The sequence below is a fragment of the Lissotriton helveticus genome, chromosome 7 (assembly GCF_964261635.1).
Source record: "Lissotriton helveticus chromosome 7, aLisHel1.1, whole genome shotgun sequence".
NCBI classification, from domain to species: domain Eukaryota; kingdom Metazoa; phylum Chordata; class Amphibia; order Caudata; family Salamandridae; genus Lissotriton; species Lissotriton helveticus.
Genome location: NC_136068.1, coordinates 855,061,089 through 855,133,177, shown reverse-complemented (window position 1 = coordinate 855,133,177; position 72,089 = coordinate 855,061,089).

Here is a 72,089-nt window from a genome sequence, read left to right as displayed (position 1 = left end):
CTCACTATACAGCAGACAGAGAAGGAGATACTGTTAAATGTCCTGAGATTAAAATTAGAAATAGAAGAAATAATAAAGGATGCTTTTTGATTTTAAGCATGCGAATCAGTACCAAGAAAAAAAGGCTGATATATTTGTGCTAGGAAATTACGAGGCGTGCAGCAGTTACTCATGATAAACTGAAGGAATTAGCTTAAAAATATGAAGTCGATATTTCAAAAAGTGTTACATTTCAGAAAAGGTTCAGGGTACAATTGGATGATGAGGCTATTGAGACAATGTTTTTTTTTTTAAATGCATTCGTAACTGGATTGATTTTGAGAAATTAGAAAGTAAATGGGCAAAGAAAATTAGAAGGAAAAGAATCAACCAGAGGGAGTTGAAGCAAATAATAAACTAAAACAGGTCTCCCAGATGAAGGAAAAGCTTTGGCTTACCCATTAAGGGAAATACCAGAAGGAGCATATGTTCATGTACTTTGGAGCAGAGGCGGACTGGCAGCATTTACAAATAATTTTCCAAAGCTGAAAGACAAGCCTTACAGTTGTACTCACATGTTGACAGATTTGTAAAAAGTTCAAAAGTGTTGTGGATTTTTTAATAGATTCTTTGGTATTGTAGTGCCTATGATTTATGGGCCGAGTGTAAAGTTGCTGTACAATGTCTGCATGTACAACCGAGAGAAACCCACACTAACGCACCATCTCTAGTAGCCATGTAGAAATATGAAGCAGTGATTATATTTCTGAAAGGCAAGGTTCCTTCAAAAGATATTGATTGGGTAAAGATAAAAAGAACTTCACAATAGCCTAACAAATCAGTGCATGGTTACTATTAGTGGTTGATTCAGATGTTTCAACAACACAGTGCAAGGGAATATCCTGAGATGATTGATTTGGGATTTTTTATGTCTCGGTTTGATTTTGGAATGAGACCAGAGATGACTATGTACATAGGTCAGAATGTATCCTGGTAGACAGAATCATCGGATAAGAGCCGGAATAAAAGATGAAACAGAAAAAAGCTTAAGGAGAAATTCATGTTGTCCCAGACGAGGTTTGCTCAGAAAGATTTTCAGAATCAGTCATTTGCTGGAAAAATTGTGGAATTCAAGGTGTTTTTAGGGCAGACTCAATGTAATCAAGGAAGATTTGGTGTTTTACAAGGTAGAGGTAGTGGTGTTCTGGGTAATCCGAATTCTTGTGTAGATGTTGCAGCGCTGAAGAAAATTGGGCCTTGTCACCTCTGTACAAGAATTGGGAACTGGAAAAGGGAGTGTACACTTAATCCAGATAGAATGATTGGGAATGGTCAAATGCAAGGAGGAAATCAAATTCAGAATGTACCAGTTGAACAGATACAAATGGCAAAGCAAAAACAGGTTCCAATGATGCAGGTTCCACAAGCCCAGATGGTCCCAAAGAATATGGGACACCCTGGATTTAATATGAATCAGATGCCCATAGCAAATTTGAATCCATTTTAGAATCAGAACACATTTCAACAGTTCCTAATGCTAGACAATGACAGTTTGGCTCCAACAATTCCCAATTGCGGTGCCTGAGGGGGGGGTGAGAGAGAGATTGCGTGCTTGTTGCAGTCTTGGAGGCAGACCAAAATGGGCCATTTGCAGAAGGACAAGTTAATGTCCACCAAGTGTAATTTTTGATCAACACCAGTACGACCTAATCCACTGTCAGAACAGCGGCAGTCCCAGACCTACCACTCTTGGAAAGAAAAGATCCAAGTTGTAGGAGCTTCAAATAAACACATAACAAATCCAATTTCAATAAAGGTCCCTGTAAATATTGTTTAGTTTGAGGAAAACATCAATTGGTTGTCTTTGATTCCAGACCTGTAATCCTGTTAGGGAGAGATTTATTGTGCACGTTAAATTTCACTGTTTACCGGATGGTGCTGAATTTGAAACACATGATGAGGATGTAGAATTTAAAATGGACCAACAAGAAACAGCTGCATCATTGTGTTCAGTTAGGACAGTTGAAGAATTGACTCCTGATTTGAAAGAGACAGGGAACCCAGAAGTATGGGACTTCACAGAAAAAGATATCTGACTGATTAAAGGTGTAGACCCTGTCAGAGTCACAGTGAAACTAAATGCTGTGTATCTGAGAACCCCACCATATAATTTGACTTCAGAAACAATTGTAGGAATAACGCCTGTAATTGAAGACAAGCAGAGGAAATGGATTTTAAGAAAAATTGTTGGAAGCCAATGCAACTCTCCGATAATAGGTTTACAGAAACCTAATGGTAAATATTGGATTGTGCAGGACCTTTGAAAGATTAACAGTATTGTTGTTCCATTTTGTCCTGTGGTACCCAATGCAGCCACCATACTTTTTGGGATCCTGTGCACTGCAAAGTGGTCTACCGTTGTGGACTTGTGCCAGGCATTCTTTTCTCTATATTGCATGAGGACAGAGAGTTCTTGTTCTCATTTGTGTTCCATCAGAGGGTTTGGGCATGGTGGTGAGCTCCATAAGACTTTACATAATCCATCAATATTTAACCAAATATTGAAAAATAAATATTAAATCACTGCAGATGCCTTGCAGTTCAGTTCTTGTGCAGTATATTGATAACCTACCTGTGGCATCGGATAGACGAGAAGCTTGCAGATAGGGTATGTTTTAACTTTCTAATCACCTGACTGAGAATGGACATTAAGGGGGTCATTAGGATAGCGGGCGGAAAACCACCCCGACCGCCATGGAGGGGGAAACCTACCGGCCACCTGCACTGCAGATGCACCGGCGGCCACATTAGGATCAACCGCCACTAAAGACCGACCGCAGCGGTAGCGGGCCAAGCAAAGCCATCCGACGTGGGCGGTGAGTGCCAAAAACCGACCGTGGCGGTTGGAAAAGCTGCGGAAAAGCAACAACCCGCCGCAAGGACAGCGGACACACCGCACGGGAAATTAGGATATTCCTGAGTGTGTCGCGGTCGGAACCGTTGTTACCTACCGCCGCGGACATACACAGGAGTGAATGGGAGAAATAGCGGAAGAGCTGCAGCATAGCCTAGCCACGGCAGCTGACGGGACATGAAAAACATGGCGGACGATGCCAAAACACTGCAGTGATGCCAAACATTGCACAAATAAAAGTAGCCATGCCCCCCAAATACATAACACACATACAAATAAAACAAATAAATGCAAATACAAATAAAACAGCACAGGTCAACTCCTAAAACACACCTGACACCTAAATTCCACTTGGACACACCCACACAGCTAAGTATAAAGCCACCCCATTCACTAACCACAATCCTTTGCAACACTTCAGAAGAGAAGGCCATACACCACATCTAACAGGAGAGGCAAACGAGCACAGCACACACACACATCCACCACTACCAGCACCACCACCATTACACCAGCACAAACAATCCCCCAGCACACAACACACCTCACACCTCAACACCACACCCCTGCACCCACACCCCTGCACCCACAAACACCTCAACCACCACACACCATGACTTCACAAAAAATACCCAAATTCACCGAGAGTGAGTTGACTGTCATGGTCAATGAGATTGTGAGAGTAGAGCCACAACTGTTTGGTAGCCTGGTCCAACAGACACCATTAGCCACGAGGACACAAATGTGGGAAAGGATAGTCCAAAGGGTGAATGCAGTAAGGACCACCCCAAGATCCAAGAAGGAGATCATGAAGTGGTGGCATGATCTCAAGAGGGTTGTCAAGGAGAGGAGGAGCAAGAACTGGACGCTGGCGAACGTGACTGGCAGTGGCCCTCCCATCCAACCGAAACATTCACACCGTGGGAGGAGAAGGTGCTTGCCATACTGCTTCCTGAGAGTCTCACAGGAGTAGCCGGGGGAGCGGAGGCTGGTAAGTACAAACAAATGCCAAACAACACACTGAGAAGTACTTACTAAAACACCATTACACTGTCCACCCTCACCCAACAGGTAACTAGCCATCTTGCTTAGGAGGCCTGTATGGGGGAGGTAGGCCTGTACTACCACTCCCACCATGCCCCCTGGCTCACAGCTGAGCAAGATACAGGCCTCCCCCACCGTGGGAGGAGAAGGTGCTTGCCATACTGCTTCCTGAGAGTCTCACAGGAGTAGCCGGGGGAGCGGAGGCTGGTAAGTACAAACAAATGCCAAACAACACACTGAGAAGTACTTCCTAAAACACCATTACACTGTCCACCCTCACCCAACAGGTAACTAGCCATCTTGCTTAGGAGGCCTGTATGGGGGAGGTAGGCCTGCACTACCACTACCACCATGCCCCCTGGCTCACAGCTGAGCAGGATACAGGCCCCCCCACCCAGGAGCATGTGTCAGCCATTGCAATCTTCACCCTCACCTAACAGGTAGGTAGCTATCTTGCTTGTGATGTCTGTCTGTTGGAGAGAGGCCTGCACTACCACTCCCACCATGCCCCCTGGCCCACAGCTGAGCAGGATACAGGCCTCCCCCACCCAGGAGCAAGTGTCAGCCATTGCACAGTTCAACAAACAGACTTACAGGTAGGAAGCCATCTTGTATTGGAGCACTGTTTGCGTTTGGGAGGCCTGTATCACTACTCCCAGCATGTCCCCTGGCCCACACTCCAGCAGCATGGATGCCTCCTCCACCCAGGAGCAAGTGTCAGCCATTGCACAGTTCAACAAACAGACTTACAGGTAGGTAGCCATCTTGTATTGGAGTACTGTTTGGGTTTGGGAGGCCTGTATCACTACTCCCAGCATGTCCCCTGGCCCACACTCCAGCAGCATGGAGGCCTCTCCCACCCAGGAGCAAGTGTCAGCCATTGCACAGTTCAACAAACAGGTAGGTAGCCATCTTGTATTGGAGTACTGTTTGGGTTTGGGAGGCCAATATCACTACTCCCAGCATGTCCCCTGGCCCACACTCCAGCAGCATGGAGGCCTCCCCACCCAGGAGCATGGGTCAGCCATTGCACAGTTCAACAAACAGACTTACAGGTGGGTAGCCATCTTGTATTGGAGCACTGTTTGGGGTTGGGAGGCCTGTATCACTACTCCCATCATGTCCCCTGGCCCACACTCAAGCAGCGTGGAGGCATCCCCCACCCAGGAGCATGTGTCAGCCATTGCACAGTTCAACAAACAGACTTACAGGTAGGTAGCCATCTTGTATTGGAGCACTGTTTGGGGTTGAAAGGCCTGTATCACTACTCCCAGCATGTCCCCTGGCCCACACTCCAGCAGCATGGAGGCCTCCCCCACCCAGGAGCAAGTGTCAGCCATTGCACAGTTCAACAAACAGGTAGGTAGCCATCTTGTATTGGAGTACTGTTTGGGTTTGGGAGGCCAATATCACTACTCCCAGCATGTCCCCTGGCCCACACTCCAGCAGCATGGAGGCTTTCCTTACCCAGGAGCATGTGTCAGCCATTGCACGGTTCAACAAACAGACTTACAGGTAGGTAGCCATCTTGTATTAGAGCACTGTTTGGGGTTGGGAGGCCTGTATCACTACTCCCAGCATGTCCCCTGGCCCACACTCAAGCAGCATGGAGGCATCCCCCACCCAGGAGCATGTGTCAGCCATTGCACAGTTCAACAAACAGACTTACAGGTAGGTAGCCATCTTGTATTGGAGCACTGTTTGGGGTTGAGAGGCCTGTATCACTACTCCCAGCATGTCCCCTGGCCCACACTCCAGCAGCATGGAGGCCTCCCGCACCCAGGAACATGTGTCAGCCATTGCACTCTTCACCCTCACCTAACAGGTATCTAGCTATCTTGCTTGTGATGTTGTCTGTTGGAGGGAGGCCTGCACTACCACTCCCACCATGCCCCCTGGCCCACAGCTGAGCAGGATACAGGCCACCCCCACCCAGGAAGATGTGTCAGCCATTGCACTCTTCACCCTCACCTAACAGGTAGGTAGCTATCTTAACTCTTCCTGATGTGTGTGTGTGTGTGTATGGTAGACCTGCATCCCTAAACGTAACAACAATTGCATGCAATGCATTGACATTTAACATGTATGAGTAAATGATGTTCCTCTGCACTATGATATTACACACAGTGTTGCCATGAATTGTACTACTGGTGACTTCATAATTGTGTAGTGTACAGGCAGTCGATGATACGCAGATGATACAATACTTGCATAGTGCCCAACACTGACCATTCCCCATCTACTCCACAGGTGATGAAGAACTCACTGCTGAAGCCCACCCCAACGACCAGCAGAGCCAGTCTCCACCCCCGGCACATGGACTCTCAGATGTGGACTCCCAGGACAGTTTGGACGATGAGCTCTGGGCTGGCCCATCTGGTGTGCCACAGACCCAGAGGTCCCAGGCCCCCATCCTCCCCACCACCATGTATGCTGCAACAACAGTGCAGCAGACCCCTGCTGTCACAGCCTCTGCCTCCACCGCAGCCACCACCACGGCCACCGCCACTACCACTAGTACCACCAGTACCACCTGCAGCACCCTCCCGTTCCCAGGGGATGACCAGCCCACAGAAACAACTGTGGAGGACAGGGAGAGAGTGCGTAGACCCACAGTGGCGAGGCAAGAGGTCTGTGGCAGCAGAGCAGGTGGGAGGGCCAAGGTCACCACCAGACCTCGGGAGGAGTGGATACCATCCCTGGACCACTTCACCAGAGTTGTGCAGGCATACCAAGAGGTCCAAGGACAAAGTGGCCGGTCGGATGAACTATTAAGGGAGCTCATCCTGCTGATGAGGTCCATCAAAAACCGCCTTGGACAGATGGTGGACCTCATGGGCCAGCAAGTGGTGTTGCAGAGGGACAGGCCTGTGTCCCAACCACCACCTCCGTCCCCTCCTGTTGTGCCGCAGGATGACAGTGCACCATCCTCCCCTGCGCCAACAGAGAGGGGCGAGTCCTCTGACGCCGATGGCCATTCAGCAGGCCCCCACCCCCAAAAAGATCTAGGGGGCGTCCGAAGAAGAGACTGGGAGTCTCCGTAGGCAAAGCACCTGCCACACGCCAGTCACGGAGACAGCCGTGATGACAACCCTCTACCCCACTGCATTCACTGTTTGGACTGTCTTTCCCCACATTTCCTTGGCAATGACACCTGTCTGTTGGACTGGGTCACCACATCCATGTGGTGTCTACTCTTGCATCTCATCGGACAGGACTATCAACTCACTGCTCATTTCCCACCTTCATGTAAATATTCCCGCACAATTCACATGTCCACTTTCAAAATAAAATACCTGACACACCTGATTTTGTGCATTATCATTTTTAGTGCAATATTTACAGTGTTCAAAATGTCCATGATGTGTCAAATGATGTACAGTATGTAGGGCAGTATTCTTCTGTAGCACCTAGAGAGGCACAACAGAACAACAGTCACTGGTCTCATTGTGGCATCACAGGCAGAACACTACACAAAACATACACAAGACACAACAGGCATACTAGACAATGGGCTGCAGGTGTGAACAAGTAGGGTCCAGCATACATCCCCATATGGAACGGCAATGTCACATTTACCACACATAGGTGACTGAACGTGTGCCTGTCGGTTACATCCGCGCATAGCCCTTCACAACAACAGCAACCACACAAGACAATGTACACGTTGTACCTCATCACTAACCTTCAAGTGAAGTAGCAGTCGATGAGCTGCTGGCGCAGGTCTACTCCTTCCTCCTCTCCACTGTCCTCATCACTGGACTCAGGTCCTTGAGCAGGTGGTGGCCTTGGTTCCTCACCATCGTCCAGGAGCAGGGGGACCCGCTTGTGGATGGCCAGGTTGTGCAGCATACAGCATGTCACTACGATGTTACACACCTTCCCAGGCGAGTATGCCAGTGCACCTCCGGTCCTTTCAAGGCAGCGGAATCTTGACTCCAGCAGGCCAAAAGTCTGTTCGATCACCCGTCGGGTCCTGCCATGGGCCTCATTGTAGCGGATGTCAACAGCCATGGCCTACTGGGATATGCTGAGTCACCTGTGAATGACAAACACCCATTGCAATGTTGCACAGCCAGAGTGCATCAGGTAACACACAGCACGCCGTATCAGTAGGCATACTCACCCACAATCCAAGCACGCTCGGGATGCAGATTCTCCATCATCCGTGGCACCATGTTGTACCTCATGATGTACGAATCATGCACCGAGCCAGGATACTTCACACATACATGAGACATGGTCATGTCCGCAAGGCACACCACCTGCACATTGATGGAATGATAATGTTTGCGGTTCCTATAAATGTGCTCCGTCGCCTGTGGTGCCACCAGACCTACATGGGTGCAATCGATGGCACCAACAACATGTGGGATGCGCCCAAGGGGATAGAAGTCCCTATTCACGGCAGCCAATTCTCCTACCCTAGGGAAATGGTGTAGCGATTCCGATACAGCATCATGGCTGCAAGAACATCCCTCAGCACCATGCTGAACATGGACTGCGACATCCCTCCAGGGCTAGCCACGGTCTCCTGGAAGGAACCTGTCGCAAAAAAGTGGAGTGTTGCCATCACCTTGTATGTGGGTGTGAATGCCGTTGGATAGTGACGGCGAGGTTGCAGGTGGGGCTCCAATAGATCACACAGGATCTTCAGTGTTGGTCTATCCAGGCGGAATTTCCGTATTATTGCCTCATTCTCCATGTCCTCCAGCACTGTCAGGTGACGTAGGAGATTTGGCCTCCTCCTAGTTGAGATGTAAAATTGAAAATGTCAGTGACAACCATCATGAGATGGCCACAGCACATACCATCAATGATGTCATGGAAAAATAAAGACTGCCTTAGAGATGCATGGCACACCAGGTTACATGGCTGGCCTTTTGATACACACAGAGGGCACACCTCTCCACTGACAATACACAAGTGCCACAAACACATCGGGGAATGTGAATGTGTACATACTGGAGAACACAATTCACATGTGCAGGCAAGGTGCTGCAACATCCGTCAATGTTTTGGAAATTACCATGTCTGTATCATACCCATCTGCTGTACCTGTCACACCTCAATGCATCATGTAAACTCTGCACACATCCATCAACACAATGATCACAGTATCAGGGAAACTTTCAGTTGTGTGCATGAGCTGTTGTGAATGCACCAGTCTGATACGATACAATGCAGTGACACACGCCTTGTCAAGGTCATCACTGACCCACAACAAATTGATTTGTACTACATCATTAACACCAGCTCAAGAGCATCAAGCATCATCAGCGATCAAATGCATAACTAACATGGCAGGGTCCACAAACCAAAGTGTGTCACACTGAACGTGCGTCCACCTGTGGATGACATGGAAGTATGGCATTGTGTGTACAATGATGTACCCTTGACCATGTTGCTGCTGTGTACTGATAAAGTGTTCAGGATTGACATAGCCATTAATGGTTATGAAAATAGCGGTACCTACCGCCTGTCCCCGGCGGTGTGATGCCAGCACCACCCCCTTCACAAGTGCGGTAGCCATTGGCATTTGGACATGTGTACATGGCGGTGGGCATGCTCCGCCAGTGCGGAGGCGGTCATTGCATGCATTTGAATGATGCACCATCGGGGTATCGTACCCTGGGCACCCGCGGTTTTGAAAGTTGTGGAAGGTGTGCTTCGCCACCGCGGAGGCGGTCATTGGATACTTTTGAAAGAGGCAGACCTGGACAACCAATTGTTGCTGCTTTGCAGCTTCCAAACGACCCCAGGGGGCTATAAATCTGTGGGATTGAGCCTCACATTTCCACTGCTCACAGAGCCTGCTGCGTGGGACCCTCTCCTGCTGCTGCCAGAAGTGCCTGCTGCCTGGGACCCTCTCCTGCTGCTGCCTGGGATCCTCTCCTGCTGCTGCCTGGGACCCTCTCCTGCTGCTGCCTGGGACCCCCTCCTGCTGCTGCCTGAAGAACCTGCTGCCTGGGACCCTCTCCTGCTGCTGCCTGGGACCCTCTCCTGCTGCTGCCTGAAGAGCCTGCTGCCTGGGACCCCCCACCACTCACTTTCACCACAGGTGTTACATGTCCACAGGGATGGCAAGGACAGAGAAGTTCCGTGCCAGTCCATTCACAAGTGAGGAGATGGAGGTCCTTGTGGACAAGGTGCTGGCACAGTACCCAAGGCTGTTTGGTGGTCCCAATGTAGTGGTAAGTCACCATGAAGGTAGCTGGAGGGCAGGGGGGTGTCAGACGTGTAGTTGCGCAGCTGCAGTATATGCCTGGTGGTGTGGTGTTGTGTGAAACACTGACAGACAAGCTGTCTCCAGGGCAAGGGAGTGTGTGTGTCACAATGTCACTCTTTTATATGCCTGGACTTGTATGTGTGTGTGGTGTGTTTTAAGTTGTCAGACATATAGAGCCAACGGTTGATAGCCATGTAGGTGCCAGGACAGTATTTGCAAGTGTGAATATTTCTGTGTGCACCTGTAGTCTGAGTCAGTGTGACTCAGAGAGTAGATTCAGTGCCTGCCCACCAAAACGATTATACATCACCAAACTTACATGCTCCTTGCTCCAGTTCCTTCACACTGAATAGTAGATATGCCCCATCTATGCCCTGGATTACTGCAGACCTACACACTTCTGTTGATGCATATTGTGTTGAGGCATCATGCATTTGTGGGAATATCATGGAGCATATACGCCCCAATGTGTGCATGCAATCACAAATGTCTGGGCCATGCATAGTGCCCTTGTGAGGGGTCCCCCAGTTTTGGAGGGAGTGAAGTTACAATTAGTCATGAGTCTGTGTCTTGCTACTGTTCTGATAGATGTTGGTATCTGACATTGTGTAACTGGACATTTACCCTTCTTTTCTCTCATACCTGCAGCTCAAGGTACACCAGCGTAAGGCCTTGTGGAGGGCCATTGCAGAAAAGGTGCGAGCCCTGGGGGTTTCCAACAGATGACGCACCCACAGTCACAAGAGGTGGGACGACATCCGCCGGCTGGCAAAGCAAGTGGCAGAGATGACCTTGGGGTTGCTACCACGCACAGGGCGTTTGGCACGGTACAGCATGACTCCACTGATAGGCCGCATCTCGGCAGTGACTCATCCAGACCTGGATGCACGCCTTAGGGAGCATTGGCAGCAAGGCAGGGGTGGTGAGTATCTGCGGAGGGTGACATTTTTTGGGAGTGGATGCATGTATACAGGGCCTGTGGCACCGGAGACCCATGTGATGTGCGTGCGGTGCTGTGATGTGCTGTGTAATATGAGTGGCTGCTGTGATATGCCGTTCTATCAGGCATTGGCCCACCCTGGCCTTACTGAGCTGATAATCCCTGCTGTACTTTCGCATTGCCAGATGGGTTAGGCTCCACATGGTCGTACTTCATTGGGATGGTGTGGGGAATCCATAATTGGGTGAACTGCAGTGTCGACTTTCTGAGTGTGACTTCATGTATGCCTACTTTGCATGCACCATGATCGTTGAGGCCCAGACATCAGACAACAATGTGCCCCAGGTTACCACATGGTGCTTGCTATGGCCTACTTGGCATTGTGGACTGTAATGACCTAATAGATGTGTGTGTTGTCCCCTCCTGTTCCCTGAAGGTCTGACATTGGTAATAAGTGTTGTATCCACATCATGTCCCTAGGGCAGGGAGAGTTGGGGGGGGCACTCCATCTACGGGCAGGGAGGAGTGCTGTGTTGCATCAACATGGCTAATTCATGGCATTATTTGTGCGTTACAGGCACTGTTGTGGTCTATGTAGTGTGTTGCTGCACAGTGATTGCAGGGTGTGGCAGTTACCATGTAGATTTGGGCATCTCCTATACTGCATTGCTTGTAATTCGTGTGACCAGATGATGACACTTACACAACCCTGTATCTCGCTCTCATGCAGATTCGCAAGAGACCACGGAGGAGCATGAGCCAGAAACCAGTGGTGGCGAGAGTATCACTACAGCTGCACTGGAGGCCAGTGACACAGAGCCCACCAGTGCATCTGAGGGGGACAGAAGTATGCAGGAGTAATCTGTGCCAGAGACACAGAGTACCACATCATCAGATGCCAGCGGGTATGCATCCATGTTGGCAGGCACAGGGGATGGGGAGTCTGCATCATCATCTACCACCCAGCGGCCAGTGCCCAGCCTCCCATCCACTTCCTCTGGTGCTGCCCGTATCCGTGTCACTAAGAGGGGACGAGTCACATTCACACCTGGCACCACTGCCCTGCACCTGCCCTCCCTGCTGCCCTCAGTGCAGAGTGTGTTGAGCTCCTGTGCCAGCTTTGTGTGGGCCAGACCGCCCTGCTCAATGCCTTCAGTGACCATGACAAGAAATTAGGCCAGGTGGTTGCATACATGGAAGGCATACACTCAGACGTGGGTGGGCTACACCGTACAGTCCAGGCGTTGTCATCCACAGTCACGTCAGTACTTCAACAGGCACATGCTCCCATTGCAGCTCAGGTGCCTTTGTCCACCCCCCAGTCAGTGGCCACATCAGATGACAGTGTGCACGCTTCCCCTGCATCACCGAAAAGGTACGACACCAGGAGCACACAACAGACACAACCCAAACACTCATCCCCACAGACACTATCCCCACTGAAGAGCATGGCCACCCCAGAATGCACAGACAAGAGCCAGTCAGGGAAGGGCAAGGCCAGAAGAGCAATGAGGCAGACATCAGCCTCACATGCTGCAGAGGCATCACCAGCAAAAGACTCTCCTGTCCATAGTACATCACACAAACCTACCCATGCAGTGTCTGTGCCCACTGAGGAGGTCTAGCATATCAGGGGTACACCTAGGAAGATCACAGGGACACACCCACCAAAAACATCTACCCCAATTCCACGTCCATTGATGCAGGTGGAGAAGGGCAGTGTAGCGACCACCCCTGGCAAGAAGGCAAAGGAGGGCACTGTAGAGACCACCCCTGGCAAGAAGGCGAAGGAGGGCTGGTGGGGGGTACACCTGGCAAAGAGGGGAAGGTTGTCCAGAGACGTAACCAGACCAAGCGTTCCGCGGGTTCCAGCACATCTCCAGCGGTAGTGCCAGTGTCTGCACCTGATGTGGGACAGTTGGGGTGTGTGCCTGTTGTGTCATCACCACTTCCCATCAACCCCAAGACAGGGAAGCCATTTCACATTCCCAAAAAGTGGAAGGGCACCCCGCCAACCTCACCCACCCACACTGTGTCAGAGGTCTGCATGACTCCACCTCCACGTGCCACTATGCCACCTGGTCCACACAGCCCTCCAGATTGCCAAGCCACTGTTAGCCCCACAGCACCTGGGGCTCTGTCACCACAGTCAAGTGGGCCTGCTATCCCCGACACACAGCCAGGTACAAGTCTGCATGACAGACAGGAGTGAGTTGACATCACCTTCATACACCTGTGCATCATACAGGTGTGCTAGTCCTATACATTGTTTGGAACATGGGTGTGTTGCTGGCCCTGTTGCACTGTTGTGTGGGCCTCTCACCTGCCATGGACACTAGCCCTGTTGCACTGCTGTGCTGTACTCTCACCTGGCATGGACACTGGCCCTGTTGCTCTGCTGTGCTGTACTCTCCCCTGTGCAGCCTCTCATCTACTTGCTGTCTCACCTGCCATGGACACTGGCCCTATTGCTCTGCTGTGTTGGCCTCTCCCCTACCATGGACACTGGCCCTGTTGCTCTGATGTGCTGTACTCTCCCCTGTGCAGCCTCTCGTCTACTTGCTGTCTCACCTGCCATGGACACTGGCCCTGTTGCTCTGCTGTGTTGACCTCTCCCCTGCCATGGACACTGGCCCTGTTGCTCTGCTGTGCTGTACTCTCCCCTGTGCAGCCTCTCGTCTACTTGCTGTCTCACCTGCCATGGACACTGGCCCTGTTGCACTGCTGTGTGGGCCTCTCACCTGCCATGGACACTAGCCCTGTTGCTCTGCTGTGCTGTACTCTCACCTGGCATGGACACTGGCCCTGTTGCTCTGCTGTGCTGTACTCTCCCCTGTGCAGCCTCTCATCTACTTGCTGTCTCACCTGCCATGGACACTGGCCCTATTGCTCTGCTGTGTTGGCCTCTCCCCTACCATGGACACTGGCCCTGTTGCTCTGATGTGCTGTACTCTCCCCTGTGCAGCCTCTCGTCTACTTGCTGTCTCACCTGCCATGGACACTGGCCCTGTTGCTCTGCTGTGTTGACCTCTCCCCTGCCATGGACACTGGCCCTGTTGCTCTGCTGTGCTGTGCTCTCCCCTGTGCAGCCTCTCGTCTACTTGCTGTCTCACCTGCCATGGACACTGGCCCTGTTGCTCTGCTGTGTTGGCCTCTCACCTGCCATGGACACTGGCCCTGTTGCTCTGCTGTGTTGGCCTCTCCCCTGTGCTATGGACACTGTCCTTCCTGTGCATGGTATCTAGCTTTTGTACATCCTTTTGAGCCTTGCTGTTGTCTACAATTGTTGTACCGCTACATCTGTGCAATCTGTGAATACATACAGTTACTTCTGTTGTGGTTTTGTCAGTGTCCTTGCTGGTTTAAGTTCTGTTTCTGTTCGCATTTGATTGCCTGTGCACCATGCTCCATGTATACCTTCAACACTGCAAGGCTCTTTGCAGGCATCATATTTTTGGACAGCGGTGACAGGGTCTTCAGTCCATTCTGACCCTGCAAATGTTGTCATGTGTGATGGCTATTTTACCTTGCCTCCATCTTGTTAGTGATTTGCTACTGTTGCCTACACTGTTCACATGTCTGGTTCGGGGACACTGCCAGCACAGGGTGTGATGCTGTGCAAATGTTTAGGAGCTGGCTGGGATATGTCATGAAGTATGTGTGTGGTTTCCTTTGTGTGTGCCTAGCCTTGTATGTGTATGGTCATCTTGTGTTGGCCCTTGGTCCTGGTACCTACATGAGATGCATGGTCTTGGGTGTAGCAGAGGTGTGCAGTGTGAAGGGTGTCAGTTTGTAGTGGATGTATGTGTGCCCCTGTATTGTGGGGGACACACAAGTGTCACCCAGGAGTTGTATTCCTGTTGTTTGTTTTGTCTTGACCTGTTTGGAGGATTGTATGCACTTGTGTGAACTGTTTGTAGTGTACTGTGCTGTGTGTTGGTGTATCCATGGTGTTGTGTGTGACTCCTCCTTGTTGTGTTTGTAAGTTTGAAGTATGCAAAGTGTGTGAGTTGCACACCAGTGTTGTGTTTGGTTGATCCTCAATGTGTTTTGGGTGTTTTGTGTAAACTGTGTGGCCCTGCTGCTTCACACTGGCATTGTGTTTGCCATGCATTGCAGGCCCATGGTGGTTTTTCCACTCCTGTATGGCATGGTGTGTGTGGTTTTGGACCATCTACTATGTGTGCCACTTGTGCCTGGCCATTGTGTGTGGTACACCCCTTACATGTCTGCTACTGGCATGCAGGCTGTTTCACTTTGATGTCAGCTGTCCCCTTGGTTTCCATGTGTGTGTGCCTCCACATCACTTCATTTGTGGGCTTGTGCTTTGGGTGCAGTTCTTGGGCCATGAGTGTTATTCCACTCTGGACATTGCCCCAATGGTTTATGTGTGCTGTCCTTGTGCTATTGGTCATTCTGTAGTGGTAATGTTCACTTCGGCTGTGTGTGCAGGCCAGTGCTCTGGTGGAGGTGGCTGGGCTCTTGTATCCCAGAATGGTCCATGTGTAGTTGTTGTGTTTGATGTGTGGATGTTGGCTGTGGTACTGCTTCAGTTCCTGGGTGTGCTGTTGTATTTGTGCAGTGCTGATTTGTGGTGTGTGTGATGCGGTTGTGTCAATCATGTGTGTGTGTGGCTGTTGTGCTTGTTATGCACACACTGCTTGTTGTGCATGCAGTGCTGTATGTATGTGGCCTTGGCATTGCCTGATGTGCATCCCCTGATGTCTTGTGGTGTTTGTTGATTGGGGTTTCATGTGCATCCGTGGTCGGTTTGATGAGGCAGTGTGTGTTTGTCCAGATGCACTTCTTGTGTGATTGGTGTTATGCTGTTTGTGTTTTGTTCCTGAGTGATGTTGTTGTGTACTCCTGTTGTGTCTGTGCTCCCATTGCTTTTCCCCAGTTTGGCTGACAGGGTATGTCTGCTTTTGTTGGAGTTCAGTATGTGTTCCTGTTGTGTTTGTGTGTTGCTCTTGTGCAGGCATTTGTTGAGGCATCCCTGTGTGTGTGTTGTGTTTGTGGCTACACCCAGGGTGTGTGTTTGTTTGTGGGTGTATGTGCTGGCAAGGATTGTGAGCCTTCAGTGTGTGTGGCACTGGTGTTGTGTGTTCCTTGTCGGCCACTCCTGCAGTGACTGTGTCCCTGGTTGTGTGTTGTGTGGTGCAGAGGGTGTGCATTGTGCTTGTTGTTGCAGTGGTTGTTGGTGTGCCTGGCCTGTGACTTGTTGGGGTGTGTTGATGTGTGGTTGGGGGTGGTGTGTCCCTATGGTGTTTGTGCCCTGCCCATGCCTTGGAGTGGCCCTGCCTTCTGCATAGTGCGCATGTGTTGACCGCGGCGGTGACGTGACCGGGACCGGGACGTTGCTGCTGGTTGGCGGACGATGTGTGTTCCGGATACCGAGGGGTGCCTTGTTGTCAGGTGGGTGATGTGTGGGTGCCCATGTGGATGTGTTGTGTCCCCCAGCAGGGTGTCTGTGTGGTGCTTGGGCGCTGTGTCGGCATGTGTGTTGTGTGTTGCATATGTGTAGTTGCATACCTGTGGCGTCGTCTGCGGCAGACCATCTGGTGGTAGTGTTGTAGCAGGTACATCACCGGATGCATATGGAGGGCTGGGTCCATGGCGTTCATGACCGGGTCTCGTATTTCGCGCTCCGCTGTCGACTTTCCGCCTGCTCAGGCTGGGCGGTGTCTCCGCTGCGGTGCGTCAGCTTGTTTGGGCCATCCTAATTTGTCGAGTGGGGCGGACGTCATTCGGCATGGTGGAGAGTCTCGATTGGCTCCCGCCGCCGCAGTGGCGGGCGCACTTTGATGGCAGTGCACGTTGCTCCTCGGCGGACGGGAATTGACCTATGTTTTGTTATCCCAATGTGGCAGACGTGAGTACCGCTGCTCTCGGGCTGAAAAATCTGTTTTTCCGCCCCGCCACCGCCCGACATCCTAATGGACCCCAAAGTATCCCAAGGTAAACTTCAGTATTGTGAAAAAGAAGCCCAATACTTCGGACATACCATTGAGAACAGAGCGAGAAGATTGCCCCAGTGAGAGTTGAGACTAATTGCAAATGAATACACCCAGAACACAAAGAGAAGTCAGTTTGAGAACGGTTGGCTACTGTAGACAGTGGATATCATACTTTTCCCTAGTCGCTAAGACTTTACAGAGGCTGACACACACTGATGTGTCTGATGCTTTTTCAGTGCCTAAAAATGTTTCCTAAAGCTGAGAGAAAGTCTCTGTCATGCCCCGGCACCAGGAATGCCTGCTTTCAGCAAGATGTTCACAGCTGTTTTGCAGTGAGAAAAAGGGTTGCACTCTCTCCTTGCTTACTCTGACTAATCGAGATACTCATAGAATTGTGGCTTATTTTCTGACTACCCTTGACCCTGTAGTCGCAGGACGGCCTGGCTGTCTTAAAGCCATTGCAGCAGTTGGAGTCAGTATCGAGGGATGTGAGAACATAGTGATGGGGCATTCCTTAACTGTTATGGTCCCTCACTCCATAGAGAGTTTGCTAATCAGAAAAAAACAGTACAGGACCAATAGTAGGCTCACACAGTAAGAGCAACAGATCCTTGCTAATAAGAATGTCATATTAAAATAATGTCATTTTTTAAAATCTGGCAACGTTGTTGCCTATAAATGAGGATTTCAATAGAGATGAAGTTCAGTACGATTATCTAGACGTGAGTTGTGAATGGTCTGCAGCCTTTTGTGAATTTTTTGTTGATCAAAGCATAGAGGGTGTTCCTGTTGTCCAGCTTGTTTGTGACCAGGACAAGTATGATGGCTTTCTGGATGCTAATTGGGAGCCGTTTGAAAATCTTCCTCTACAGCTTCAGGGTATGGAAGCATGAGGCCGTGCAGCACTGACTTGGGTGGTCATTTCGAGTTTGCTGTCCATGATGATCCCGAGGTTCTTGGCATGGGTGATGTAGTGGGTGTAGGTCCAAGCTCTATTGGCCAACAGGTGAAATCCTACTGTGATGTGCTGTTCCAGAAGACCAACATTTCAGTCTTGTTAGTGTTCAGCTTCAGACAGTTGGCCTCATCCAGTTAGTATATTTCTGTTATGCAGTCAGTAAACTTGATCTGGGTACTGGGCTTCTAGTTCTAGTGAGAGAAAAAGAGTTGTGTGTAGTCAGCATAAGAGAGGACGTTGGTGCCATAAGAGCAGATGATGCTGGCTGGAGGGATATAAGTATGCGTTTTGAAGAGGGTTAGACTCAGTGAGGATCCTTGTGGAACACCGCAGATGAGGTTTCAGGCGTTTGACATGCACGGTGCCAGGCTGACTTACAATGAGAATATAGTGATGGGGCATTCCTTAACTGTTATGGTCCCTCACTCCATAGAGATTTTGCTAATCAGAAAAAAAACAGTACAGGACCAATAGTAGTCTCACAAAGTAAGAGCAACAGATCCTTGCTAATGAGAATATCATATTAAAATAATGTCAATTTTGAGGATTTCAATAGAGATGAAGTTGAGTCCTTTCAATCAGGAGAGAGCAGATCCATGTGAATGTGTGTCCTTGGATTCCGATTTTGTGTAGGCATTGAATGAGGAGGGGGTGGAAGATTGTGTAAATGCTGCAGAGAGGTCCAGGAGGATGAGGGTTGCCATGTCTCCTCCATCCAGATTCATGATAATGTCATCTGTGGCAGTGACAAGGGCAGTTGCCCTGCTGTGGTGGGGTATGAAGCTAGACTGAGTGGTGTCCTAGTTGGTGGTTGTGGAGGTATTTGGTTAAGTGTCTACTGATGATTTTCTCTCAGACCTTGGTAGGTCGGTCTTTAGTTGGTGAGCCTTGAAAGGTACGTGGAGGGGTTGATCAGCAAAGGGAAGACAGTTACATGTTTCCAAGAATCTGGGAAGATTGTGGAAGGGGTGGAGGAATTCAGAATGGGTGTGAGAATGACACTGATCGATTGCAGTAATCTGAAGTAGGTGTAGTGTGATCGTTGGTCTGATGGGGCCCCTGAGTGGATGGACATGATGGTGTCACTTTTTTCTGCGTTGATGACGGGTCATGTGGTTAGCCTTTGTTCTTTGGATAAGATAGGGAGGCATTTGGTGAGGTTTTTCCGGTCTGGTTGAAGAATTAAGTTGCTGTAAATGGCGTTGATGTTGTTACTGAAGAATTGAGAAAGATTGCTGCAGAGGTTCTGTGAGGGGTGAAATCTATCTCATTGGCAAAGATGTATTTGCTTCTGTTGATGCTGGAATTGATGTGGTAAGCCAAAGCTGCATGTTTGGTTGTCCGGGTCATTAAGTGGTAGAGTTTTAGGACAAGGTTGAACATGCTCCTGTCTTTATTGTCCTGACTCATTCTCCATTTGTGCTCCAGTTGTTTGCAGTGGCGTTTCATCAGTCTGAGTTTCTTCATGAACCAGTTGGTCTAGGTTCTGGATCTTGTTGTATTGCTTTATTTGAGGGGGGCCAGGGAGCCTGCATAGGATGTGATCCAATTATTGAAAATCTTGATGGCTTTGGGGAGGCTGTTCAGGTCTGTGGATATTGAGAGCTATGTTCCATTACTTGTCAGTGCTGCTGTTCCAGTTTCAGCATGCTGGTCCGGTGGCAGTGTGTTATGGACCAGGACAGGGATGCTGAATTTGATGAGGGTCTGGTCTATCCAGGGTACTGGTGTGGGCTTTTCAACTTGGATGTTGCCAGAGGAGCTGAAAATATGGTCCAGGCGATGTAGGTAGGTCCCTTTATTTGTTGGGTGAGGCCCAGGCTTCCAAGGTTCCTCAATGAGTGATTTTGAGTTGCGGTCAGCATAGTCTTCCAGTCGGAGGTTCAGGTCTTTGAGTAGGATGTAATTGCTAGCATTTAGGATGAGTTGTGCGATGAAGCCCATGATGGTGTCGGTGAAGTAGATATGTGACCCCGGTGGTCTGTAGATGAGACTACGGCTTAGGTTGAAGTTGACTGAGACATAGAGCTTGAACGACAAGTGTTCCACGTTGGATGATGACGTATTGTGGATGTGGTGCTGCTACTGATATTCTTGTGGATGATGGCAATTCCGCCTCTGGGCTTGTGGAGTCTGTCTTGGATGGCAATATTGTAGCTAGGGGTTTTAGCTGTTGCGAGGTTGGGTGCAAATGCGGGTTTCAGCCATGTTTCTGTGAGAAAATGTAGGTCAGGTGACTAGTCGTGCAACCGGTACCAGATCTCTGTGGCATGTGCCATGAATGGGCGGGTGTGGAGGAGCATGCATGCAAGTGTGGGTGGCTGCAAGACTGTTTGAGAGAGTGGGGTGCTGGGTGCTGTTAGTGCGGGTGCAGTGACTTTTGGGTGTGGGTAAGTGCATGAAAACTTGCAGGAAGCTCATGAGAATATTACATTGGTGTTGTGTGGTGCAGCGAGACGGCTGTGTGTGGAGAGTACCCCTGTTCCAAAGTAGTCTTTGTGACAGCCTGTAAAATATGAATACTTTCAATGTAGGCCTCGTAAAGTGAAAACATTTTGTTTCTGAAGTTTCTTGGAATGTTCATATAAGAAGCAGGTTTGTGGCATTTTATTACATAGTTTACATGGCCATGTGTATATTCTTTGCTTAGGGCTTACGACTGAGTGACAAAATTACCATTTGCTTTTGTGCACTACATATATTTACATGTGCAATTTACAATATTCATAATTTCAGAGTTTATGAAAATATTTTTTAGAATGTACTAATCCCATTTTGCAGCTTGAAGCATGGATGTAGCAACCCGTACCAACTTGCTAGTAGGAGGGGGGTCTTACAGGACAACCAGTTGCTAGTGGGTTTCATTTGTGGGGGCATTTTCATCTGATTTCCCATGGTCCATCCTAATATGGCTCTGAAAAATAGGGCCAAGTGCAACTTCTTCAGCACTCGACTGTCAGAGGTAGTTATGGATAGCAGTCTCAGAGAGGTAGTGTGAGGGGTGTGCAGCCGAGTAACTCAACAGTTGCCCATCAATGCCATACCTGTTTGTCCATCCCTGTGCGTTACTTTATTAAAGAAAAGTACTTTAATGTAATCTCAAAATCCTTTAAGTCATTCTAGAAAGTTCCCCCTTTTGGGTTCAAGTTCTTATGGGCAGATATCAAGAATAAGGAGCAGATTTCGCCATTTGATTAGTTCTCATCACACAGAAATATTATGTGTCCCTGCAATATCACAGTTTTCTCCACAGCGGCATTGTTTAACTCCTTCATGGGGGGCCAGCAGGGACTTACAGCGTGGGTATCTTTCACTTCCTCTTCCAGGAGGTGATGCACTAGCTGGGGTAATACCTGCAATAACTGTCAGGAGCCGAAGCAGACAGTAGCAGAGACTGATGTCCACTGTCCTTGCATGCAGGCATGGGCTTCAGATAAGACACAGGCTGCACCAGCCAATGGCCCCCTTAGGGTCTTGGGTGAGGCACAACCATTGGTCCACAGATGTCAGCAGCATGAGGCAGCCACAAAAGTTGGCAGCTGTTCAGTCCAGCAAAAGACTTCCCTCAAGAACAGTGGGGCATATTACCAACAACTAGCAATAATTATCGCTATGTTGGCTTAGTGGCAATAATTTTATCGCTTAGGGGCCTTGCTATTATCAAGGTTTATCTCCTAAGCAATAAAAATTGGCCGAAATGCATGAATATCGCTGTAAAGTCAGCGATATTCATGCATTACCGAGCTAATGCTCTTAGCCATGTTATCCACCTTCCATTGGATAACATGGCTAAGAACTGCTCAGGGCAGGTTTTAGCTTTTGGAGATATTCGCGCTTAGCGCGAATATCTCCAAATGTTGGTAATAGGAGATAGCGATGTTAGCGACTGTTTCCAGTCGCTAACATCTTGGCACGCCCACTTTGCATGTCAATAGTGATAAATATCTCTGACATGCAAAGCGGGGTCCAAGATGGTCGCTATCTCCTACTAGCTGTCGCTAACTGGTGTTAGCGACAGCTAGGTAATAGGGAGATAATTTTATCTCCGCTTTCTTGGCTTTTAAAGCCAAAAAGCGGAGATAAATCCCTTGATAATATGCCCCAGTATCTGGTGCAGGGAGATCTGTCTTGGATACATTTTCTTCAATGCAGTGGCATATTCCGTTTCTAGCACAACTTTCTTGATACAGTGTCACAGTCCTATTTGAGCACAATTACCTCTTTGATTCCGGGGAATATCCATTTTGTGCAGAATTTCTTCAATGCAGTGGCACAGTTTGCTGTGGGCACAATTTCTCCGATGCAGTAGCACTGGTAGTCAGCGGTCTGTTACAGCGCCAAGACGCCTTCGGGCATTCGCGCGCTTTACAAATGGACAAATCAAATCAAATCAAATCACTGTCTGCTTTGGGCACAATTCATTGTCACAGTTCCATCCTGGATCCTGTAAGGAGGCTCTGCACCCACACTTCTTAGGGCCCGTAGATCAATCTCTTTAGATTTCATGTTTTAGCAGTTCCACACACCTCTGGAGTCAAGCTGCTTCTGGTTCTCTGAGGACAGTCACTCTGCCCCCCTCACTGTCCCACCTGCAAGGTTGGGAGGCTCATTCACTCTCTCAGTAAGCAGGTTGACTTCTAGACACTTCACTTCAGAGGAACAGCTTCTCCTATCCAGGCAATACTTATAGTGATACCCCCTCTCCTCTGGGAAGAAGTCTGTCAGACGCAAGCTCTGGTTGCACATCAGCCTTCTAAGTACTCTGCAGAGCACTTACAGCCAGATTCATCAAAGTAAAATCGGCTCGCGAAGGGCCAGATTCTCAGAATCTGGCCCTTTGCGAGCGCTATTTTTGCATTTGGGATTCATCATCCCAAATGCAAAAATCGCAAATCTAGAAATCGCTAAATTGCGATTAATTGCATTATAGGAATCTCAATTTGCGATTCCTTAAATGCAATTCATGAACCATTTGTAAATTGTGAATTCGCAATCTGGTGCCGCTATTTACCGTGAAGTATAACTACGTGGTAAATAGCGAAAACTTAGAAAAATGCACTTTACTGCATTTTTCTAAGTTGTATGTTACACACACACATGTCCTTTGGACATGTGTGTGCGCAACACCAGTGTACATGACCATTTCAGGGGTGCTACAGGGTGCCCTTTAGGCCCATAGGAATGAATGGGAAAGCCATTCCTTATTTGCGATTAGCAATTACCAAATCCCAAATAAGGAAGCAGTAGAAATCGCAAAAAATATTGCGATTTCTACATGCATCCCGTTTTGCCACTTGGCTGCTAAGGGGTTTTCCCCTCCCGTGCTGCAGATTTATGTTTCCCATTATACATGACGAGTTGACCTTGTCATGAGCACAGATTCAGTGTGCCTCATGACGAGTTCACCTTGTCATTAGCATGCAAGTGGTTAATAGCGATCCCTTAAAAATCGCTATAAGGACTCGCAAAACGGGACATTGATGAATCTGGGGGATAATTCCTTGGCCAAAGACAACTTGTAACTGGAAAAAACAGTGGTTTAGTGGCTCCCACTTTCATAGTGTGGAAGCAGACAGGACATGTGCACTCTCAGCATTTTCAGTACGGGTTTACTTTCCAGGCTGTTATCCAGACACAGCCTTTGTATAGAGTAATGCTCTTCACAGCATGATAGTCTTCAGTCTAGAGCACAACCAGTGCTTAATTTGAGCTGGTAGTTTCAGGTGCTTGTTACCGGCACTTAATTGTTAACAACAGCACTTATGACAGTCTGCCACATGGTGGCACTGTTTGTCTAAATTAGAGATAAAAACAACATTTGTTTATTAATTCAATATACATTAAAAATGGCTAGTTCCTAACTCATTCTTATAGCTTTGGTGGCCTGGAATAATCTGAATTGTCACACTTCTAGGGTGTGATGGTTATTAATTGTGCTTGTTCTGTCATTGGCGGTGCAGCAGGGGCCAGGGGCAATGGATGGGGCAGGCTGCAGTGGCCTCCTGACGAGGGCCCTTGCAGTTATCTATTATTTTTTACAAATTAAGCACTGCCCACAAAAAAGGTACAAAGACGTGTAAGCTTTTTTCTCCTGGCTTTCAGCAATTACACTGACCAATGATCAGGGAATAGACAAAAAACTGGCCACATCAAAAAGGATTTTTTTCACCTTGAACAACAAAAACTTCAGTCTTACCCTTCACTCCCACCATACACCAAATTTCAGTGCCACAGGAAGACTGATGAGCAGCCCTTCTCACCAAAACGCCTATTTGCATTTCCAAAGGAGTCTTGACACCTCTTTTCCTTCCCAGTTCAATGTCTAAGTCTGCCCTCTTAGCTTCAGAAATGTCAGCAGTACTGTTAGAACTGGGAGGCTGTAGTTGGCTGAGGTAGGTCCCTTAGTTCAAATAGGGACCCTTGCTTCTAGTCAGGGAAAGTAAGGACACACTCTTTGATAATCCCTGCTAACCCCTGGTAGCTTGGCACGAGCAGCCCGGCTTATCTCCAAGGCAATGTGTAAAGTATTTGCAACCACACTCCCGGTAACACAGTGAAAACACTACAAATGGATACCACACTGATATAGGAAAATAGCGGTATCTTTATCAAGAAGAAATACGATGAGACCAAGCAATAAAAATATCCAGCATATGCGTATTTGTAATATTTCACTGGTCCAGCTATTAGTGCAACAATCACTTGTAGGGCCTTGCTGTATTAATGATCTAATGCAGTCCTAATGTAATGCCATGCAGTTTGTAATGCAGTTCGTAATGTAGAAATAAAACAGTCTCTTAATGCAAGTACGAATGCGGTTCATAAACCAAGTAATAATGCAGTTCGTAGTGCAAGTACTAATGTGGATTGTAAAAGCAAGTAATAATGGAGTTCGTAATGCAAGTACTAATGCAGATCATAAACGAAAATAATAATGCAGTTCGGCACCGATTGCGGTGCTAGTGAAGATCGCTATGTCACTCTTGGCTGACTTGCGGTCATACTGTTATGAATAAACAAAGTGCAGCTCCACAATCTGACCCCGGTACTGCCACTCCTCGGCGAGTATGGGCAGCGATACTGACTTGAGCAGAAGCTCGCGCTGCAAAGATGGGAAAGGCCAAGAGCAGTCTCTCGTAACAGGCACTCTGCCCCAGGTGGCGACACATGGAAGCTCGCTGAGCATTACCTGGGGGGTGCAGTCTCTCTCTCCTCTCCTCGCGTATTGGGCGCCACACTGTGCGTCTTCGGGTTGACAGCGGCTGCTCCTCCCAGTGAGAGTCAGGCTACCAGGCGACGGCCTCACAGATGATCAGCTCCCGATGTGACTCCATTGATCTTGGGCAAAAGACCTCAGACCCACGATGGTAAAGGTTTACAGGTCTTTCCTTGGCAAAGGCAGGCTCAGGCCGGCGGCGGTGATTTCTCACGGCTCCCCCTTAGGACGACAATCTGGGCAGATGGCGATAACGATCACAGCACTTCTGGTCACGCTGTTGATCGAAGCAAAGCACAAGACTGCTCCGGGGCACACAGTCACGGGGCAATTCTTACGTAGGTCTCACACTGCAAAAAGCAAACTGACACATCATCGCTGAGACACACCTGGGAACTTTGATGTTCCTGAATTTCCACAAAAGGGAGCCAGTTCCTCTTGGGCCCTTGGAGACAAGTTACTTCAGGACACAGCACACAGCAAAGACCTTTCAGGCAGGGGGCACATCACACAGCAAAGTCCCTTGTCCTCTCCTTAGTCAAATCAGCAAACTGCAGGCCAGCCCCAGAACACACAGCAAGGGCAGTCCTTCTCTTCAGTCTCTTAAGATGTTCTTCTTTGGCAGAGGTTCCTCTTAATCACGAAGTAGATTCAATCCTTTTTCAGGCTTGAGTTCAGTCTTCAGTTCAGGGGTTTCAGCTCTCACATTTATACCCCTAAATGCCTTTAAAGTCTTTGTGTTCAGGGGGCTCTGAGCCAGTACAAACCAGATCTGGGTGTCTTTCCGGCAGTGCACACCTTCTTTCTTTGATAGTGGGCCCCAGACGCTCCGCAGTAGTTGGAGCCATTCTTTTGTGGCAGCAGCACAGCCCTCTTTGCATCAAAGGGGCTACTCCTCCTACCACACCAAATGCAAGCCAGCCTGTGCTGTCCCACCTACTCCTCCTTGGTGTCAGGACACTCCCCAGACCCTGTCACATCCAAACCCAGACAGTCAATACACAACCAGGCAGAGGCACACAGGATGGTTAGGACAAGAAACCAGCCACTTCTAAAAGCGTGTTTTCTAAACACACAATTTAAAAACCATTGTCACAAAAAGATGTGTTATTTAAATTCTGAGTTCAGGCACACTAAACTCCAGCTCTCAATCTTATGCCTATGGGAAGATATGCTGGAAACATGTGACCCAGCATTCCCCATTATGCCCTATGGGCAAGATGGTCTTGCAACAGTGAAAAACGAATTAGGCAGTATTCCACTGTCAGGACATGGTGCACACCTCAGTACATGTCCTACCTTTCACATACACTGCACCCTGCTCACGGGGGTACCTTGGATCTACTATAGGGGTGTCTGATGTGCATAAAAAGGGAAGGGTAAAGTCTGGCAAGTGAGTGCACTTGTCAGGACAACAAGTCAGTTAACAAACTGCTCGCAGGCACTGCAGTGGCAGGCCTGAGATCTCTTTTTGGGCCTACTTCTGTGGGTGGAACAATATAGTGCTGCAGGCCTCATCTTCATCTCGCACAGACAGGAACAGGCCAGGACCTTCTCAAATGGAACACACAGGCCTCAATTAGTCTGGCTCACTTATACACACAGGGCATGTATCACAAATACCACATACACAAAGAGGCAGAACATACACTTGGAAAGTTAGCGCTAGGATCTCAGTTAGCGCATAGCAGTGAACAAATAGGCCTATACACTACCTCTCTAGTGATAAAGATAAAAAGTTATGGTCACAACTAAGAATCCACAAAACTTGGTATGCTTCTATCAACGCTCTACTTGCTCAACCCATGTCAGGGTCAGTCATCCTATTTCTACAGAATATGGGCAGGCGTAGTGTGTGCCTCCAGGATCTCACCCATGTCAACGGACAGGGCTAGGCCTCTGCGCATCCACTAGATTAGGGCCAAAAATGTAAAAGCTTATTAGGCACCATGTTAAAAGGTGCGTCAGGCACAAATAATAAAAATGCACCCTTTTATGATGAACGCGCTGCCCCCGGGCAGCCACAAACATTCATATGAAAACACGGAGCGGCTGTAAGCAGCCACTCAGTGCTTTCAAATGCAGGCGGCAACCGGCTCGCACTTTTGAAGGGGATTAGAAACCCCATTGCAGGCCGGTGCAGTCAGTTACCACACCTGTCTGCAAGTGGCTGTCTGGGGGTCCATAGGACCCCCCATTCTCCCCTCCAGAGGGCTGCTCGCAGGAGGCGCACTGTGAGTGCGCCTGGTGAGAGTTCTTTGCCTTTGTGCCTTCGTCTGTAATATGGCGCGGGAATAGATGCAAAGGAATTTCCTCATGTGTATAGGGCACACCCCAATGCAAATGAGGGAATCCCCCCTGAAGGTTGCACAAGCGGTTTAAGTGCGCCAGCGCTATCGGTATTACTGAAGGGGACACACAACCTTCTGCACCCCCTTCTATAATACCAAAGTGTCCGGGGCACTTACTGTAATACGGCCCCTGGTTCTCTCAGTTGGGTACTAATGAGGAGAAATCCTTGCCCAGACATTCTTACTACATGTAAAAATGTTAAAATAATGAAGTAATACTATAAAAAAAAAATAGGCTGCTTTATACTACATTATTTACCTTTTCTTCCCACATAATTTAGTGAAACCTGCCGCTTAGTTTGGTGCTCCTATGCAGTATAATGCCAGTGGCCCTGGGTATGAGTCAATAGTTTGTAACTACATTTAGTGGTCGGAAACCATTGACTAGTTACCCAGCAACTTCGGGGGGAGCCGTGGTGTAATTACAGATAATCAAATACATTTGACCCTCAGAAGAGAAAAACCAGTACACGTGTTTATCAATAACCAACTTCCATAAAGTCATATTCTAGTCTCAGACCGCTAGATGGCAATGTATGCTTGCTTTAGAAGCGGAGGGAGCTCTCCCAATGAAGCATGTAACAGATGATGAAATGCCGCAGGAGCAGTGAGCACGAAAGAGTTTGCAGTTCAGCGGTTCAGCCGTTCTAGACTACATTGATTGAAGTCTAAACGCGAGCCCATAATGGTGTCAAATTGTGAGATATAAATATGAAGCCATTACCGTGTGCACTGTACCATATATTATTTTCACATTTGCTATCTCGATCTAGAGGGAGTATCGAATCAAGCGAAGTGCAAGGAAATGCGTAACAGGGCAGTTGACTCAGGTTAAAACTTATGATTGCTTAGCGAGTTATTCAGAGAATATATATTTTCAAAAAGTATATCATAACATGTTTACCTGAAATTGGTTTACAAATCCTTTATAACTGTGTACAAGTATTTAGTATACATTATATGCTAGTGTCGATTTACCTAAATGGTGACTTACATATTTTTGTGCTGGTTGGTGATATTTCCCCCCTATAAAAAAAAATACACGACTGACTTACCTACTCGAAAGATTGTAAATAAAATCACATATAGCTAGCTATATGCAGCCGTTTACATTACTTTACATCATCATTACATTAATTTCAATACGTCATTGAGTGTTGGAAATTCTCATTCAAGACCTTTTGCGTGTTCCCTCGTCACTACCTCGTGGAGTGTAAAAGTCCCGTTGGCGTGAACCGCACGGTTAAGGAGTCGAGCATTGTCGTGTCCATGCTGGACACAGGAATGTATATCACACACAGGACGCAGGTTAGTGTAACATTTCTTTATTCTCGCATCGCGCAGCTGCTCGTCCCCACGTCCGTCTACGTCCCTGTCCTGGTCATCCTCTGTCCCCTTCCTGTCCCGTCACCGGATCTGGTGTCCGGTGACCTGGTCACTCTGCCTGGGGACCCACAGGGTCCTACTGCCCTACTGTCAGTCACCCACACTGTCGGATCCCAACCTCTCCGTCACGACATCTCCCCCCTTGTTGCAAACAAATGTTCGTGACACATTTATCATAGTCCTCATTCACAGTTATATTGATGAAGGTGAAAGAATGAGAGAGAGAGAGAGAGAGAGAGAGAGAGAGAGAGAGAGAGAGAGAGAGAACTTGTCACTCTACATCTCTTCAATGAGTCTCTGTTATTTACTGAATGTCCTTCGTGATCTAGTGTCTCCATCGCTTCCTTGTCCTCTATCTTTCTCCTTCTATGTGGCTGCAGTTGCCGCTGCCATTTCTTCTTCATCCGCCTTTAGCTCCTTGAAACGCTATCTTTCTTCTTGTTGTTTGTTGTCAGTCGGAGACAGCCATTATCATCGATCCTTTCACTTTCGTCACCGCCAGTGAATCTTTGGAGAACCGGTTGTCTGAATATCGATATTCTTTCTTTCTGTCTCACCACCTTTGGTCCTGGCCGTGCAGTGTCTCTTGCCTTGATCGTCCTTGGTAGCGCCTGTCCGCTCTGCTCATTGTATGTCTTTGTCCTTTCTTTTTGTTGCTGTTTCTCCGGCGCCAAAGTCCTGTCACGTTGCTCCTTTTTACCCATTTTATTTCCTTTGTCTTTGTGTCTTTCCTTTTGTTTTCTTATCTTCTATGTTCTCCTTTTCTCTTTTCTGTTTTTTTGTTGGTGACCTTTGTCCCTCTTTTCTTTGTTATTTCTCTTTTCTGTCTTTTCCTCTATTTGGCCTTATCTCTGGCTTTTCCTTTATTTTTTTTTTTTTTTACTTCTTTCTTATTTGTCCTTTTGTTTCTTTTCTTTTCTTATTCAGCCTCTTCTGGGCTTTCCTAGTCTTCTTCTTCTTTATTTCCTTGTTTTCTTATATTTGCATCCTTCCTGCGACTTATTCTTTTAATGTCTTTCCTTTTGTTTTCTTTCTCTTGTTCTCTTTTCTCTGTTATCTCTATATTCCTCTTTTCTTTCTTCCTTTCTCTTTCCTCTTTTCTCTATATTTTCTTCTTATCTCTTTATCTTCTTTTCTTCTTCTTTTCTCTTTATTTTCTTCTTATCTCTTTATCTTCTTTCTTCTTTTCTTCTTCTTTTCTCTTTATTTTCTTCTTATCTCTTTATCTTTTTCCTTCTTTTCTCTATATTTTCTTCTTATCTCTTTATCTTCTTTCTTCTTTTCTTCTTCTTTTCTCTTTATTTTCTTCTTATCTCTTTATCGATTTGTCTTTTTCTTTATGTCCTTTCTCTTCCTTTCACTTATTGTTTCCCTTTTTCTTATTGCACTGTCTTCTTTCTTGCCTTTTTTGCTCTTTGTCCACTTGTGCGCCCTTTTGCTCTTTATTTATCCTTTGTTCTTCCCTCAAACTGTTATTTTCCTTTCTTTCTCCTTTCAGACCTTTCACATTCTTATTTTCTTTTTCTTTCTGTCTTTTCTTCTCTTTTCCTTTTTTTTTTTTTTTTTTTTTATTATTCTCGTTCTCCTTAATTCACCTTGTCTTATGCTATTCTTCTTATTTTCCCTTTGCCTGACTTCGAAAATGCTGCTCTTCTGTTTCCTCTTGCTTTTAATGTCCGCCGTCACAATACTTTAATGTTCTTATGTGCTCTTTGCGGCACTTTTCTTAAGTTATCCCCTTTTTGTTTGTGCTTAATGATTGTCTCTTGACTATGCTCTTATCGGCACTTTGTCATTCTCTCATTTATTATGCTCTTTGTGGCACTTTTCTTATTAAGTTATCCTCTTCTATATTTATTTATTTATTTTTTTTTTTTTTGCACTTTCCTGTGCTTATTTAATTCTCTTGTGTTCTTTTCCTTGCACTTCCCTTTGTTTATTTCACTCTCCTGTGCTCTTATCGGCACTTTGTGTTTCTTTTTTCACTTTCTATGCTGTTTCCTCGTTTTGCCTGACTTCAAAATGGCCGCCGCTGTTCAGACCGCTCCTATTGGTCCTTCATGCCTGATTCCAAAATGGCTGCCGAAATTTTGCGCGATTTCGGAGCCAATCTCGCTCTTGCCTTACTTCAAAATGGCCGCCGCGCTGTTCTCTTCTCCTATTGGCTCAATTTCCTGGCCCCAAGATGGCCGCTCTTATTCTCGCGAGAGTTCGCCCTCCTTTGAAAAAAACGAGCGCGTTTCACTGCCGATTCCTTACCGGAGCTGTTTTCTTCATCGGACGCTTGTTTTCCTCCTTGGGACAAATTTTCTTCGTTGTGGTGCCTCAAATCCTTCTTCTTGGTCGTCAATCAGGGTGGGCTCCTGGTTACGATCTCTGCGCTTACCGGGCTCAATCGGACCTTTTCTGTCAGCGATCGCGGTGTTCTCTCGCGTCGCTGCACCTCACCCCTTCAATTTCTCTGCACTTTCCGTGACGATGCAAGTCCAGGGTGGGCTCCTGGCATCTTCATTCGACCATTCCTCGGTGACTACGCGTCGATTCTTGACACCTTCGTCGCCAGTTGTCGTGTCCATGCTGGACACAGGAATGTATATCACACACAGGACGCAGGTTAGTGTAACATTTCTTTATTCTCGCATCGCGCAGCTGCTCGTCCCCACGTCCGTCTACGTCCCTGTCCTGGTCATCCTCTGTCCCCTTCCTGTCCCGTCACCGGATCTGGTGTCCGGTGACCTGGTCACTCTGCCTGGGGACCCACAGGGTCCTACTGCCCTACTGTCAGTCACCCACACTGTCGGATCCCAACCTCTCCGTCACGACAAGCATCATATGGTTCGTGGGTAGTCTTTCTTTCGTTGTTGTATTCGCCCTTCTACATATTTACTATTTTATCTGGACTGTTCAAATTGGGCAAAGAGGGAGCTGTGTTGTAACCTGACTAGCTGGATGTTTCTGAAGGCTTGGTGGATGTCACAAAGATCACATAGACAAGGGGCTACTTTCGATCGTCACAATCCTCTGGAAGATAAGAACACAAGACCCTCCGTATCTAAGGGCTTCATTTATGAGATTTGGAGTAAGGCAGCGTAGCCAAACGCGGGATCTTGTGCGCTGCCATATGCCAGTGAAGTGGTAGAAATGCACTGTATTTAAGCAATACTGGAGTATATTTACAATATTTACAAGCCCCTTGCGCTGCCGGTGAGTCGCTTTTTGTGTTTCGGCAGCCTCGAGCCAACACAGGCACCCTTGCACCATGGTGCACATGTGCCTCTGTTTCATGCAGGATTATATTTGTGCAAGAAAGGGCACCTCCTTCATGCACAAAAACAATCCATTGAGGCTTTTGACTCTTTCTATGTGTGATGCAGAATGCAGCTCATTCTGCAGCACTCACATAAAGAGGAAAAAATGAGGAGAAACAAAATATTTCTCCTCTTTACGCTTCACTTCTGGAGATTTGTCACTTCCCCAGGTTTACAAGATTTAGTAAATTTGGGGGCGCATCAAATTCCAAGGGTGTTGCATGGGAAAACCCACCTCAATGCCCATGGAACAGCACTGGGCGCAGAGTAAGTCGACACAGTGATTTGCACTGCATAGCCTTGCTCATGATTTATGAGGCCATTCAAAGCCATGTAGTGTGGCTTTGCATGACTTCATAAATCGAATTGAGAGTCCTGCATCACACATGTATCACTTTAAGTGGTGCAAAAGTGATACAGGGCTGCCATAAATAAACCCATAAGTACATTTCAGGTTTTCCAGTTCGGGAGGCGTCACACAGGAAAATCATTTCAATAACCCTTTGGGTGCATCGGAGGGCCCCCGGCCGTCCGACGTCATGGTGTGCGTGTGCGGAGGATGGCCGGGGGCCGTCCTGACCACGCCCAGTCATAAATAATCCGCACCGCGGTAGAATGCGCACCGCTTTCAACGGATTAAGCTAATCCCTTTCGAAAATGAACAAGAAGAAAAATATTTGTTTTCGGCATGCAATGGGCCCGATTCACAGAATGAACTTAAGACTAAATCCTAAACTTACTACTATTTGGGATTCACAGAATGCACTTACTACTTTCGGGATTCACAGAGTGAATTTACTACTTTCGGGATTCACAGAATGAATTTATTACTTTCGGTATTCACAGAATAGATCTAAGACTACTAACTTTACGTCCGCACTCGGGCAGGAAATTCCGGCCCGGATGCGGAGCTTGCGGCCCGGAGGCAGAGCTTGTGGCTTGGAGGCAGAGCTTGCGGCTCGGAGGTGGGGATTTAACCATGGGCTGAAATCTCCACCTCTGGGCCGCAAGCTCCGCCTCTGGGCCATAAGCTCTGCCTCTGGGCCGCAAGCTCCGCCACCAAACCGGAAGCTCCGCCTCCAGGCTGGAAACTCTGCCCCTGGGCCGAAACTGCTCATTTTCTGATGCTCTTTAGCAAACCCAAAAACAAATTGCCGGCAAGGGATTTGTTTCACATTTCAAAATGCAGCATCATAGATCTCCAATTAAAGGTGATTCAGATCTGTACTGTGTATATCAGTTGCTGTATCAATTTTTAGACAAAAGTCCAGTTAGTTAAAACAATGCATAAAGTCATATTGTGAAGCTACCACACTAGCTACACATTAAGGAATATAAGACGCAACACAACGGAATATGTATCAAAAGAATTATTATTATTCAAAATTGATTATCAGGGTTATTCATCAGTCATTCAGAATCAAACATAAAAAATTCAAATGTACACAGGAAATATTGATTAATCCAACAGTACATCAGAATACGTCCCAGCTGTTGAATCTAATACATTTCAACATATCGTTAAAATTAAAAGCAAAGACGGTTGTACGTACAAAGTGAGTTTATCTACGCATATGTTTAAATCAAGAAATGTTTCGAGAATTCAGTGGTTTAAAACCCGAATCAGGGGCTCCAAGTGATTCATTCTGTAACTGTGAGGCACTTCATTTATATACAGTTATATACAGTGATACATACGTATTTGTATTTTTAAATGGTTTTGTGCAACCGAAAATCTTTTGATTTGGATAACTGCATTTGACGCCACAACCGTCTTTGCTTTTAATTTTAACGATATGTGGAAATGTAACCAGCAATTAAGAAATATTTACTAGCTATAATCATGTCGCAACACGTAATTGTGAATTATCATTGACTGATGGAATATGTTACTTTTTCAGGGGTCATCGGCCTATATCTATTTGTCCTGTTGATGGTCTTGTGAATAAGTGTGATAAGACCGAAACGTCGACTCCCACGTCCACTTCTGCTACTGTAGACGTTTCACGTTCAGTGTCTTTATGTGAATATAACAGTAGTCACTGTATTAGATTTAACAGCTGGGACGTATTCTGATGTACTGTTGGATTAATCAATATTTCCTGTGTACATTTGAATTTTTTATGTTTGATTCTGAATGACTGATGAATAACCCTGATAATCAATTTTGAATAATAATAATTCTTTTGATACATATTCCGTTGTGTTGCGTCATATATTCCTTAATGTGTAGCTAGTGTGGTAGCTTCACAATATGACTTTATACATTGTTTTAACTAACTGGACTTTTGTCTAAAAATTGATACAGCAACTGATATACACAGTACAGATCTGAATCACCTTTAATTGGAGATCTATGATGCTGCATTTTGAAATGTGAAACAAATCCCTTGCCGGCAATTTGTTTTCGATATAATTATCTGCCCAAGCTCGCAAGGGTTTATTGGGTTAACCCCCCCTTTCCTTTATTAGCTTTAGCAAACCCAGCAACAGAAATATGGACTTGAGAGGAAATGACCATGCAAGTTCCTTTTTCAGTGAAGCAGAGGATATTTTTGCAGTAGGTTGACACGTACATCCTATATTCTCAACTTTTCACTGTGTAGAAAAGCAAGAGTAGAGAAGGAATAGACATATCTCTGCATAGAGCACAATGTACAAGATTGATACCAGTGATGGGGGCAGAGTTAGATCCATGGAGCTGAGGTTCGGAATTCCGACTTTGAGTCTGATGGTATAATAAGTTATAAGGGAGTTGGGAGCTTTCCATAACTTGGCACAAAGAAAGTAATAGAATTATACTGTTAATCATCTAATTATACTGTACGTAAGGATTTGACCTAATTGATTAAAACAAAAGAATTGAGATGACTGGATTAAAGTCCAAGAAGCACTCAAAAGTTGTCTACACATTTGCAATGACATTATGTAAACACATAAATCGAGTGGTGCTCGAGAAGGGATGAATGGCCACCACAACAGCCTAGAATAAACAAAAGTAAAACAATATGCAGCACCTTCAAGCAATCAATCTATAATAAAATTAGAAACAACGTCGGTCTTGTGTAAGTCCTTGGGAAGTCTTACTTTCCTTCAGTATGTCCATGTAGGTCCTCTAGCCAACACGTGTACAAGGGACATACAATCAACAAAGAAAACTCCTAAATTTCTATCACAGGAGAAAATATTGTTGCACACTCACATTTCTCGGTATTGAACTAATTTACACAGGAATTATGCCCTGATGAAGTCGATGGCGTATTGCCCAGTGACAGAACACACATTGTCTGAAGAACCTATATGGACACATTGAGGGAAATGAAAATATTGCAAGAACTTACCTCTGCCTGCTGCAAGTCCTCCTCCTCCCAAGTGGTGCCACCCTAGTCCTGCACCATTGGAAGTGGGCCTGAAGGTGCTCTACCACCCCAACTGTTGTCCTAGCTGAACAGATGCAGGACAACGCATTTTAGCTCTGCAGTACCTCGGCTGCACCATGGATCCTCAACACAGTATCTCACATTGTAGACTTGCAGCTCCTCAGACCACCACGGTGCGACACATCCTCTATGCAGGATCTCGCATCGTAGCCTTCGAGCTCTTCAGAAGTGCTGCTATGTGACACATCCTCTATGCAGTAACTCGCATTGCAGTCCAACAGCTCCTTGGAACTGCCAATGTGCAATGGATCCTCGACGCTGTACCTTGCAACACTCTGCTACAGGGATTTAAGGTACTTCGTTCATCAGGCCTAATTTGGTCCCTGTATCCTGGACGCACTCCATCTTGGTGGGCCTGAACTTGCGACTTTTGTCCTGGTCTGGAGCAACCAGATAACCACAGTTGGCACTTTGTGCTTTGAAGCATTATTTCTCTAGAATCTTTAAAATTGCACATCTCAGGTTCTACTAATTGGAATTTTGTGGTTTTGGTGTCAATTTATTATAACGAACTCTATTTTTCTAAGTTTGGGAATTTTCAGGTGTTGTATTTTCACTTTGTTTCTGTTTGAGTTCTGCATAAATACTTTACACATTGCCTCAAAGTTAAGCCTGACTACTTTTGTGCCAAGCTATCTGAGGGTTGACAAGTTAATTTGGGGTCTGCTTGTGTTTCACCCTGACAAGAATTGTGGTTGCTGCTGGATTTGGGTTTCACCCCCCTCAACCACATTCTATAGGTCAATGAGTCTAGGATCTCACATGGGGTGCTGGTGGACAGGTATATGTATTCATTCAGAGTTTGCAGAAGTCTCCGAAGGTGCTGGTAACAGTTGAAGTATTGTTGCTGTAGTGGTGCCCAGACACAGCAGTATTCCTGATGACAGGAGACAATAGAAGCTGCAGTGTTGATGCTAGACGGAAGTGGTGCCCTTTGTGCCCTCCTGGTGTGACTGCATACATAAAGGGGAATGTCTGGTCATAAGGGGGAAGGACAAAGCCTTCCAACTTCACATAGCCGAAAACCTCCACATTCTCTACGGCCCTTTCATGCCTGTACACTTTCTTCTGTCTAATACATGGATGAGCTCTTACCCTCTGCACTGCCAGCGTCGCTTTACTGGCCATGTGACTCTCCCTGGCAGTCACGTATTGTCAGCTAAACGTGTTTGGAACTTGAACGAACCACTTTGCCTCTTACATTTTGAAGTTATCTTGAGGTTGTATTATTTAGAGCTCAGTTTTAATCACGTAGAATAGCAACTCGTCCTTATCTGCTTTAGACTTCATAGTTAGTATGCATGGGTGCACTATCCATTAGTCTTCCTGAGTTTAATGAAATGGTGCAGCACACTCAGCTTTCCTTCCTAACCACTTACCTAGGTCTTGCTGCTGCTAACAGTCTCTGTGTGCTTTAACCCACCAAATATGCAAAAAAGAACTACATACAATTCAGGTTTAGCAATGTGCACTTGTATATTTTTTTCATTGAAACAGATGAATGTTACATTGTATTAAGTGGTTAGGTAAAAGGTATGGTTATCAGAAGGGGTACAGGGAATATATTTATTCTTCTTTTTTATGTCTGATAATAAAGACAAGAGGTAGTAGCAGTTTAGTTATCGCACCTCGTTAGAGAAATATAATTACTGTGGGTACAGTACAATGACGATGGAATATGTATTGGGGATGGTGCTTTTTGGCTATCCTCACCCTACTACCAAAGGTGTGATTTCACATTGGATCAATAGATCCAGTATGTATACGTTTTTTAAAGAAGGAAACCATAGCACTCAGTCAGTGTTAGGAAATAGCATAAGGTTCAAACATTAGGGACTTGATTTGAACACCAGTTTTCTTTATTACTGATGTGGAAGATTATGTATTATTCAGTGCATTCCTATTTCACAAATTCTTTCCTCGGAAATGGACAACAGCCGACACATGTAGGATATAAATGCAGTCACAGGTTCCGTGTAAGAAGACCCATATAGAGTGAGTTGATGGATGCCTCAATATCTTTGAGAGCCGCCCCTCCGCACGACATAACGTACATTCTAAGGGACGCACAATAAAGTGACAGAAATGGGTGGACAGTTTATGCAGTAGGCTGTTTTGTCCCGTTGGAACCACAAACCCTTTTTAAAGTATAGATAAGGTAAACGTTTGTGGTTTATGGAGACTGTCCCAAGATCTGGGGCAAGGTCGTAGTGGAACTAAGTATGATTCCAGACTAAAATACCATGTTGTGGAGTAAGGGTCGGGTGCACTATATGTATATGTATGTGTACAGACCACAGTGCGCTCCAGGTTGAAGGAGTCCTGTTCACCGGCGTTTGTCGCTTCGGTACAGCTGTCACTCGCAGTGGGCTGATTTCAGAGCCACTCTCAAAAGAGATTTTAAATCGTTGGGGATTTTGAGCCACCCAGGAGGATAAAGATGCTAAATCCCCTACCACCTCACCCCACCTGCAGCTCCTCTCACTCAGTCAAATTATCTTTATTCGATTATTAAAAATCATAAAAGAACGAGCATAAATACATAGCAATTCATCAGGGCACAGATACATACATGAATTTACATAATCAACATGTTTAAAAAATATAATTAAAAAACCATTTTAAAATCACAATATGCACACGAAATATATTAAAAATATTAAAAAGTATTAAAAAGAGACCCTCCGGGAGACAAAGAAAAATTTTAAGCTTTAAAATGGGAGACATTATTCAATGGTCAGTAAGGTGCCTAACTCTAGTGCGGTTCTTATTTATCCGTGCTCCAGCAACTAAAAAGCTAGCCACGTGAAAAGCTACTTTTGCAATAGGAAGGAGTTGCAAAAATATCAAGGCTGGTTTAACCTGAGTAAAACCTTGATTACGCAGGATTGGGAACAGATATTTTTTTCTAATATCAATATAATGTTCACAGAACATAATGAGGTGTGTCGTGTCCTGAATAGAAAAGTGGTCACAGTCGCATGGATCAGCATCAACAGGTCTACTCCAAGTTTTATAATTGCCTAAAATGAGATGGATCAGGTCAAAACGGAATCGCGTTAAAAGGAAACGATGGTATGGTTTAGTTACCAGGAAGAGGTATGGTTCTATTCCTGGGCCAGATTTCAGCATACAATGTTTCCTTACCGTGGATTTACTTAACTCTATAGCTTCCCTCTCTAAGACATATAACTCAGTCAGGGTATTTTTTACTATTTTAAGATCATCTTGAGTTATTAGGTCTGGGGAAGAAAAAAGCTCCGGACGACCGGCAAGAGTCAACTGTGTATGTACAAATTTAATCCACGGAATATATAAGGCTCTATCCAGGGCTAAACAATCTTTTAAGATAATATGATTTAATGTAAGCTCCTGATTGAGCCAGGTTTTCATCCATCCAATAACAGGGGCTAATTTTAAAGAGTCCATTATATAGCCCAAACCTAGCTCTGCATGCAATACATAAGTGGGAGTCGATTGGGGGACTGAAAGCAGAGATCTCAAGAATTTATTTTCTACTTTCTGAATTTTATCATGGCTAGTGTACCCCCAAATAGCAGAGCCATACTGGGCAATGGACACGCATTTTGCCTTGTAAACTTTGATGATGCTTTCCATGGGACGGGCACCTAATTTCTTAGCAAAACCGAGCAACCCTGCGGCCGCTCTAGCGACAGCGTTGCTTTTAACGGAGTGCTGGGGGCCCCAAGTGCCCTTTTCATCAAAGGTCACACCTAAATATGGGAAAGATGAGACTCTCCTAACCTCTTTCCCTGCACAGTAAAACGTTTTGGTCTTTCTTTTCCTACCTGCTACTCCTGCAATCATCACATGGGATTTCTCTGTGTTAGTTTTCATGTCCAACGAGGTCATGAAATCTCCAAAGGATGAGAGGAGTTTATTTAAAGCCACTCCAGAACGTGCTAATAGGACTGCATCGTCCGCGTATAGGAGGACGGGTAACTTTGTCTCACCTGCACGTGGAATATCGATGTGAGATGCAGCCATAACTTTCTCCAGATCGTTTATATAAAGAGTGAAGAGGAGGGGGCAAGGATACATCCTTGCCTAACCCCCCTCTCTGAATTGAAATGGCAAGTGCATCTTCCTTCCCTAGTCACTCTGACCGATGTCTTAAGCTCCCTATGTAATTCTGCTAAGTAATTGACCAAAGGGGGGTCAATGCCCATGGCCAAAAGGATCCTCCACAGCTTACCCCTGTTGACCAGGTCAAAAGCTGAAGAGAGATCCATAAAGGCCATGTACAGGGAGCCCCCCTTGGCAACTACATATTTATTTAAAATTAGTTCCAGGTTTAAGCATTGATCTATGGTACCCCTTTTAGCTCTGAAACCATATTGTACATTTGATAAAATGCCCTTCCCCTCTATGAGCTGGGTCAGTCTGCCTAAAAGGACTCTACCTAAGATTTTAACGCTTGAATCTATAAGGGATATAGGCCTATAACAGGCCGGATCTGTCCTTTGTCCTTTTTTAAAAATAGGTACTATGGTAGACTTTGTCCAACTAATAGGAAAAATGAGGTCCCTAGTAACATTAAAAATATTTGTAAGGATCTTGGTACTAAATTCTGGGGCACTTTTGAAAAAATCTGCAGGGACCCCATCGGGCCCTGGTGCCTTTTTACAGAGTGTATCATTGATCGCTTTCTTAACCTCCTCAGAAGTGAAAGGAGAGATTGTAGTCGTTGATGGTTGCGAAAGTAGCGTCTCGCAATCTGAAAGGATGTCAGGGTGACTATAGATTTTACTAAAGTGTGTCACCCATTGATCGTCTGGTATGATACAATCTGCTCTCTGGTTGTCTTTTCCAGCAAAATATGGGTGATTTATGATTGCCCAAAATTTAGCGCTATCTCGTTGTGTTTCAGGCAATAATAATTCACTCCAGGCATCATTTTTTATCTCAAGTTTCCTAAGCCTGATAGCGTGAATGTATTGTTTCCTCAACAAAGCTATCTGTGCTTTGTCTCTTGGTTTGTTTTTTAAAGCCTTTAAGAGAATTGAGTGAGCCTTAGAGCAGTTTGAATCGAACCATCTGGGGCCCCTGGTCCTGTCAGCCTTTATCTTTACGGTTAGGTCTAAATTAACCTGACGGCAAATGGCATCAAAGGCCTCAATCAGATTAGGGCCAGGGTTCTTATTATCCAGACAAATTGCAACCTCCCCCTCTACCTTTGCCAGGGTTTCCTGTAAAAAGGCACTAGGGGTCACTTGATCCCATTTTAATCTTCGATTCTGGTCTTTTAAGACTAAATTTGTCACACATAAAATTTCAGCCTTTCTTTTTCCCAAGACTCCTTGAGATATAATCTCTAAAATCACAGGATTGTGATCACTAAAAACTGTGGTCTCTACCTTGTAATTAATGACTTCAGGTAGAAGACTAGACGATAAAAAATTATAATCTATGATTGTGCCCGTGCTATTGCCTACATATGTCGGTGCCCTCGGGCCTATAGGGCAACAAGACGACTCATACAAATTAAAAGTGGCTAAGAGCAATTCCAACATCTGTCCACGTGATGTGTGTTCAAAATGTGGTGGGGAGGAATAAAAAAAGAGATCCTCTTGTTCCAAGTGGCAATCCACTTGGCAGGGATGAATGTTGAAATCTGCCATAAGGATCACCTCATACCCATATGTACTGTTCTCACTGTGGGTAGACAGGAATTCCTCTAAAGTTGCCAAATGCTCGTTAATAGTTTGACTGACAGGTGAATTATAAAAATTAACTAATACTATGGGAGAGGAGTTTGGCAGGGTTAATTCTACCGCTAAACAGTTAGTTGAGTTGAAATTAATGTGTCTTGGCTTTCCTTGAAGATCTAATGAAATATATATAGCCAGGCCCCCCTTTGCCCTTCCTGCTTTACTAGGGTCTGCAGGAACAGAAAAATGGGAAAAACCATCCAGAACCAAGCTGTCTGATGTTTCCCATGTTTCTTGGAAAGCAAGAACATCGTAGGAACTAATTGTGTCCAGCCAATGCTTATTATTTAATTTGGCTCTAAGGCCAGCGATGTTCCAACTCATAATTTTACAAACTCTGACTCCTGCAGAACTCTGTACTAATTAACTAGAAGCAGGCAAAAGGCCATCGCCTCTATTATCTTGTCTCGGGGAGAGTCAATCGTTATGATCCATAAAGGATAATGGAGCATAGCGGTTGAACAATTGGAGGGGTTGTGCAACCGGGTTAAACTGTGCTGGATAACGGTGATAACCTGCTATATTTTGCCTCGATTCCTGATCCCATCTAAAATTCAAGTCCCAGTTGCTATCCCTCCCCAGGGCTGGGGTTCTTGGATAAGTGACGTTCTGCTGTTCGCCATAAAAAAACTTTAAAGTCAGGGGAACAACAGTACCCCGTCTGCGTTGGGGAGGAAAGATATTAGCAAGAATGTTGGGAAGGATGTCATTTGTAGAGAAACTCACTGCCACGCAGTCCCCTTTGAATTTTTTTGGTCGGTTTCCCAACCAGGGGACCCTGGTTACTGACTTAACGACGCTAGCCAGATGACGCTTTCCCCCTGGTGCAAACCGTGTATTACTGGTCAGCCAGTGCAGGGCCTTACTGCTAAGAGAAGTAGGGCTTTCCACTGCTCCCTCTTCCAGTGGAGGCACGTTTGCTAGGACTAAGACCACGGGTGTAGCTTCTACCAAAAATTGTGGAGGGTCTGATGAGTGAATTTGTGCTGAGGTAGTATTTTCCTTAAGGGTTATATCTATGGGAATGTTAACTGACAAGGGGCCCTCTCTATCAACAGTAAGTGTTGGTAGTTGAGATGGTAATATATCCCTTGGTAATTGATTTAACACATTTTCAGTTACAACATCTCCAACAACATTTCCCCCTGTATTATCGCTTAGGTGTGTGACTAGCGTAGTTATATTTTCTATCCCACCAGCAACCGCATTGTGAAGGCCACTCAACTTCTTGACCTCTGCTTGCAACTTATCAATTTTTGACATTAGGGGTTTAATGAGGGTATTCATTTTTGTCTCGAGGAAATCTGTAATTTTTTCATAAAAGGCATCCTCAAGAGATAATTTTGGTGTATCATCATCATCGCTAATCACTTGTTTAGCTTTTGGAGTAGTAACCCTCTTCCGTTTAGCGCCTGAGCGAAGCCCTACCCTCTTTGGTGGATTTTTAGTACAAAGTCTTCGTGGCCTAGGGCCGTGTCTTGTGGGAGACTGCTCATCCGGTAATACACAAATCTGTTTTTCGATATCAAGTTCAGTGCCCATGTCTATATTACCCTCGGCCTCCTCATATAATAAATCCTCAGGTACTGGGGTAACATTAATAGATATATCAATCGAACCTTGGGAGATAGGCCCGCTGGAAATCTCCACACAATGATCTTCTTGCAAGATAATGTCATCGATCAAAGTAGATGTAGGGGGTGACAAACATCTCATATCAGGGGATTGGCTCAGTCCTAAGGATTCTCTTCTCTGCACGTTGATTTTCTTAACAGTTTGCACCAAGTAATTATTAATGGTGTTGGTCTGAACTTCCTCCGGTTTCTTAGGCATAGTGTACACTTTGCACACAGAACCAGTGTTTAAACAGGAAAAAAGGGAACTGGAAAGTAAGTCTTACTTGTAAGATGACTGCAGCAAAATTTTCAGCAGCGTTTCTGGCCCAGCCCAGCCTTTTCCGGCCGATGAGGGCCGTAGAGGGCCCGCCCTTTGCCCGGGCTTAGCCCCGGGCGTCCCGCTCGCGTCCCGCGTAGCTGGTTCTATCGCTGTTCTTAAGCGCCTCCTTGCGCGACGTCACTGTTGCGCGCCGCCGCGTTGCCTGCCGGGAACTGTAGTCCCGGAGCGACGGCGCGATTTTCCCTGGAAGTGACTCTTGGCTCCGGTGGCGGCGTTCTCCCAGCAAGGGAGCTGCAGGGTAAGTGACTCCTGGCTCGGTGGCGGCGTTCTCCCGGCAAGGGAGCTGCAGGGTAAGTGACTCCTGGCTCGGTGGCGGCGTTCTCCCAGCAAGGGAACTACAGGGTAAGTGACTCCTGGCTCGGTGGCGGCGTAATTAGCGCTGCGTGTTGCCTCCTGTGCTCTTCCCCACTCCGCCGGTTCTATCGCTGTTCTTAAGCGCCTCCTGGAGCGACGTCACTGTTGCGCGCCGCCGCGTTGCCTGCCGGGAACTGTAGTCCCGGAGCGACGGCGCGATTTTCCCTGGAACTGACTCTTGGCTCCGGTGGCGGCGTTCTCCCAGCAAGGGAGCTGCAGGGTAAGTGACTCCTGGCTCGGTGGCGGCGTTCTCCTGGCAAGGGAGCTGCAGGGTAAGTGACTCCTGGCTCGGTGGCGGCGTTCTCCCAGCAAGGGAACTACAGGGTAAGTGACTCCTGGCTCGGTGGCGGCGTAATTAGCGCTGCGTGTTGCCTCCTGTGCTCTTCCCCACTCCGCCGGTTCTATCGCTGTTCTTAAGCGCCTCCTGGCGCGACGTCACTGTTGCGCGCCGCCGCGTTGCCTGCCGGGAACTGTAGTCCCGGAGCGACGGCGCGATTTTCCCTGGAAGTGACTCTTGGCTCCGGTGGCGGCGTTCTCCCAGCAAGGGAGCTGCAGGGTAAGTGACTCCTGGCTCGGTGGCGGCGTTCTCCCGGCAAGGGAGCTGCAGGGTAAGTGACTCCTGGCTCGGTGGTGGCGTTCTCCCAGCAAGGGAACTACAGGGTAAGTGACTCCTGGCTCGGTGGCGGCGTAATTAGCGCTGCGTGTTGCCTCCTGTGCTCTTCTCATCTGTGAGTGATATGGAGTGCAGATGAATAACTACATACAACTAAACGTAACACACGATTCTATTCCAGAGCTAATCAATAGACAAGAGCTGCATTTATCACTGGTACAGCTGGTACAGCTGGTACAGCTGGCACAGTGGCGCCGGGGCACAAGGACCTGCGGAGCCTTCTGCAACCAATTTTGGTTCACTTTTACTACCCAAACTACTTGAAATGAGCATTTTCCTTGCTTACAGCAGGGCCCGCTGCACCGTTGCTTCGCCAGTGCAATCGGCATGCTCTGTCAGCCTCTCCTCAAATCAAGGGCATACAGCAGCCCCTTTGGCGCAGGCAATGAATATCTGTGAGATAGGAATGACTGGGGCGGGACTCATCACATTTTGCAAGGTATTGGGACATCATTTTCCGTAATTCCACTGCCCAAAATATCAAATCTATCTGCCACCCCCCTCCCCACTCCCAGTAAAAGTGCCATTAGGTCAATTAGGAAATTGTTTATGCTGGAGCCAGATCCCGGGTCTGCTGTTGAACCGAGCTGCAGCTGACCGGCGGAACAACCATTGAACTGGACCAGTAACATACTGATTGAAACACGTGAGGCAGACGCTTCCAGAGCTGTTCTAACCAACCAGGGCCAGTTGAGTGATAGAAAGCAATTCACACCACGGGGAACCTGACAGCAAACATTTAATAATATTCGAAACCAGGCTCATGGGACAGATGGAATCGAATTACATTTCCACATGAAAACTCAAAATGAAATGCCTGGGCCACCAGGAGAAGGACTGCTAAGAGCCTTTAGCCCGTCATTCAAGCCTTGTTTATGGATGCCCCCCAAATCACAAAAAAGTAGCTCAAACAAACATTGCCTCCTAAATTCTGCCGAATATGGTTCTGACTAACCCTGGGCAATGAACTACGCTCCGTTCGCGGAGTCTGCGAAGTAGCGACAACTTCGCGCATCGCAGTGAGCACGAGGTTGTCGACTACTTTGCAATCTACTGCGTAGCATAGTAGTTTTTCTTCCTCGCGCGCTCAATAGCGTTCTCGCGTGCGCGGTAATGACTTACCGTGGTTCTGCGTTCGCCTTCTCGATTTTCTCTCCCGGTCGCGTGTCCCAGGATGTTTGGAATCCGGCAGCACAATCCCGCGCGACTGTGCGAACCCGATCACGTCATTCGGACGCGCGATCACGTCATTAGGACCCGCGATCTTCCTTGCGGCGCAATGTTGGTAACATCGCGTTTCCGAACACGCAGAAATTGCAATCTGGCACATAATATCTCTCGAGCATGATAAAACCTACTCGAAAATGATCATTTTGCTCAGGAAAACCCCTCAGATTGTGATTTGGCTGTATTTTTTTGTGCAAGGAGTCCTATTCTTGTTTCTACCCTTTTTTTCAAGAGTAAGGGAGTGCCCCTCAGTCTCCAACTCCCTGTTCCTGTCCACCAGGCTTCTCCCAGTGCTTTGTCCATGTGCTGTTCACTTTCATTTGGAGTTGGAGCTTGAAGGATCACTTTTTGTGTATGTGTGCTGCATCATAGCATTTGATTGGATTTATTGAGGACTTTTGGATTTGAAATTTTCTTTTACAAGTACGTTGGAGAATTGGTGTACATGTTTGTTTGATTTGGGCTTTTTTTTAACTACAGTTAATCTCTTTGTTAAAAATTATTGTTGAGGGAGGCCTGTACTTTCATGATGGGCCAAGTTGTATTTCTTTGAAATTTCATCCAGTAGGTCTAGAGGTACCCATGGGTCCAACCATGTTTCTGTGGTGTCTGTTAAATTTCAAGGTTTTAATCACCATGGATGGCATTGGATTCAATTGCAAACTCTGTTTTTTGTAGTGGAATTTCAGTTTTTGTGTGTAATTAAATATTGGATTTTCAGCCAATAGGTAACCATAGTAGTTCATATAGTTAGTTTAGGCCTGCTTGAGTTCATTGTATTTACTTTCTGTGGGTGGCCTGGCCATGTGGTGGCGGCCATTTTGTGTTTCCAGCCACTGCGCTTTTGCCATAGGCCTCCAAGCTTGTGGTCTACTCTGCCAGAAGCCCAGAGGTACTACTGGAATCATCATAGGTGCATGAAAGTTAATCAACTGTTTTTGTAGTGTTTCTTTAATTTGTAACATTATGTATGGCATGGATGGCTTTGGATTGATTTTCAAAATGTGATTTTTTCAGGTTTTGGGTGTGTGTTAAATAATACGCGACCTTACAGTTTTTGTCTTCTTCGCGCGCTCAATATGCGTGCTCGGGCATGCGATAAAGACGTTTTGTACAGTTTGCGCTGCCGAACACACCAAATATGAAATCTCGTGAGTAATATTAGGTATGGGCGCAAAATCGCTTGCGAAAGTTGCAAATTTTCGGCAATTTCGCGTTACTCGAATCTCGCGAAATTGCTGATAAATTCGCGAATTCGCAAGTGGGCGGATTTTTTTTTTGGACCCAGGAAGCACAGTTAAGGCAGGTGCTCGTGTTGAAGCTAACTTTGTAACAATTTTAGAATGGCGCCGGCAAGCTGCCAGAGTGCTTGCTGGCACCATTTTAAAATGGTTACAAAGTTAGCTTCAACTCGGGCACCTGCCTTAACTCTGTAAGTGCTTCCTGTGGGCCAAAAATTAAACCTCAACAGGAAGCACTTACAGATATAAATAAAGCAGCTGCCCGAGTTGAAGCTCAAATTCAGAAACGTTTTAATCAGCCCAAAACATTAGTGAGCACGGTCGAGGCTGGGCAAGTGTGCTTTAACCCCATATCTGCCGTAGAAAATTAGCTGTAATACCCGAGGGAGGTCGTTGCATCCCTGAGTTTCTCAAGCGCAATCCCCATTCCTGTCACCAGGAGGCAGCTGTCTCCTCACCTGCTGCCCTGCTCGCTCTCAGACCCTTTATACACAAGAGGCATTTGAACACGCATAGAAGCCCCGCACCACACACTAGCGGTATCAAACGTCTTCCCGCCCTTTCCCAACTATGATCGACAGCTCACTCAAGGGACCTCGGCGCCTTTTGGCGCGGTGGAAAAATTACAGGCACACATGGTCAGTGGAGACAAATCCTCTGGCCCTTTACGCAGCTGCAATGTAGGAAAAGCACTATCATTTAGCCAACGAGGTAGCACTTACTGGATTAGCCTGTAGTACTCCAGTTGAGTAGAGGTATTGTGTTAGGAATTATCCTGTCTCTGTGTCTCTGCATGGGTGGGTTTTCTTACTATTGGCTTGCTCTTTAAATAGGGGCCGGTACCACTGGTCAGGTGCTTGGTTCCTTTCCTTGTCCTTATTCACCTACCCGGATGGGCTGTTGTCTTGGACCGTTCCTTTTCCTTGTTCGTGGAGCATTTGCGCCTTCATTTGTTACCAGACTTTTGGGTTTTTGGTCGCCCCGCGTTTTTGGCGCATTTATCATAAATTGTTCGGAGTTCAGCTGGGATTAGCTGCCAAACCTTTGTGGACTTCACTGCTTGTTTGGTTCTAGTGAAGATTTCCCGTCAACGCGCAGCTGCGTGTTCACCTTCGGTACATTTCCGAGTATTTTGTATTCGCTCCGCATCGTTATGCGGAGTTATGCGGAGTTTGGGTTGAATCACGAGACTGACTATCGGATGATAGCGTCTTTGTTTCCTCGTTGCGTTTTGCAGGATAGTGGCCACGATGCTTAGTTTTTGTAAATATATGGGAGAAATAACGAACTGCACGTTCTTAAACGTGAATTGAGGGTTTTTTATGCCAAAAGGCTTTTTCCCTCAAATCGAGACAAACAATGGAGAGAGGCATCGTATTCCAGTGATGATATGGACGCCTATGTTACCTGAGACTTCTGCTCCATAAACTGGTAAGAAGCCAATTCATTCTTCTTGTGAGGGGCTTGCACATGTATGGGCACAGAGCCTACTTTGCTTATGTTGTTATGCTCCCCAGTTAAGGATCATTCATTTTGTATTATAGGTGCAGTGTGAGGTTCATGCACTTCGAGTGGAGCGTCCCTGAGTAACTCAGAAGGGGCGCTGTGTTTTCCTTTTCTCTCTCTTTCTCTCCCACCCTCTCCCGGTGCTCGTGTGGCAAGTTCACTGTTCTTGTGTGTCAGTGGTTGCTACAGGGGTAATCGAGGGGACTGGGGTTATCGTTGTTCCTGCAGTGTTGAGCATCGCCTTACAGGTGAATAGTGACGGAGAACCATCCAAGGTTAATTATACACTCCCCGGGCGACGATGGATAAGACAAGGTAAACAAGACCGGATGACGAATGTTTCCTCTTTCAATCGTTTGGTGTCGAAAACTCAGTGGCCTGTGGCTAAACTGACCTCTTTGTTTTATCAGGGACTTTGTGAAGAGTTGAAAGATGTTGTTTCACAAGTGGTAGATCCTCCTGCTGATTGTGTGGCCTTTATAGATTTAGTAGTAAAACTTAATCATAGGTTGCTGGAGAGACGGGGAGAGCGGAATCGTTTTCAGGCATCTCGTATATCGGTGCCAATGAGACAGGAAGTCAAGTTGCCTGATCAGAAACCGGGACCCGAACCTATGGAGATAGGAGGCGTCAGAGGTCCTCTTACGAGTGAGGAGAAAGGGAGGAGGCGAAGTCAGAATCTTTGTTTTTACTGTGGAAGGGGCGGTCATTTCGCCCGTGAATGTCCTGTTAAACTATCTAGGTTACCTCCACGGAATACTGTGGCACTTGTGGATAGACTAGGGGGTACACTGGATACGGTGGGTCATACCTCTTCATATGCAGTGGCCGGGGCAGTACAGAGGGCTCCAAGACATTTCTTTATAACAGCATGTTTGGTGATTTCTAATAGCAGCAGGACCACCTTGTCAGTGTTGCTGTGTTGTATGACATTGTTCTGCATTCTGTCCATCAACTGTTGGTTTTGCATTTGTCACCCCGAGTGGGATGGGTATTCTCAGACGTGAGTCCCATGCTCTCCACACCACTGGAGTCAAGCTATCCTGGCTGAAGACGGCTGATAGCCAGAAACCGGTCCTAGGATGCTTGATTCCGGTCCAGGAATGGCTTGGCTTGGCAGTTCGGGCTGGACTGGTCCCATGAGGCACAGGGTCAAGGCTGATTTGCATATGGCCATGTCTGAACTGGGGTGGTGTGGAGTGCAAAAAAGACGATGGATTTAGGCCCAGATCTCTGTACTGGGGTGAATGCATGACATTGTTCCTCATTCTGTCCATCAACTGTTGGTTTTGCTGGATTCATGGGCAACAGGGAACTTTATGGACATCCAATTGGCGAAACAATTGATGGTTCCCTGTGTGAGAAAAGAAGTACCGGAACCGGTGCGCGCTATAGATGGGTCTGAGTTATCTTCGGGTTCGATTACACGTCAAACAGAGCCCTTGTGTTTATTGTGTGACAATGGACATTCAGAATATATACGTTTTGACTTAATCAATGCCCTCTCATTTGGTGTGGTACTTGGGGTTCCGTGGTTGCAAAGGCACAATCCCCGGATTGACTGGGTAAGACGAACGGTGACCTTAGATTCGGTTCACTGTTTGCAATGTTGTTACCAGGTGGAAACTGATTGGGTTTCCCCTTTGACCTGTGCTGCAAGTGATGGGGGAGAAGTTATGTATGTCCCTTCTCCTTATGCTGTATACAGAGAGGTGTTTGATAGGGAGCAGGCAAAGAGTCTTCCACCTCATCGTTCCTTTGATTGTAGAACTGACTTGGTGCCTGGTGCTACATTACAGTGTAGCCGTATTTCTGCTCTTTCAGAACCCGAAGAACTGCATTTGAAGGAATATCTGGATGACATGTTGGCTAATGGCTTTATCCGTCCTTCTTCTTCACCAGTGTCCTCTGCTATCTTTTTCATTCCGAAGAAAGAGTGAAGTTTGCGTGCATGTGTTGATTATAGGATGCTTAATAAGGTTACCATAAAGAACAAGTATCCTCTGCCCTTGATCCCTGTATTGTTGGATCAGCTGAAGCATGCCGCCGTGTTTACCAAACTAGACTTGAGAGGAGCACACCATCTCATTCGTGTTCGTGCTGGAGACGAGTGGAAGACTGCTTTTAAAACTAAGTTTGGTTTGTTTGAGTATTGCGTTATGCCTTTTGGTTTGTGTAACGTTCCGGCGGCTTTTCAGTTATTTATTAATGAGGTATTGAGGGAGTTTTGGGATTTGAATGTTATTGTTTATATTGACGATATTTTGATGTTTTCAGATACCATGGAAGAACATGAATTGCATGTGGTGCAGGTTTTGCAGAAATTGAAAGAACATCATTTGTTCGTAAAATTGGAGAAATGCCAGTTTCATGCTCCAAGCGTGGAGTTCTTGGGTTTTGTGATTTCTGCTGATGGCATAAAAATGGACCCGCGCAAGATAGAGGCTATCATTACATGGTCCACCCCTGCTTGTGTGAAAGACATCCAGGTTTTGTTAGGGTTTGCTAATTTCTATCGGCGGTTTATCACGCATTTTTCAGATATGGTAGCCCCAATGACTGCTTTGTTGAGGAAGGGGGTTTCTTTTGTGTGGCCATCAGGGACTCAGTCTGCTTTTGAGCTGTTAATCGCTCAATTTACTTTGGCCCCTGTTTGGCGCATCCTGATCCAGCATTACCTTTTTTTTTGGAGACTGATGCCTCTCTGTGTGCAGTAGGGGGGGTTCTCTCTCAGAGAAATGTGGAAACAGGGTTTTTGCACCCGATTGCCATTTTTTCTAAAACGTTATTGCCAGCGGAGAGGAATTACACCGTGGCTGAGAGGGAATTGTTGGCCATTCAGCTATCATTCCAAGAGTGGAGCCATTATCTATGTGGGGCCCGTCATTCTGTAACGATTTATACAGTCCATAAAAATCTGGAATTCTTTCGGTCACCTAGAGCTCTAAAACCTGGACAGATGCGTTGGGTGTTGTTCTTTAATGAATATGATTTTGTCATAACTTACAGGCCCGCAGCCCAACAGGTGAAATCAGATGCTCTGTCACGAATAAATGTATATCCTGCAGACATAGGGTCAGAGAAGGAGATTCGATCTGTGATAGCAGGAGATAGGATAGTGGGTGGTGTTTCTGTTGGGGATTTCTTGACTATGGTGGACGGAAAACTGAGGAATATGGATCTTGCTCCTTGGTTGACGAATCCTCAATTTGTAGTTCAGAATGGGTTGCTGTATCGTGAAGAACGGTTGTTTATTCCTCCCGAATTGAGGGACACCGTTCTTGCATGGTGTCATTCATCTTCTCTGGTAGCTCATCCTGGAATTGCTAAAACCAAGGAGATGTGTTTGCGTTGGTTTTGGTGGGAGACATTGGCTCATGATGTGCAGGTGTTTGTTGCCTCTTCTCCTGTATGTGCAATAAATAAACCTTCACATACTAGTCCTTCTGGCCTTTTGCTCACCTTACCGGTTCCACCAGGCCTGTGGCATACCATGAGCATGGATTTTGTAATTGATCTGCCCGAGTAGTCAGGGTGTACCGCTATTCTGGTTGTAGTGGATCTGTTTACAAAAATGGCGCATTTTATTCCTCTCCCGAAGATTCCTACAGCACAGGAGTTGGCCTCAGTATTTCTGAGTAATGTGGTGAAATTGCGATTCTCATATTAACATGACTCCATCACTGACAGAATATCAAGGTGCAAAATATCGACCTGCCAAAATATCGTGGAGAAAATATAGAATGCCAGAATATCGAATTCCTATCTACAAACAGGTAATTACAAAAATATCGAATCCAAAATATCGTTGTAAAAAATAGACAGTAAAAATATCAAATTGTTTAAATGTCTTAAAAGTAATTTGAAATTAATATAATAATAAATATAATTAATTTAAACATACTTAAAATACTTAAACAAACTTAAAATTAATAAATAATTAATGTAACTTGAAAAAAGATAATAATAATTTGAATGCATATATATATATATATATATATACATATTATTAACAAAACATATACAATATTTTTACCGTAGGATAGCGAGAGGGTTAAATTTACTATTACCACTCAAGAGAGTGCAACAGTAGGGAAAGCATTGGATAGCATAGAGGTAAAAATTACTATTCCCACTCCAGAGAGTGCAATAGTAGGGAAAGCATTGGATAGCGTAGGGGTAAAAATTACTATTCCCACTCCAGTGAGTGCAACTGTAGGGAAAGCGTTGGATAGCGGGAGAATAAAAATTACTAATCCCACTCCAGTGAGTGCAACAGTAGGGAAAGCATTGGATAGCGTAGGGGTAAAAATTACTATTCCCACTCCAGAGAGTGCAACAGTAGGGAAAGCATTGGATAGCGTAGAGGTAAAAATTACTATTCCCAATCCAGAGAGTGCAACAGTAGGGAAAGCGTTGGATAGCGTAGGGGTAAAAATTACTATTCCCTCTCCAGTGAGTGCAACAGTAGGGAAAGAGTTGGATAGCGGGAGGGTAAAAATTACTATTCCCACTCCAATGAGTGCAACAGTAGGGAAAGCATTGGATAGCGGGAGAGGTGGAGTGGTGTGGCTCACTGGTTAGAGGTGGCAGACCCGGAAGCAGAGGACGGCCCGGGACCAGGGTTCTATCCACGACGCGGCAGGGTCGTGGACCACGGTCAGCGGACTCGATAATTCTCGCCTCGGTGCCTACTCTAACCAGGGATCACACTCGGCAATGCTGGGCATTAGCTTGCCTCATCTCCACAACGGCCCCCCCACATACGCCGGGGGATGCCTGGTTTCACATTGGAGATACCCAGTAGGGACCATCTCACAGGGAAAGCCAGGACGGGTTCCCCAGTGGTCTACAGAGCAGAGATACTCCATTGGGAGTTGATTCTAGCGCTTTAGAAACCCATAATTAATTAATTAATTGAAAATACTATTACCACTCCAGAGAGTGCAACAGTAGGGAAAGCATTGGATAGCGTAGGGGTAAAAATTACTATTCCCACTCCAGTGAGTGCAACAGTAGGGAAAGCGTTGGATAGTGGGAGATTAAAAATTACTAATCCCACTCCACGCGTTGGATAGCGTAGGCATAAAATGTACTATTCCCTTTCCAGTGAGTACAACAGTAGGGAAAGCATTGGATACCGGGAGGGTAAAAATTACTATTCCCACTCCAGAGAGTGCAACAGTAGGGAACGCATTGGATAGCGTAGAGGTAAAAACGTACTATTCCCAATCCAGAGAGTGCAACAGTAGGGAAAGCGTTGGATAGCTTAGGGGTAAAAATTACTATTCCCACTCCAGAGAGTGCAACAGTAGGGAAAGCGTTGGATAGCGGGAGGGTAAAAATTACTATTCCCACTCCAGAGAGTGCAACAGTAGGGAAAGAGTTGGATACCGTAGAGGTAAAAATTACTATTCCCAATCCAGAGAGTGCAACAGTCGGGAAAGCGTTGGATAGCGTAGGGGTAAAAATTACTATTCCCACTCCAGAGAGTGCAACAGTAGGGAAAGCGTTGGATAGCGTAGGGGTAAAAATTACTATTCTCACTCCAGTGAGTGCAACAGTAGGGGAAGCGTTGGATAGCGGGAGGGTAAAAATTACTATTCCCACTCCAATGAGTGCAACAGTATGGAAAGCATTGGATAGTGGGAGAGTAAAAATTACTATTCCCACTCCAGAGAGTGCAACAGTAGGGAAAGCATTGGATAGCGTAGGGGTAAAAATTACTATTCCCACTCCAGTGAGTGCAACAGTAAGCAAAGCGTTGGATAGCGGGAGATTAAAAATTACTAATCCCACTCCAGTGAGTGCAACAGTAGGGAAAGCATTGGATAGCGTAGGGGTAAAAATTACTATTCCCACCCCAGAGAGTGCAACAGTAGGGAAAGTGTTGGATAGCATAGGCATAAAATTTACTATTCCCACTCCAGTGAGTGCAACAGTAGGGAAAGCATTGGATAGCGGGAGGGTAAAAATTGCTATTCCCACTCCAGAGAGTGCAACAGTAGGGATAGCATTGGATAGCGTAGAGGTAAAAATTACTATTCCCAATCCAGAGAGTGCAACAGTAGGGAAAGCGTTGGATAGCGTACGGGTAAAAATTACTATTCCCACTCCAGAGAGTGCAACAGTAGGGAAAGCATTGGATTGCGTAGGAGTAAAAATTACTATTCCCACTCCAGTGAGTGCAACAGTAGGGAAAGCGTTGGATTGCGGGAGGGTACAAATTACTATTTCCACTCCAATGAGTGCAACTGTAGGGAAAGCATTGGATAGCGGGAGAGTAAAAATTACTATTTCCACTCCAGAGAGTGTAACAGTAGGGAATGCATTGGATAGCGTAGGGGTAAAAATTACTATTCCCACTCCAGTGAGTGCAAAAGTAGGGAAAGCATTGGATAGCGGGAGGGTAAATATTACCATTCCCACTCCAGAGAGTGCAACAGTAGGGAAAGCGTTGGATTGCGTAGAGGTACAAATTACTATTCCCACTCCAGTGAGTGCAACAGTAGGGAAAGCGTTGGATAGCGTAGCGGTAAAAATGACTATTCCCACTCCAATGAGTGCAACAGTAGGGTAAGCGTTGGATAGTGGGAGAGTAAACATTTACTATTCCCACTCCAGAGAGGGCAACAGTGGGGAAAGCGTTGGATAGCTTAGAAGTACAAATTACTATTCCCACTCTAGAGAGTGCAACAGTAGGGAAAGCATTGGATAGTGTAGGGGTAAAAATTACTATTCCCATTCCAGTGAGTGCAACAGTAGGGAAAGCGTTGGATAGCGGGAGAATAAAAATTACTAATCCCACTCCAGAGAGTGCAACAGTAGGGAAAGCATTGGACAGCGTAGGGGTAAAAATTACTATTTTCACTCCAGAGAGTGCAACAGTAGGGAAAGCGTTGGATAGCGTAGGCATAACATTTACTATTCCCACTCCAGTGAGTGCAACAGTAGGGAAAGCATTGGATAGCGGGATGGTAAAAATTACTATTCCCACTCCAGAGAGTGCAACAGTAAGGAAAGCATTGGATAGCGTAGAGATCAAAATTACTATTCCCAATCCAGAGAGTGCAACAGTAGGGAAAGCATTGGATAGCGGGAGAGTAAAAATTACTATTCCCACTCCAGTGAGTGCAACAGTAGGGAACGCATTGGATAGCGGGAGGGTAAAAATTACTATTCCCACTCCAATGAGTGCAACAGTAGGGAAAGCATTGGATAGCAGGAGAGTAAAAATTACTATTCCTACTCCAGAGAGTGCAACAGTAGGGAAAGCATTGGATAGCGTAGGGGTAAAAACTTTCTATTCCCACTCCAGTGAGTGCAACAGTAAGGAAAGCGTTGGATAGCGGGAGATTAAAAATTACTAATCCCACTCCAGTGAGTGCAACAGTAGGGAAAGCATTGGATAGCTTAGGGGTAAACATTACTATTCCCACTCCAGAGAATGCAACAGTAGGGAAAGCGTTGGATAGCGTAGGCATAACATTTACTATTCCCATTCCAGTGAGTGCAACAGTAGGGAAAGCATTGGATAGCGGGAGGGTAAACATTACTATTCCCACTCCAGAGAGTGCAACAGTAGGGAAAGCATTGGATAGCGTAGAGGTAAAAATTACTATTCCCAATCCGGAGAGTGCAACAGTAGGGAAAGCATTGGATAGCGTAGGGGTGAAAATTACTATTCCCACTCCAGAGAGTGCAACAGTAGGGAAAGTGTTGGACAGCGGGAGGGTAAAAATTAATATTCCCACTCCAGAGAGTGCAACAGTAGGGGATGCATTGGATAGCGTAGAGGTAAAAATTACTATTCCCAATCCAGAGAGTGCAACAGTAGGGAAAGCGTTGGATAGCGTAGGGGTAAAAATTACTATTCCCACTCCAAAGAGTGCAACAGTAGGGAAAGCGTTGGATAGCGGGAGGGTAAAAATTACTATTCCCACTCCAGTGAGTGCAACAGTAGGGATAGCGTTGGATAGCGGGAGGGTAAAAATTATTATTCCCACTCCTATGAGTGCAACAGTAGGGAAAGCATTGGATAGCGGGAGAGTTAAAATTACTATTCCCACTCCAGAGAGTGCAACAGTAGGGAAAGCATTGGATAGCGTAGGGGTAAAAATTACTATTCCCACTCCAGTGAGTGCAACAGTAGGGAAAGCGTTGGATAGCGGGAGATTACAAATTACTAATCCCACTCCAGTGAGTGCAACATTAGGGAAAGCATTGGATAGCGTAGGGGTAAAAATTACTATTCCCACTCCAGAGAGTTCAACAGTAGGGAAAGCGTTGGATAGAGTAGGCATAACATTTACTATTCCCACTCCAGTGAGTGCAACAGTAGGGAAAGCATTGGATAGCGGGAGGGTGAAAAGTACTATTCCCACTCCAGAAAGTGCAACACTAGGGAAAGCATTGGATAGCGTAGAGGTAAAAATTACTATTCCCAATCCAGAGAGTGCAACAGTAGGGAACGCGTTGGATAGCGTAGGGGTAAAAATTACTATTCCCACTCCAGAGAGTGCAACAGTAGGAAAAGCGTTGGATAGCGGGAGGGTAAAGATTTCTAGTCCCACTCCAGAGAGTGCAACAGTAGGAAAAGCGTTGGATAGCGGGAGGGTAAAGATTTCTAGTCCCACTCCAGAGAGTGCAACAGTAGGGAAAGCATTGGATAGCGTAGAGGTAAAAATTACTATTCCCAATCCAGAGAGTGCAACAGTCGGGAAAGCGTTGGATAGCGTAGGGGTAAAAATTACTATTCCCACTCCAGAGAGTGCAACAGTAGGGAAAGCGTTGGAAAGCGTAGGGGTAAAAATTACTATTCCCACTCCAGTGAGTGCAACAGTAGGGAAAGTGTTGGATAGCGGGAGGGTAAAAATTACTATTCCCACTCCAATGAGTGCAACAGTAGGGAAAGCATTGGATAGCGGGAGAGTAAAAATTACTATTCCCACTCCAGATAGTGCAACAGTAGGGAAAGCATTGGATAGCGTAGGGGTAAAAACTTACTTTTCCCACTCCAGTGAGTGCAACAGTAGGGAAAGCGTTGGATAGCGGGAGATAAAAAATTACTAATCCCACTCCAGTGAGTGCAACAGCAGGGAAAGCATTGGATAGCGTAGGGGTAAAATTACTATTCCCACTCCAAAGAGTGCAACAGTAGGCAAAGTGTTGGATAGCGTAGGCATAACATTTACTATTACCACTCCAGTGAGTGCAACAGTAGGGAAAGCATTGGATAGCGGGAGGGTAAAAATTACTATTCCCACTCCAGAGAGTGCAACAGTAGGGAAAGCATTGGATAGCGTAGAGGTAAAAATTACTATTCCCAATCCAGAGAGTGCAACAGTAGGGAAAGCGTTGGAAAGCGTAGGGGTAAAAATTACTATTCCCACTCCAGAGAGTGCAACAGTAGGAAAAGCGTTGGATAGCGGGAGGGTAAAAATTTCTAGTCCCACTCCAGAGAGTGCAACAGTAGGGAAAGCATTGGATAGCATAGAGGTAAAAATTACTATTCCCAATCCAGAGAGTGCAATAGTCGGGAAAGCGTTGGATAGTGTAGGGGTAAAAATTACTATTCCCACTCCAGTGAGTGCAACAGTAGGGAAAGCATTGGATAGCGGGAGGGTAAAAATTACTATTCCCACTCCAGAGAGTGCAACAGTAGGGAAAGCATTGGATAGCGTAGAGGTAAAAATTACTATTCCCAATCCAGAGAGTGCAACAGTAGGGAAAGCGTTGGATAGCGTAGGGGTAAAAATTACTATTCCCACTCCAGAGAGTGCAACAGTAGGAAAAGCGTTGGATAGCGGGAGGGTAAACATTTCCAGTCCCACTCCAGAGAGTGCAACAGTAGGGAAAGCATTGGATAGCGTAGAGGTGAAAATTACTATTCCCAATCCATGGAGTGCAACATTCGGGAAAGCGTTGGATAGCGTAGGGGTAAAAATTACTATTCCCACTTCAGTGAGTGCAACAGTAGGGAAAGAGTTGGATAGCGGGAGGGTATAAATTACTATTCCCACTCCAATGAGTGCAACAGTAGGGAAAGCATTGGATAGCGGGAGAGTAAAAATTACTATTTCCACTCCAGAGAGTGCAACAGTAGGGAAAGCATTGGATAGCGTAGGGGTAAAAATTACTATTCCCACTCCAGTGAGTGCAACAGTAGGGAAAGCGTTGGATAGCGGGAGATTAAAAATTACTAATCCCACTCCAGTGAGTGCAACAGTAGGGAAAGCATTGGATAGCGTAGGGGTAAAATTACTATTCCCACTCCAGAGAGTGCAACAGTAGGGAAAGTGTTGGATAGCGTAGGCATAAAATTTACTATTCCCACTCCAGTGAGTGTGACAGTAGGGAAAGCATTGGATAGCGGGAGGGTAAAAATTACTATTCCCACTCCAGAGAGTGCAACAGTAGGGAAAGCATTGGATAGCGTAGAGGTAAAAATTACTATTCCCAATCCAGAGAGTGCAACAGTAGGGAAAGCGTTGGAAAGCGTAGGGGTAAAAATTACTATTCCCACTCCAGAGAGTGCAATAGTAGGGAAAGCGTTGGATAGCGTAGGAGTAAAAATTACTATTCCCACTCCAGAGAGTGCAACAGTAGGGAATGCATTGGATAGCGTAGGGGTAAAAATTACTATTTCCACTCCAGTGAGTGCAACAGTAGGAAAAGCATTGGATATCATAGGGGTGAAAATGACTATTCCCACTCCAGAGAGTGCAACAGTAGGGAAAGCGTTGGATAGCATAGAGGTACAAATTACTATTCCCACTCCAGTGAGTGCAACAGTAGGGAAAGCGTTGGATAGCGTAGGGGTAAAAATGGCTATTCCCACTCCAATGAGTGCAACAGTAGGGAAAGCGTTGGATAGTGGGAGAGTAAAAATTACTATTCCCACTCCAGAGAGTGCAACAGTAGGGAAAGAATTGGATAGCGTAGGGGTAAAAACTTTCTATTCCCACTCCAGTGAGTGCAACAGTAAGGAAAGCGTTGGATAGCGGGAGATTAAAAATTACTAATCCCACTCCAGTGAGTGCAACAGTAGGGAAAGCATTGGATAGCATAGGGGTAAAAATTACTATTCTCACTCCAGAGAGTGCAACAGTAGGGAAAGCGTTGGATAGCGTAGGCATAACATTTACTATTCCCACTCCAGTGAGTGCAACAGTAGGGAAAGCATTGGATAGCGGGATGGTAAAAATTACTATTCCCACTCCAGAGAGTGCAACAGTAGGGAAAGCATTGCATAGCGTAGAGGTAAAAATAACTATTCGCAATCCGGAGAGTGCAACAGTAGGGAAAGCGTTGGATAGTGTAGGGGTGAAAATTACTATTACCACTCCAGAGAGTGCAACAGTAGGGAAAGTGTTGGACAGCGGGAGGGTAAAAATTACTATTCCCACTCCAGAGAGTGCAACAGTAGGGGATGCATTGGATTGCCTAGAGGTAAAAATTACTATTCCCAATCCAGAGAGTGCAACAGTAGGGAAAGCGTTGGATAGCGTAGGGGTAAAAATTACTATTCCCACTCCAGAGAGTGCAACAGTAGGGAAAGCGTTGGATAGCGGGAGGGTAAACATTACTATTCTACTCCAGTGAGTGCAACAGTAGGGAAAGCGTTGGATAGCATAGGGGTTATCGCCATCAATTCTAATCTGTTGATATGCCACGTGCGTTGCGTCGGCGTCCACTTGCCCTTGATGGATAAGCCCTGGAGATGAGCGCCCACCCCTCCAGGGAGGCGTCCGTCGTCAGCGTAAGATCTGGAGCATGAACGAGGAAGGACATTCCCATTTCCAGATTCGTGGGCTGCGCCCACCAAAGCAGGCTCTTTCTCATGCGGGCTGTGACGGCAACTAGGTCGTTGAAGGACCCGGAGACCTGACGCCACTAAGTCCAGTTCCTCCTGAATGGGACGGTTGCGCAACCTGCAGTTTGGGATTAGTGTGATACAAGATGAAGCCATTCCCAAGAATGACTTTAACGTCCGAACAGAAACAGACTGTTTTCTTTGAATGAGGGAGACCAGATGAAGGAATAGCATTGGATAGCGGGAGGGTGAAAAGTACTATTCCCACTTCAGAGAGTGCAACAGTAGGGAAAGCATTGGATAGCGTAGAGGTAAAAATTACTATTCCCAATCCAGAGAGTGCACCAGTAGGGAACGCGTTGGATAGCGTAGGGGTAAAAATTACTATTCCCACTCCAGAGAGTGCAACAGTAGGAAAAGCGTTGGATAGCGGGAGGGTAAAGATTTCTAGTCCCACTCTAGAGAGTGCAACAGTAGGGAAAGCATTGTATAGCGTAGAGGTAAAAATTACTATTCCTAATCCAGAGAGTGCAACAGTCGGGAAAGCGTTGGATAGCGTAGGGGTAAAAATTACTATTCCCACTCCAGAGAGTGCAACAGTAGGGAAAGCGTTGGAAAGCGTAGGGGTAAAAATTACTATTCCCACTCCAGTGAGTGCAACAGTAGGGAAAGTGTTGGATAGCGGGTGGGTAAAAATTACTATTCCCACTCCAATGAGTGCAACAGTAGGGAAAGCATTGGATAGCGGGAGAGTAAAAATTACTATTCCCACTCCAGAGAGTGCAACAGTAGGGAAAGCATTGGATAGCGTAGGGGTAAAAACTTACTTTTCCCACTCCAGTGAGTGCAACAGTAGGGAAAGCGTTGGATAGCGGGAGATTAAAAATTACTAATCCCACTCCAGTGAGTGCAACAGCAGGGAAAGCATTGGATAGCGTAGGGGTAAAATTACTATTCCCACTCCAGAGAGTGCAACAGTAGGGAAAGTGTTGGATAGCGTAGGCATAAAATTTACTATTCCCACTCCAGTGAGTGCAACAGTAGGGAAAGCATTGGATAGCGGGATGGTAAAAATTACTATTCCCACTCCAGAGAGTGCAACAGTAGGGAAAGCATTGGATAGCGTAGAGGTAAAAATTACTATTCCCAATCCAGAGAGTGCAACAGTAGGGAAAGCGTTGGAAAGCGTAGGGGTAAAAATTACTATTCCCACTCCAGAGAGTGCAATAGTAGGGAAAGCGTTGGATAGCGTAGGAGTAAAAATTACTATTCCTACTCCAGAGAGTGCAACAGTAGGAAAAGCGTTGGATAGCGGGAGGGTAAAAATTTCTAGTCGCACTCCAGAGAGTGCAACAGTAGGGAAAGCATTGGATAGCGTAGAGGTAAAAATTACTATTCCCAATCCAGAGAGTGCAACAGTCGGGAAAGCGTTGGATAGTGTAGGGGTAAAAATTACTATTCCCACTCCAGTGAGTGCAACAGTAGGGAAAGCATTGGATAGCGGGAGGGTAAAAATTACTATTCCCACTCCAGAGAGTGCAACAGTAGGGAAAGCATTGGATAGCGTAGAGGTAAAAATTACTATTCCCAATCCAGAGAGTGCAACAGTAGGGAAAGCGTTGGATAGCGTAGGGGTAAAAATTACTATTCCCACTCCAGAGAGTGCAACAGTAGGAAAAGCGTTTGATAGCGGGAGGGTAAACATTTCCAGTCCCACTCCAGAGAGTGCAACAGTAGGGAAAGCATTGGATAGCGTAGAGGTAAAAATTACTATTCCCAATCCAGAGAGTGCAACGGTCGGGAAAGCGTTGGATAGCGTAGGGGTAAAAATTACTATTCCCACTCCAGTGAGTGCAACAGTAGGGAAAGTGTTGGATAGCGGGAGGGTAAAAATTACTATTCCCACTCCAATGAGTGCAACAGTAGGGAAAGCATTGGATAGCGGGAGAGTAAAAATTACTATTCCCACTCTAGAGAGTGCAACAGTAGGGAAAGCATTGGATAGCGTAGGGGTAAAAATTACTATTCCCACTCCAGTGAGTGCAACAGTAGGGAAAGCGTTGGATAGCGGGAGATTAAAAATTACTAATCCCACTCCAGTGAGTGCAACAGTAGGGAAAGCATTGGATAGCGTAGGGGTAAAATTACTATTCCCACTCCAGAGAGTTCAACAGTAGGGAAAGTGTTGGATAGCGTAGGCATAAAATGTACTATTCCCACTCCAGTGAGTGCAACAGTAGGGAAAGCATTGGATAGCGGGAGGGTAAAAATTACTATTCCCACTCCAGAGAGTGCAACAGTAGGGAAAGCATTGGATAGCATAGAGGTAAAAATTACTATTCCCAATCCATAAAGTGTAACAGTAGGGAAAGCGTTGGAAAGCGTAGGGGTAAAAATTACTATTCCCACTCCAGAGAGTGCATTAGTAGGGAAAGCGTTGGATAGCGTAGGAGTAAAAATTACTATTCCCACTCCAGAGAGTGCAACAGTAGGGAATGCATTGGATAGCGTAGGGGTAAAAAATTACTATTTCCACTCCAGTGAGTGCAACAGTAGGAAAAGCATTGGATAGCGTAGGGGTAAAAATGACTATTCCCACTCCAGAGAGTGCAACAGTAGGGAAAGCGTTGGATAGCATAGAGGTACAAATTACTATTCCCACTCCAGTGAGTGCAACAGTAGGGAAAGCGTTGGATAGCGTAGGGGTAAAAATGGCTATTCCCACTCCAATGAGTGCAACAGTAGGGAAAGCGTTTGATAGTGGGAGAGTAAAAATTACCATTCCCACTCCAGAGAGTGCAACAGTAGGGAAAGCATTGGATAGCGTAGGGGTAAAAACTTTCTATTCCCACTCCAGTGAGTGCAACAGTAAGGAAAGCGTTGGATAGCGGGAGATTAAAAATTACTAATCCCACTCCAGTGAGTGCACCAGTAGGGAAAGCATTGGATAGCGTAGGGGTAAAAATTACTATTCCCACTCCAGAGAGTGCAACAGTAGGGAAAGCGTTGGATAGCGTAGGCATAACATTTACTATTCCCACTCCAGTGAGTGCAACAGTAGGGAAAGCATTGGATAGCGGGAGGGTAAAAATTACTATTCCCACTCCAGAGGGTGCAACAGTAGGGAAAGCATTGCATAGCGTAGAGGTAAAAATTACTATTCGCAATCCGTAGAGTGTAACAGTAGGGAAAGCGTTGGATAGCGTAGGGGTGAAAATTACTATTACCACTCCAGAGAGTGCAACAGTAGGGAAAGTGTTGGACAGTGGGAGGGTAAAAATTACTATTCCCACTCCAGAGAGTGCAACAGTAGGGGATGCATTGGATAGCCTAGAGGTAAAAATTACTATTCACAATCCAGAGAGTGCAACAGTAGGGAAAGCGTTGGATAGCGTAGGGGTAAAAATTACTATTCCCACTCCAGAGAGTGCAACAGTAGGGAAAGCGTTGGATAGCGGGAGGGTAAACATTACTATTCTACTCCAGTGAGTGCAACAGTAGGGAAAGCGTTGGATAGGGGGAGGGTAAAAATTACTATTCCCACTCCAATGAGTGCAACAGTAGGGAAAGCATTGGATAGCGGGAGAGTAAAAATTACTATTCCCACTCCAGAGAGCGCAACAGTAGGGAAAGCGTTGGATAGCGGGAGGGTAAACATTACTATTCTACTCCAGTGAGTGCAACAGTAGGGAAAGCGTTGGATAGCGTAGGAGTAAACATTACTATTCCCACTCCAGAGAGTGCAACAGTAGGGAAAGCATTGGATAGCGGGAGAGTAAAAATTACTATTCCCACTCCAGTGAGTGCAACAGTAGGGAAAGCGTTGGATAGCGGGAGATTACAAATTACTAATCCCACTCCAGTGAGTGCAACATTAGGGAGAGCATTGGAAAGCGTAGGGGTTAAAATTACTATTCCCACTCCAGAGAGGTCAACAGTAGGGAAAGCGTTGGATAGAGTAGTCATAACATTTACTATACCCACTCCAGTGAGTGCAACAGTAGGGAAAGCATTGGATAGCGGGAGGGTTAAAAGTACTATTCCCACTCCAGAGAGAGCAACAGTAGGGAAAGCATTGGATAGCGTAGAGGTAAAAATTACTATTCCCAATCCAGAGAGTGCAACAGTAGGGAAAGCGTTGGATAGCGTAGGGGTAACAATTACTATTCCCACTCCAGAGAGTGCAACAGTAGGAAAAGCGATGGATAGCGGGAGGGTAAAAATTTCTAGTCCCACTCCAGAGAGTGCAACAGTAGGGAAAGCATTGGATAGCGTAGAGGTAAAAATTACTATTCCCAATCCAGAGAGTGCAACAGTCGGGAAAGCGTTGGATAGCATAGGGGTAAAAATTACTATTCCCACTCCAGAGAGTGCAACAGTAGGGAAAGTGTTGGAAAGCGTAGGGGTACAAATTACTATTCCCACTCCAGTGAGTGCAACAGTAGGGAAAGTGTTGGATAGCGGGAGGGTAAAAATTACTATTCCCACTCCAATGAGTGCAACAGTAGGGAAAGCATTGGATAGCAGGAGAGTAAAAATTACTATTCCCACTACAGAGAGTGCAACAGTAGGGAAAGCATTAGATAGAGTAGGCGTAAAAGTTACTATTCCCACTCCAGTGAGTGCAACAGTAGGGAAAGCATTGGATAGCGTAGAGGTGAAAATTACTATTCCCAATCCATGGAGTGCAACATTCGGGAAAGCGTTGGATAGCGTAGGGGTAAAAATTACTATTCCCACTTCAGTGAGTGCAACAGTAGGGAAAGAGTTGGATAGCGGGAGGGTATAAATTACTATTCCCACTCCAATGAGTGCAACAGTAGGGAAAGCATTGGATAGCGGGAGAGTAAAAATTACTATTTCCACTCCAGAGAGTGCAACAGTAGGGAAAGCATTGGATAGCGTAGGGGTAAAAATTACTATTCCCACTCCAGTGAGTGCAACAGTAGGGAAAGCGTTGGATAGCGGGAGATTAAAAATTACTAATCCCACTCCAGTGAGTGCAACAGTAGGGAAAGCATTGGATAGCGTAGGGGTAAAATTACTATTCCCACTCCAGAGAGTGCAACAGTAGGGAAAGTGTTGGATAGCGTAGGCATAAAATTTACTATTCCCACTCCAGTGAGTGCAACAGTAGGGAAAGCATTGGATAGCGGGAGGGTAAAAATTACTATTCCCACTCCAGAGAGTGCAACAGTAGGGAAAGCATTGGATAGCGTAGAGGTAAAAATTACTATTCCCAATCCAGAGAGTGCAACAGTAGGGAAAGCGTTGGAAAGCGTAGGGGTAAAAATTACTATTCCCACTCCAGAGAGTGCAATAGTAGGGAAAGCGTTGGATAGCGTAGGAGTAAAAATTACTATTCCCACTCCAGAGAGTGCAACAGTAGGGAATGCATTGGATAGCATAGGGGTAAAAATTACTATTTGCACTCCAGTGAGTGCAACAGTAGGAAAAGCATTGGATATCATAGGGGTAAAAATGACTATTCCCACTCCAGAGAGTGCAACAGTAGGGAAAGCGTTGGATAGCATAGAGGTACAAATTACTATTCCCACTCCAGTGAGTGCAACAGTAGGGAAAGCGTTGGATAGCGTAGGGGTAAAAATGGTTATTCCCACTCCAATGAGTGCAACAGTAGGGAAAGCGTTGGATAGTGGGAGAGTAAAAATTACTATTCCCACTCCAGAGAGTGCAACAGTAGGGAAAGAATTGGATAGCGTAGGGGTAAAAACTTTCTATTCCCACTCCAGTGAGTGCAACAGTAAGGAAAGCGTTGGATAGCGGGAGATTAAAAATTACTAATCCCACTCCAGTGAGTGCAACAGTAGGGAAAGCATTGGATAGCATAGGGGTAAAAATTACTATTCTCACTCCAGAGAGTGCAACAGTAGGGAAAGCGTTGGATAGCGTAGGCATAACATTTACTATTCCCACTCCAGTGAGTGCAACAGTAGGGAAAGCATTGGATAGTGGGATGGTAAAAATTACTATTCCCACTCCAGAGAGTGCAACAGTAGGGAAAGCATTGCATAGCGTAGAGGTAAAAATAACTATTCGCAATCCGGAGAGTGCAACAGTAGGGAAAGCGTTGGATAGTGTAGGGGTGAAAATTACTATTACCACTCCAGAGAGTGCAACAGTAGGGAAAGTGTTGGACAGCGGGAGGGTAAAAATTACTATTCCCACTCCAGAGAGTGCAACAGTAGGGGATGCATTGGATTGCCTAGAGGTAAAAATTACTATTCCCAATCCAGAGAGTGCAACAGTAGGGAAAACGTTGGATAGCGTAGGGGTAAAAATTACTATTCCCACTCCAGAGAGTGCAACAGTAGGGAAAGCGTTGGATAGCGGGAGGGTAAACATTACTATTCTACTCCAGTGAGTGCAACAGTAGGGAAAGCGTTGGATAGCATAGGGGTTATCGCCATCAATTCTAATCTGTTGATATGTCACGTGCGTTGCGTCGGCGTCCACTTGCCCTTGATGGATAAGCCCTGGAGATGAGCGCCCACCCCTCCAGGGAGGCGTCCGTCGTCAGCGTAAGATCTGGAGCATAAACGAGGAAGGACATTCCCATTTCCAGATTCGTGGGCTGCGCCCACCAAAGCAGGCTCTTTCTCATGCGGGCTGTGACGGCAACTAGGTCGTTGAAGGACCCGGAGACCTGACGCCACTAAGTCCAGTTCCTCCTGAATGGGACGGTTGCGCAACCTGCAGTTTGGGATTAGTGTGATACAAGATGAAGCCATTCCCAAGAATGACTTTAACGTCCGAACAGAAACAGACTGTTTTCTTCGAATGAGGGAGACCAGACGAAGGAATAGCATTGGATAGCGGGAGGGTGAAAAGTACTATTCCCACTTCAGAGAGTGCAACAGTAGGGAAAGCATTGGATAGCGTAGAGGTAAAAATTACTATTCCCAATCCAGAGAGTGCACCAGTAGGGAACGCGTTGGATAGCGTAGGGGTAAAAATTACTATTCCCACTCCAGAGAGTGCAACAGTAGGAAAAGCGTTGGATAGCGGGAGGGTAAAGATTTCTAGTCCCACTCCAGAGAGTGCAACAGTAGGGAAAGCATTGTATAGCGTAGAGGTAAAAATTACTATTCCTAATCCAGAGAGTGCAACAGTCGGGAAAGCGTTGGATAGCGTAGGGGTAAAAATTACTATTCCCACTCCAGAGAGTGCAACAGTAGGGAAAGCGTTGGAAAGCGTAGGGGTAAAAATTACTATTCCCACTCCAGTGAGTGCAACAGTAGGGAAAGTGTTGGATAGCGGGAGGGTAAAAATTACTATTCCCACTCCAATGAGTGCAACAGTAGGGAAAGCATTGGATAGCGGGAGAGTAAAAATTACTATTCCCACTCCAGAGAGTGCAACAGTAGGGAAAGCATTGGATAGCGTAGGGGTAAAAACTTACTTTTCCCACTCCAGTGAGTGCAACAGTAGGGAAAGCGTTGGATAGCGGGAGATTAAAAATTACTAATCCCACTCCAGTGAGTGCAACAGCAGGGAAAGCATTGGATAGCGTAGGGGTAAAATTACTATTCCCACTCCAGAGAGTGCAACAGTAGGGAAAGTGTTGGATAGCGTAGGCATAAAATTTACTATTCCCACTCCAGTGAGTGCAACAGTAGGGAAAGCATTGGATAGCGGGATGGTAAAAATTACTATTCCCACTCCAGAGAGTGCAACAGTAGGGAAAGCATTGGATAGCGTAGAGGTAAAAATTACTATTCCCAATCCAGAGAGTGCAACAGTAGGGAAAGCGTTGGAAAGCGTAGGGGTAAAAATTACTATTCCCACTCCAGAGAGTGCAATAGTAGGGAAAGCGTTGGATAGCGTAGGAGTAAAAATTACTATTCCTACTCCAGAGAGTGCAACAGTAGGAAAAGCGTTGGATAGCGGGAGGGTAAAAATTTCTAGTCCCACTCCAGAGAGTGCAACAGTAGGGAAAGCATTGGATAGCGTAGAGGTAAAAATTACTATTCCCAATCCAGAGAGTGCAACAGTCGGGAAAGCGTTGGATAGTGTAGGGGTAAAAATTACTATTCCCACTCCAGTGAGTGCAACAGTAGGGAAAGCATTGGATAGCGGGAGGGTAAAAATTACTATTCCCACTCCAGAGAGTGCAACAGTAGGGAAAGCATTGGATAGCGTAGAGGTAAAAATTACTATTCCCAATCCAGAGAGTGCAACAGTAGGGAAAGCGTTGGATAGCGTAGGGGTAAAAATTACTATTCCCACTCCAGAGAGTGCAACAGTAGGAAAAGCGTTGGATAGCGGGAGGGTAAACATTTCCAGTCCCACTCCAGAGAGTGCAACAGTAGGGAAAGCATTGGATAGCGTAGAGGTAAAAATTACTATTCCCAATCCAGAGAGTGCAACGGTCGGGAAAGCGTTGGATAGCGTAGGGGTAAAAATTACTATTCCCACTCCAGTGAGTGCAACAGTAGGGAAAGTGTTGGATAGCGGGAGGGTAAAAATGACTATTCCCACTCCAATGAGTGCAACAGTAGGGAAAGCATTGGATAGCGGGAGAGTAAACATTACTATTCCCACTCCAGAGAGTGCAACAGTAGGGAAAGCATTGGATAGCGTAGGGGTAAAAATTACTATTCCCACTCCAGTGAGTGCAACAGTAGGGAAAGCGTTGGATAGCGGGAGATTAAAAATTACTAATCCCACTCCAGTGAGTGCAACAGTAGGGAAAGCATTGGATAGCGTAGGGGTAAAATTACTATTCGCACTCCAGAGAGTTCAACAGTAGGGAAAGTGTTGGATAGCGTAGGCATAAAATTTACTATTCCCACTCCAGTGAGTGCAACAGTAGGGAAAGCATTGGATAGCGGGAGGGTAAAAATTACTATTCCCACTCCAGAGAGTGCAACAGTAGGGAAAGCATTGGATAGCATAGAGGTAAAAATTACTATTCCCAATCCATAAAGTGTAACAGTAGGGAAAGCGTTGGAAAGCGTAGGGGTAAACATTACTATTCCCACTCCAGAGAGTGCATTAGTAGGGAAAGCGTTGGATAGCGTAGGAGTAAAAATTACTATTCCCACTCCAGAGAGTGCAACAGTAGGGAATGCATTGGATAGCGTAGGGGTAAAAAATTACTATTTCCACTCCAGTGAGTGCAACAGTAGGAAAAGCATTGGATAGCGTAGGGGTAAAAATGACTATTCCCACTCCAGAGAGTGCAACAGTAGGGAAAGCGTTGGATAGCATAGAGGTACAAATTACTATTCCCACTCCAGTGAGTGCAACAGTAGGGAAAGCGTTGGATAGCGTAGGGGTAAAAATGGCTATTCCCACTCCAATGAGTGCAACAGTAGGGAAAGCGTTTGATAGTGGGAGAGTAAAAATTACCATTCCCACTCCAGAGAGTGCAACAGTAGGGAAAGCATTGGATAGCGTAGGGGTAAAAACTTTCTATTCCCACTCCAGTGAGTGCAACAGTAAGGAAAGCGTTGGATAGCGGGAGATTAAAAATTACTAATCCCACTCCAGTGAGTGCACCAGTAGGGAAAGCATTGGATAGCGTAGGGGTAAAAATTACTATTCCCACTCCAGAGAGTGCAACAGTAGGGAAAGCGTTGGATAGCGTAGGCATAACATTTACTATTCCCACTCCAGTGAGTGCAACAGTAGGGAAAGCATTGGATAGCGGGAGCGTAAAAATTACTATTCCCACTCCAGAGAGTGCAACAGTAGGGAAAGCATTGCATAGCGTAGAGGTAAAAATTACTATTCGCAATCCGTAGAGTGTAACAGTAGGGAAAGCGTTGGATAGCGTAGGGGTGAAAATTACTATTACCACTCCAGAGAGTGCAACAGTAGGGAAAGTGTTGGACAGTGGGAGGGTAAAAATTACTATTCCCACTCCAGAGAGTGCAACAGTAGGGGATGCATTGGATAGCCTAGAGGTAAAAATTACTATTCCCAATCCAGAGAGTGCAACAGTAGGGAAAGCGTTGGATAGCGTAGGGGTAAAAATTACTATTCCCACTCCAGAGAGTGCAACAGTAGGGAAAGCGTTGGATAGCGGGAGGGTAAACATTACTATTCTACTCCAGTGAGTGCAACAGTAGGGAAAGCGTTGGATAGCGGGAGGGTAAAAATTACTATTCCCACTCCAATGAGTGCAACAGTAGGGAAAGCATTGGATAGCGGGAGAGTAAAAATTACTATTCCCACTCCAGAGAGCGCAACAGTAGGGAAAGCGTTGGATAGCGGGAGGGTAAACATTACTATTCTACTCCAGTGAGTGCAACAGTAGGGAAAGCGTTGGATAGCGGGAGGGTAAAAATTACTATTCCCACTCCAATGAGTGCAACAGTAGGGAAAGCATTGGATAGCGGGAGAGTAAAAATTACTATTCCCACTCCAGTGAGTGCAACAGTAGGGAAAGCGTTGGATAGCGGGAGATTACAAATTACTAATCCCACTCCAGTGAGTGCAACATTAGGGAGAGCATTGGAAAGCGTAGGGGTTAAAATTACTATTCCCACTCCAGAGAGGTCAACAGTAGGGAAAGCGTTGGATAGAGTAGTCATAACATTTACTATACCCACTCCAGTGAGTGCAACAGTAGGGAAAGCATTGGATAGCGGGAGGGTTAAAAGTACTATTCCCACTCCAGAGAGAGCAACAGTAGGGAAAGCATTGGATAGCGTAGAGGTAAAAATTACTATTCCCAATCCAGAGAGTGCAACAGTAGGGAAAGCGTTGGATAGCGTAGGGGTAACAATTACTATTCCCACTCCAGAGAGTGCAACAGTAGGAAAAGCGATGGATAGCGGGAGGGTAAAAATTTCTAGTCCCACTCCAGAGAGTGCAACAGTAGGGAAAGCATTGGATAGCGTAGAGGTAAAAATTACTATTCCCAATCCAGAGAGTGCAACAGTCGGGAAAGCGTTGGATAGCATAGGGGTAAAAATTACTATTCCCACTCCAGAGAGTGCAACAGTAGGGAAAGCGTTGGAAAGCGTAGGGGTACAAATTACTATTCCCACTCCAGTGAGTGCAACAGTAGGGAAAGTGTTGGATAGCGGGAGGGTAAAAATTACTATTCCCACTCCAATGAGTGCAACAGTAGGGAAAGCATTGGATAGCAGGAGAGTAAAAATTACTATTCCCACTACAGAGAGTGCAACAGTAGGGAAAGCATTGGATAGAGTAGGGGTAAAAGTTACTATTCCCACTCCAGTGAGTGCAACAGTAGGGAAAGCGTTGGATAGCGGGAGATTAAAAATTACTAATCCCACTCCAGTGAGTGCAACAGTAGGGAAAGCATTGGATAGCGTAGGGGTAAAATTACTATTCCCACTCCAGAGCGTGCAACAGTAGGGAAAGTGTTGGATAGCGTAGGCATAAAATTTACTATTCCCACTCCAGTGAGTGCAACAGTAGGGAAAGCATTGGATAGTGGGAGGGTAAAAATTACTATTCCCACTCCAGAGAGTGCAACAGTAGGGAAAGCATTGGATAGCGTAGAGGTAAAAATTACTATTCCCAATCCAGAGAGTGCAACAGTAGGGAAAGCGTTGGAAAGCGTAGGGGTAAAAATTACTATTCCCACTCCAGAGAGTGCAACAGTAGGGAAAGCGTTGGATAGCGTAGGAGTAAAAATTACTATTCCTACTCCAGTGAGTGCATTAGTAGGGAAAGCGTTGGATTGCGGTAGGGTAAAAATTACTATTCCCACTCCAATGAGTGCAACAGTAGGGAAAGCATTGGATAGTGGGAGAGTAAAAATTACTATTCCCACTCCAGAGAGTGCAACAGTAGGGAATGCATTGGATAGCGTAGGGGTAAAAATTACTATTCCCACTCCAGTGAGTGCAACAGTAGGGAA